The sequence below is a fragment of the Mixophyes fleayi genome, chromosome 6 (genome assembly GCF_038048845.1).
Source record: "Mixophyes fleayi isolate aMixFle1 chromosome 6, aMixFle1.hap1, whole genome shotgun sequence".
Taxonomy (NCBI): Eukaryota; Metazoa; Chordata; class Amphibia; order Anura; family Limnodynastidae; genus Mixophyes; species Mixophyes fleayi.
In genome coordinates, this window is record NC_134407.1 from 72,977,417 (window position 1) to 73,049,505 (window position 72,089).

The 72,089-nt window shown below is 40.0% G+C and overlaps 1 protein-coding gene and 1 long non-coding RNA gene across 3 annotated transcripts; one reads left to right on the forward strand and one right to left on the reverse strand.

Moving 5' to 3' along the window:
* Positions 1-3,715: 3,715 nt before the first annotated feature.
* Positions 3,716-42,466, reverse strand: SOX9 (SRY-box transcription factor 9). Of its 2 annotated transcripts, XM_075216857.1 has the most exons (4): positions 42,372-42,466; positions 8,404-9,186; positions 6,851-7,104; positions 3,716-5,995 (listed from the first exon to the last, which is right to left on the reverse strand). In XM_075216857.1, exons 2-4 carry the CDS (start codon positions 8,832-8,834, stop codon positions 5,232-5,234), a joined length of 1,449 nt encoding a protein of 482 aa, XP_075072958.1. In that variant the 5' UTR covers positions 8,835-9,186; positions 42,372-42,466; the 3' UTR covers positions 3,716-5,231. The 2 variants fall into 2 exon arrangements, with proteins under 2 accessions (XP_075072958.1, XP_075072959.1); XM_075216858.1 differs by lacking the exon at positions 42,372-42,466 and having other exon boundaries at positions 8,404-9,187.
* Positions 32,077-37,747, forward strand: LOC142160295 (uncharacterized). The gene is made up of 3 exons (XR_012693144.1): positions 32,077-32,150; positions 34,805-34,908; positions 37,694-37,747. It is a non-coding gene; the product is annotated as an uncharacterized LOC142160295 (long non-coding RNA).
* Positions 42,467-72,089: the final 29,623 nt, after the last annotated feature.

The following is a 72,089-nucleotide window of genomic DNA, read 5'->3' on the forward strand; positions in this document are numbered from 1 at the left end:
AAGATAATGCAAACGATCAAATCACCAGTGACATCACTGAGGCATGAGGTTCAACATGTACACAACTGCCCCAAGATTACCAACATTTCAGACAGTTTAATTTGGCAATGGATAGAGATACTACTACTCTAAAAATGTTAAACGTTTAAATAAAGAAACAAAAAAAATTAAAATGGACGGCATTTCTAAAAAAAATGGTTGTATTAAGTCTAATGCCATTCTTTTTCTGATGTTAAAATGAATATAGAACTTACAAAAAATTAGATGTAGCATGAAAATGAAAAATGTTTGAAAAAAGTTCCTCTCTGGAAAGCCCATCACAAGTACCTCTCACAGATGTCATCAAATAATGGAAAAGAGAGAGTCTGAAAAGCTATAGATGTCATCACCAATTATAGTGTCCAATTGCAAATAAACAAAAACAACCTAAATAATAAAATTCATCTCCCCTGCATCTCAAGACAAGTGAGTTGTGATGTAGGCACTTTTATTTATTGTTTTACTTTTCTATAGTCACCAGACACTTTGTAAACAACTAATTATCTCAAAGAGCAATCAAAAAACCCTTTCAAACTTAACTTTTTTACTCTGATTTCGATTTATTTTTGTGGTATTTAAACCACATCAACATCTAAGTATTAATGTAAGATTACAATGTTTATGGGAGTTTGAGCAGGATGCTGATTTTTTATTTATTTATTTTGTTACTTTCCTTCAACCAACATTTTTTTTAGAATAAAAATCCATTATTAGACTCATGGGGCATATTCAATTGTTGGCGAAACGCCAAAATTCACGCGCTCTGCACCCTATTGCCATTATTATGGTAATAGTGCACGTAAAAAACGTTATTATGGTAGTTTTCTCGCTGGATTTCAGCTCGCGGCTCCCTGAGCCGCGAGCTGAAATCCAGCTTTCTATTACCGTAATAACGGTAATAGTTTTAACGCGGCAGGATATTCAACAATTGAATATGCCCCATACTGTTCTACTGTATAGTATGTACTCTGTAGGGCTGATACAATTTCTTCCAGTAAGGAAGCATCAGCTATGGAGAAAGGGACTTCTGTCTTGCTTATATGTATTTTGGAAATCTATAAGTTATTTTTACAATATTAGAGGAATAAAGCAACTATTAGTATATATTAATTATTATCACATCTGACTTACATTTAGATTAGACGTCCCAGCGCACCCAACAGGTTCAGTAGGATGCCAAAGGCTGCATTATATAAACTATTGCTTAAATTATATGTGCTTAATTTAATTATAATGAGGAAAAAATAATATAGCCTTACATATACTCTGAAACTGTATTGGCTGAGGGAAGGTGTGTGCTTTTAAATGTAATTTATTTCACATTACATTCAAGTATAACGTGAAAACGTACGTGTAGTGCTGCAGCCAGGTAAACACAGAGCAGCATTTCCCCTCCCACTGTTATAATGCTATAACGTTTCAGTCACGATAAAAAAAGTGACGGTGAGAGGTAGAGCTCTACGACTGATAAGGTAGGGCTACGTGTAATGTCGCGACAAGCTCCGCCTCTCCTGCGATATTTCCCGCCCTCACTTCTAAGCGCTTTCCTGTGGGTACTGTAAGCTGCAAGTTGACGACGAAGTAGTTACACGTGTTATTGAAATTGCTGTATAGGACACTGTATGTAATAGAAAAATCTGGAAAATAAATTCTTGGGATAAAACAGCCATAAACGCCTCAGCGAGTTTTTGTGTTATTCAAAAAAATAAAAGAAGGAAGAACAATCGCTTACAGGGTTAAAAGCGTCACATGACCTCTCCTGGCCAATGGAGGCATGACACTGCAAAGTATTACATTACTGTAACACTAGAAAGTGGCAGAAAATTGCAAGTTTGCCAACATATATTATATAATATAATAATCTTCCCATATTACCAGTGTAATGATATTCTGCAGCTATGCCCTCTCCCTTTTTCCTTCACTTATTTCCAGCATAATATATATAGTATAGTCAACAATTATTCAAAACATTCAGCAGTTTATTATAAGTGGAAAATAAGGCAGAATGCTGTTATAAATCAACTAATATACATGCTCTCTTATTATATGTAATAAAAGCTGTGTATATGGGTTTTTGTAAGCATCTAATTTATATTAAAATAAATCGCCCCTTGAAAGACAGGTCCCATAATGCTTCCTTTGTTTTATCCCACTATGCGACATTATATAGAAACAAAATGTAACTTGCAAGTCCCTTGTTTGCCAAGTGATGTTTTGTGTAAACAGTTTGTTTGGCAGTGACATACAAACTTTCTACAGATTTTATGATCATTTTGATGCTAGGTGGCACTGTTGTATGTAAATCTGTAAGATGTAATGAATGTGTCAGGTCCTACTTGGAAATGTGAATAATAACTGGATATTTATGAGGAAAACAAAAGTGAATTTTTTTTAAATAAATACTGCAGTTCAATTGCAATTACATTATTGGAAGCTGATATCTCGCACCAGGAACAGAGTGGTCCTGTGTAAACAGATGTGATTTTCCCTTTGGATCCTAAATCATTTCATTTCCTCCTCCTTTAATTTACCTTGATAACATGCGGCCATTTTCTTTTTCTCATACATGTGGAGTAAAGATATTGCAAATTGTGCATTTGGGTCATGACAAAATGGTATCATTACTCCTCTCATGTTTGTATGTCCTTTGCAATTTTTATCTCCACTTTCATGTAGCTTCACCGAATTCTGGGAAACTAGTTCAGAAAATTTATAGACTAGGAAAGAATGCAAATCAGAGATAGGCAACCTGTAGCTCTACCACGGTTATGGAACTACACATCCCAGCATGCCTTTCCAAAAGGAAGGCAGGGTATTCTGGGAAAAATAACTAACAGCTCAGGGATCTCTGAGCATTCCAGTAGATAAGGGTTACTCTTTTTATTAAAAAAAAAAAACCAAAACAAACCAAACAAAAATGTGACTTCTGTTACTGGTGTGAAAGTGTAGTGGCAGAATTTTGATATATAAGTAATTATTGAAATATTATTCACAATTGTGTCAGTCAGTTAAGTAATACTTTCATGGACACATGATTAAGTATGATGATCAAAAAAAAATAAAAATACTGTGATTAATATTCATGAGGCCCAATTTATATTCCAGAGGTATTGGTTTGTATCAAAATGGTAGGCTCATTATCATGAGTACTCCTTCAGTGCACAAAATGGCTGCCTTCACTGTGTGTTGGTGATAACTCTGCTTTCGGTACAGTCAACAGATCATGATCACATCTTGTGTTCCCTGTGAGAATGTATAGTCCACAAATTGAAATTAATTAACATATATAGAGTTTAAACAAAAATCCCAAAACACAGCCTGTGGGGGCTAGTTGAGCAAAGGCTTAAAGGTGTTCAAGCACAAAATTAAAATATACTTCTTGAAAATACATAATGTGGAATAAAATATAAAATTTGGAAATGTAGCCAATCAGTTTAATAGGAACCAGTGACAAAGCATAATGTGTCTATGATGTCACTGTATCATGGTTTGATAGTCTGCTATTCAAATGATGTAATTGGTCGTATGTGAATTAATGGTCTGCATTTTCAAGTATATTGTCTAAAATACAAAATGCCCACATTCATTGTGTTTAGGCAACAGATACACAGGTAATTTCACTGTATCGCATAGCCACCGTCATTTTCTTTTAATTACAAATGCAAGGATTCACCAATTCACTTTTAGTACATTGTATTATATTTATTGCAAAACAATACATAAAAGGATAAGTTTCACAAAAAGACAGAAAATAGAAAAACAAAATTGCACAAAAAAAAATGAACAGAATGATCCACAGACTTCCAAAGTCAGCTTTGTATACTCTTTTATTTAAGTTAAAGGAACTTTTAAGGCCTGCTTTTTGTAATGAAGACATTCTTTTGTGGAGTGCTCTATGACAACATAGCATTTACAAATAAAATTAAATTTTGAAGACAAAATTCTTTTTTTAAGCAAAAGTTAAAATCATTTGCCAAAGTCAAACTGCATTTTATGTCAAAATAGTTATAACTGTCGTCACAAGACTAATTTCTCTGTGCGTGAATAATTAGATATGGAAAAAAACTTCAAAAAAAGTACATGGCTCATTGCATGTATAAAGAATTACAAAACATGTTTAGTGTTGCATCAAAACATTAACAAAATTGGAAAAAAAAATCCTCAGGGAATTAATTGGGAAATAACTCAATAAATGCTTTGCCATTTATTTGTATGCAGATTAGAGCATCTGATATGTTTATAATTCTATTAAAAGAAGGAACTTAGAACACAAAATAAGCTGGAAATATGAAATAAGACAATAAAAACCCATAATTTAACAAAAAGCGTATTTTCCAAAGGCGGAATCAGCAGCATGCTAATATATATCTTTTTTGTACAAAAGAAATTTTAAAAGTTCGGGAATCTTTATGTAGCATTTTTTTTTTTTTTCAATATTATTTTATTATAAAATAAATAATTTAAGAATGTGACATCTGATGTGAAATCTGCAAAAGGCAAATTTTCAATTCAACCAGTTTTCTGCTGGAGATTATTAAAAGTTGCAAAGGGCACTTGTTTGAGGGCTGGCACATACTGTTTATTAGGCAACGTGTGAATTATCTTCAACCACAATTTTTAATTATTGGCACTTGGGTATAAATGTTGAAATACAATTCCTACTTCAAAGGCAACTGACAACAGTAAATCCAATTATAACCCACTGTTTGGTTGATTTATGGCCAAAAACTATCACTGCTCAATATTCAAACAAACATTATGCAAGACTAAAGTTTTTATTGTTTACAAAAATATTTTTCAATTGCGTGAAAAAGTGAATGTAAAACTAGCTGAGCAGTTGTAGGAAACAATTTCTTACAATTTATCTTTTTCTAAAATATAAATGTATAAACCCCCATATAAAAGGCAATAGAACATACACAGTACATACTAAAATATATCAGATTGAGACTAGTCCTCACAGAGGATGTATAATTACAAAGTCTCTTCAAGAATCAAGTTGCTGGTTTTCTAAAGTATCTTCTCTTGCTTCATCTGTGTATACAGGTGACAAGGAATTACTATTTAGAAGCATTACACCCATTCTCACTGGCTGCCAGCAGAGGGTGTTAAGCCTCATATAAGACAAGGGCACTGCTTGACTTGTGGTGGATGAACTGTCTTTTGAAAGTCAATGACCTATAGTTGGTTCTCTATGGCCTGGTCAGCTGTGTGTAGACAGGTTGCTCCCAGTGTTGCGGGCTGTGTGTCTGGGGAATAGACGGGACCCCCGTTGTGTCTGCAATAGGAGTGTACATGGGACGCTGGCTTGGGTTCATGTAGCTGAATGTTGAGTAGAGGCTTGAGCTCTGGCCGGCAGCATGACTGTAATAGGCATTAGAGCCCTGGTGCTCGGTGTAATCGTACTGTGAGCGTGTGATGGTAGGGTATGAAGAGCTGTAATGTTGGAGGTTGAAGGAGCTGTAGTTGAGCTGCTGTGGGGAGTGCTGCTGCTGCTGATCACTGTAATGGCTTGGGCTAAGCTGCTCGGTCTTGATGTGTGTCCTCTGCTGGGACTGGCTCTGCTCGTTGTTCAGAGTTGACAATGTGTGTTGTTGCTGGGGCTGTTGTGGTTGCTGCTGAGGCTGCTGTTTGGGCATCCATGTGTGTCCAGCCCCTGCAGTGGCGCTGTTTGTATTGTTGATGCCGTAACTGCCTGTGTAAGTCACCTGTGTGGAGGCGACTCCTGGATGGCCATTTGGTGGCAGGTATTGGTCGAACTCATTGACATCAAAGGTCTCAATGTTGGAGATCACCTCACTGCTTAGCTCTCCGATATCCACATCACGGAAATCAATGTGAGGGGGTTGGCGACCACTCTCCTGCAGGGGGCGACCTTCACGCTTCAGATCTGGCTTCCCAGGCTGCACATCTGTTTTAGGGGTGGTTGGTGGTGTTGGTGGGCCCTGTGACTGACCTGCAGCAAAAGGGGAAATACAAATGATATTATTTAACTTACAACATGTAAATATAATTGTAAAAAATCCATAACATTGTATAGTTAACAGTGAGTAGTTATGTTTACAATTGTATGGACTAAATTTCTAGTTATTTATTTTTTACTAAATAAGCTAATACTATGAGGCCAGAGGGTTAAATAAAGTTACCATAATAAGTATTGTAAGAGTGTGTTATATACTTTATATCACAGTTCCTCAAAGCCGACAAAAATCTCCTATAAGCAGGTGCCATAGAACTGCATTGATAACATTGATAATGATTAACTCCAGATTTCTACAGTCTACAGGTTAACTCAACATACGCTGGGAAGAAGCTCTGTGTTTAGCTAGAAATCTATTGATTTACTGTAACTAGGGCACATATAAAAAAAATGAAAAAACAACTAATGTACCTAACAATGTTAGTACACAGAGCTCAACAATTGGCATTTGACATTTGAACAGCTCAGTCATTATATAAACTATGACTAGCAGCACCGTATAAGTAAAATAAAGCCTCATATATACTAGAAGTTTGCATGGCTAGTATACATCACACACCGCATAGGCCACCAGAATCATCTATATGTCTGCCCTTGTCAGTCACAGCCTACTAGTTTTTTTGCATTTATTCTACAGCTATAACTTGTACAAAGAAAAAAAAAAGTGTATGGATTCTTGACTTTTTAAAACTAATGTGAAAAATATTTCAGACAGTTATAAGTTAAAGCACTGAATTTTTCCCTGAAAAGCTTAAGAAAATTATACATGGCTATCATTTTATAATTAAATCCAATTATGGGCAGTAGATTAGATTGGTAGCATTTTAGTACCTGAGTGTTCCCCTGGGGAGTGGACTTCACTCATACTGGAGGCAGAATGTGGGGAGTCAGCCTGTAGAGCCTTGAAGATAGCAGTTGGTGAGATGTGGGTCTGCTCAGAACCATCCTCTTGCTCAGCCTGGCCATTCTTGACAGACTTTCTCCTACGTGGCTGGTACTTATAATCTGGATGATCTTTCTTGTGCTGAATTCTCAGTCTCTCTGCTTCCTCCACAAAAGGGCGCTTTTCACCGTCATTCAGAAGCCTAACAAAATGCAAAAAGGTCAGTATTCTTAAGTAAACAACATGTACATGTGAAAGAGAACTCTGAAATAAGGGCACAGTATAGCTATACTTAAATAAAAATGCAGCACATCTCTAAAATATTCATACTGCTTTAAATAATAACAGAACACACATGCAGCACTATATAAAAATGTCTATAATTCGGCTCTGTGTAAACTACAAGTCACATCAATTAAACCTCATCTAAACAAGTCACATCAATTAAACCTCCTCTAAACACAGAAGCTTCCAGATTTTAAAATGATTTTTTTTATCGAGAAACAAAACCTTCAAAAGTCCAACGAATGCTTCTCTGCTTAATGAGGATGCATAGGTACTAACGGGGTTAATTGCTAAGCTATGCAGAGGTGCTGGACAGTCCTGCCAGGCTATGGCAGTTAATGTGTCTATATGCTGGATGTGCAGAATCATTGGCGACCGTGCGGCATGAATCTCATTTTACAGGACAGGAAGACTTTTCTGCGATCAGATAAAGGTAAAATAAGCCCTTTGAAGTGGTTTAAGCAATTCCTTTACATACAGGAGGAGAAACCTCAGGCTACAGTGCATGCACCTGAGCCCTCCAGCGGCCAAAAACACAGTAAGCTATCCCACCAGGGGTTAAACACCATTATATAACAAGATATCTCATGCATTAAGGTTAAAACAAACATCCACAATTAATTACACTGTACATTATAATATTATACCCAGTGCCTACACGTCTAATCTGCACACTACTTAAATGTATCTAGTCAATATTAGTAAGCCAAAAGCGATCTGCAAATTCTAAACATTGCAAAAGTTTAGTAAGAAAACAAAACAAATAAAAACCCCACTTGCGTACATGCTCTAATTAATTTCCGTGCACCCAGCAGGAAAAAGTGTGCGTAAAGAAAAGTTACGTTTCAAACAACCGGCTGCACAGAGCGCAAAATCATTCATAGCGCAGCTGTCATTAATCTGGCGCTGTACTGTGAGAACATTACAGCTGTACACTATACCCCCGAGATGCCCAGACTGTCTCATACTGCAAATAACCGGAACTAATGGGCAGATGCTAAGGGCATACAGTGATCCTGCCAACGCAGACCTACAGGCAAGAAATCGCAGGTAACATTAGCGGCATACAAAACGCACAATATCTGTACAAGTAATTACAAATGGGTCACTTATAACATTTGTTTCTAGATGGATACAATGCAAAGCGCAGAAAGTAAGCGCAGTTAGAGACTTGGGTATTGAATGTCATGCATAATAAGCTATGCCAGTCACTTACCTCCACAGCTTGCCCAGGGTCTTGCTGAGTTCTGCGTTGTGGAGATGAGGGTACTGGTCAGCGAGCTTCCTCCGTGCCGCCTGCGCCCACACCATAAACGCGTTCATTGGTCTCTTCACGTGGGGTTTGCTCTTACTGGAGCCATTCACCCTAACAGGCATTGGCACCAGGGTCCAGTCATATCCCTTCAGCACCTGGCTGACGGCTTCTCTGATGCAAACAGGGAACTTCTCATCCTCTGTCTCCTTCTTCATTTCCTGATCCCCCTTGGGGAAGGTGTTCTCTTGTGGTCTTGTGTTCTCAGTATCGGAGCCTGAGCCAGACGGGCAGGGGGATCCCGCAGAGTCCTCAGACATGGAAGGGCTGGGAGCCCCAGACATGCATTTATCTTGCTCTTCTGTCATCTTCATGAAGGGATCCAAGAGATTCATACGAGAACTGAGTAATAACGAAAATATATATATATAGATGTACAAGGTAGGTAGGAGGTGGCACCACTAAGCTGCTCTCACCAGTCTCACGCGTTCAATCTGCAAAGTCTTTTGCAAAATAAAATATGAACCATATGGGATTGAATAGTCTTCCAAGCTCCTTACACGCAGTGGGACTTCTCTTAGCGGATTGCAACCTTCCCCGCTCGCTTCAGGAGCCCAAACACCAACTAAACTTCCAAATCTGCTTTATAAGACTGAATAAATACCAGCACTCAGCTCATCGTATCCAATCCCCAGCAAGCACGGCGGAGCTGATTGGCTGCGGCATCCCTGTGGGCGGAGTCTTATCCTATTCCAGAACAGAAGAAAAAAAGACCTGAGAGTAAAAGTAAGAAGCTGAAAGTTGTAGTCAGTGCTGCTATCTAGCTGAACATTCTGCCTTTGTTTGGCTAGACAGTAGTTACACATACAAAGTTATATATTCTGTAACTCTCACCCATGCACATCCCACTGCCAAGTGCTCTGATTAAAGACATACTTATAATTATTAATACAGAGAGCATGTATGGTGGTTCTGTATGATAAGAGCACGCAACGTGCAGAACTTGTCAATTGGAACCCAAATGGGTCAGAACTCGACAGTCAGACTAATGTATCATGCAAACCCCACCACTGGCGGTGTGCGTGCTCTGAAGCGGTCTAGAGCCATGTAGTAGATTCATAGTTGGTTCATTTTCCTGAAATCAGGGACTGGGTTTCTGAGCTGATGATACCTAACCCCTGTGTCTCTCCAATATTTCCCCTATCACTGGTTACTTGTGCTGTACACGAAAATACCAACTGCTGTTTAGAGAGAGCATACCCTGAAAACGACGTTCTTAAAAAATATCAGCAGTAATAAAATGTTATAATATATATATATATATATATATATCTTTATACACACAGGTCTGTGCTTGAACCCGCAGCAAAGGTGAGATGGATACGAGTCAGATGGATATAAAGATAAAAGTTAGTAGTTTTTATTTCATACTCATTGGGTTGTAAACTCACGATTTTCTGTTTTTAATGTTTGCCACCATCTAAAATATAGTGAATTACTTAAAAATATGTTATTATTTAAATAATTCAAACTATAATATACTAAGCAATTACTTTTGTACGTTTCACTCTATTATCTGAGGGTTGTAATTCTACTCTTTAACCAGAGGGGGCACCAAAGCATCAGAAACCCAAGCCCTTCATTCCCTCGCCTGGTCTTAGAATCCCAGTTTTGGGGGAGGAGTGGAGTAAAGAGGTGACTTTTTAAGCCACATTGAACAGCATTAATAAGCGTTGCATAGTAACCCTGCAGAGAATAGGTAGCAATGTTTGACCACTGATTGCTGTTAATTACACCTATCTTCGGCAAATAACGAGGCCACCTCTACTGAGCTACCTTTCTAATGCAAGTATTCGTTATCAGAGACCATGGGTTCTTTATCTACAAAGCAATGTGTTTATTTACATCGGTCGGACCGACATGAATTAATGAAAAAATAATCATGAAGTTCGAATGCAATTTTTAATCGATTTTTTTGTTCTTCTTAAAATTACTTTTAATCCGGTAGAACCATTTTCAGTAAAATAATTGCTATATTTCAGTAGTAAATATGTTGTCACTAGTAATACAATATTTATTATATACGTATAATACAGTATTACTTTGCATTAATACTATTTTATTATGGGCGGACAATAATATATCAATGTAATTGAAATTTAGACCAGCATCATAATGCAAGTGAGAATTGTATATTATTTTCTCCGTGTTAATAAAGAATTGTAAATTGTAAATCGAGTGTGGAAATGATAAATGATCAGAGCACGCAGCGCTGCTAGATCGGGGTCTCTTGTTCCCACCTTGTACAATATATGGCTTGTGATAATGAACAAGAAAAGGTATTCACGATAGTCTGCTTAATGATAATATTGTTGTTACATTGCATTTTAAACGATTGCACACAAAATAAAAGGAATAAACAGCTTATCTCAACTTATTTATAATGGCAATATTGTTTTAAAATTCCTAGCTATACAGGAATATACATTTTTAATGTAAACTAACCCGATAAAATTGCTTAATATCTGTATTAATTGCCTAATGTACAAGTCTTAAAGGAGGAATAGGGACGCAAATTTATTTAGCACACTAAAAAATAATAGGTGTGTATATTTGTGTCCTTAACTAAAACAAGGCTTAAAATGTGTTTCATCTAATAATGTCATATACTTAACACAAATAGTGTTATTGGCAACATTTTTTTTAACTAAGTTTAGAAAATTGTAAACAATTAAGAATTTAAAAGTTAGGCTGAAGAGAGCAATGAACAATAACAGCTACACAAGTTATATAACTGCTACACTATTTCTCTGTTTATTTTTTTTTTTACATATTGATATCGCACAAAATTATATAATAAGGAATAATTATTAAAAAGTTCACCAAGACAGAGCTACATATAAAACAAATCTACTGAGATCTTTACCGAGGGCAGCACTAAAACGACTGCAAATTGCTCCTACTCAAAAGTGCTGTAGAGTTCTAATAAGTGTTGTACAAACTGGGTGTTATTTTTATTATGATATTTTTATTATTTGATGCTATTTTCTCAAGTAATTTTTTAAAATTATTTCAGCAGGAAAAACAGCTATATAACATTAATAATTATATGTCATACACAATAATTGAAAACATTACCTGTGATTTGGTTTTTGCTACTAAATCGAACGTACACATCATGTCTCTTGGTTTTTTTTTTTTCATTTCATAGTGTCATTCTTGTTATCTTTAGAACACAGCTGTATCTTCTGTAGTGTGTTTGTCAGGTGATTTAATTACCTAATGTTTATTTGTGTGTGCTAACCTGAAGATAAAAATGGACTGCAAAAGTTTAGTGAGCATAAGTTCTCAGTGGAAAGGAAAACGTTTATTGAACAAGGGGTTCTCTGTGGGAAGGTAAAAGTTAAGTGAGTAGGAGTTATCATTGGAAAGGTAAAATGTAAGTAAGTAGTTCTCATTATAAAGGTGAGTTTACTTAGAGACGGTTCTCTCGTTGGGAGAGAGAAATACCGTTTCTGGAGGTTAGATCTCTACCTTTCCCATCAACCTGGCTAATGATTTTGGTGTGCTACAATTTACATCCGTCTAACAGCAATATAGGAGTTATAGTTAAAAATGTTAGGAGCCAGGGATTGCTGTAGCGGTACCTCCGGCTGCCTGTCAGTCATCCGTAAGACGCGTGTATTTTGTGTATGACGTTGGTGTAAATATTATTTCTGCGCAAAATTCCCAATAGATGCAGGAGCGAGGATTGAGAGAGTATCTCTTTGCTTCCAAAACACAGAGAACAAAAAGCCAGTCAGGGCTGCAAACTGCAGTATACAAGAAGGCTTTGGATGTCAGAGAAACGTCCCTGGACCCCTGGTTTGATGCAAGTATTTACACTAAAAACATATGCGTTTTGTAGTGCTCTCCAAGTCAATGCGCAAAGACGCCAGCCTTTTAGCGACAGTCAAGTGTGTGTGTATGTGTCACAAGGGAGATTAATGGGTCTTCTTAGAAGAGGCTTCAGCTAAAAAAGATACACAGAGGATCAAGGATGCATGAAAAGGTTTAAAAGGGATCTATTTGTCTTTGAGTTGAAGGATTTCCTTGCCCTGAACACGTTGCTCTTGGTGGCTGTTTTCCTCTCAAGTTTGTTTTGTAAATAGCAACATGTGATCTATTCTTACTTCAGTAATAAATACACTGCCAACCCGATCACAAAAGATCAACTTTGTAGTCTGACTTGTCTTGTTTAAACACTCTCTTCAGGTGATATAATAATTTATTTCCAAATTAATATGTGTCTGCCTATTATTGGACACTTCTGTAATCTGGATTTCTATTAATATCCAAAACCACTAGGTTGGTTGTTGCTTCTCTATGTACCATAATTAAAATATTGCACTTGTGTTTAAGTGGAGCAGTAGATCATTTATTTTTTGTATAGCTTTATGGCAAAATATTAGTTGCATTATGAATTATAGTAATGGACTTATTTTTTTTTATTTGGCTAATTGTTTGAGCATCATTCCATAAACATAATTAAATAGGTAATGAACAAGTGACCCATCCCTCCTGCTCATTTTCTTATCTAAACTGCTGCACCATGGGTCAGATGTACAAAGGATTTTGTGCCTCTCAGCTTCCTTGATAACAATATCATGGTCAAAACATGCTAAAACACAATAAGCCTGATGCTCAGTTAGGAGCAAAAACAAAAAAAAACAAAAAAGGAGTTAGTTGTCTCCTGGAGAAACCATGTTACAATACAAGGGGTGCAAATGAGTTTATTATTTTGCACATAATTAAAACACTGGCTGCTTTTTCATGTAGCACACAAATACTTGATAACTTTATTTTTATAGTGAAATGTAAAGTTGGTCTAGGACATGTCCTACCCCAACTATAAATCTGTCCACACATTTTCAATTTACCCCCCCCCCCCCCTCCAATGCAACTTGGTTTTGCCCAGGTGCAAATTTGCTCTGTTATCTTGCTTTTCTCCTAACTCAGCATCAGTCCCAATGTTACTTCCCATGAAAAGCCAGAACAGCGCTAGTGTAGGTAAATGAACCAGCCTACAGCCTTGATAAATATTTTTTAGCTGACATTAAATGTACCCCAAAGATACCTCAGACATAGTTTTAGGGTACATTAGCCTGTTCAATATAAACTACCGTTAACTGTATTAATATAAAATAAAATATGTGAAGAAAACACACATTAAAGGCTAGAACATACACATGAAAAACAATGTTAGCGAAAACGCAGACTAAACTTTGTATTTTGTCCTCAATGCAACAGAATGTTAGAAGCACATTAATGAATTTCCAAGCTTCCCTGCACCATTGTGTATATTTTATAAAGCATTAATGCTTCTCCGCATTGCAGAGAGCATCTCAATTGATGGGAAGAAAAATAGAAGCAGAGCAAGCGCTTGTCATAATGTGTGTGTGTGTACATGCTCATTTGTGTACATTAAAATAACGCCCTTGTGTACAACGCCTAAGGGATACTTCATAACGTTTACAGACTTAAGAGTTATATCATTAGAAAAAAATACTTTTTGAAACCCTGGCATGCATTCCTTTCATTATATTTTATAATCCCTTAGTGCAGTGTAGTCTGTGATATTTCATGAGGGGAACCGTTTATACCGTTTAAGTACATGTTTACAAGCCAGTTACTACTGAAATATTGTATAGAGTTTAAGGAGGTTTCCACAGAAGCTGAATGTTATAAAATATCTGTCTTTCTACAGTATCTGTTCGTCTGTCCGTCCACCTACAGTGCATAAGAACTCCTGCCTAGGAATTACTGGTATTAAACATGTAGCTCTTTAATAATATTTGGCACCTGTGCTATCTGTTGTTCTTTCTTAGTTGCAATAAGATTAATACACTATTGCTAAAACCCAAAAGTAGGAAGTAGCATTTTGGAAAGCAGATAAATAATGTTCCACAGCGCTGATAAAGTAACAGCTTGGAATTTCATAATGCAAGTGTACAAGGCACAGAATTATTTCCAGCACATTCCTCTTTTGTCCTTGCAAACAGTCCATATCTGTATGTGGACAAAGTAACATATCTTACCTTCACCTATTAACATATTAACTTTTCTCTAGGCAACTTATTCAATGCTAAATGATTTATTATCACGTTCATTTGCAAAGCTCATGCCTCATTTTACAATATTAGTAGTGAAGTTTGTCAAAGTCATCCATCCATGTGTTGTCCAACCAGATATAAATTAATATATATATATATACATTTTATATATGTGTCTGAGATTTGTCACAGAATAACTCTATAGACATAGAAGTTTCCATCTATACGAATGTCACATAACAGCATACACTTAATTCTACCAGATACATTCTAAAATTAATGGCCAGTGGGTTTCTTTTTCTTTTGTGGCCTCGTTATGGTATTTAAATCTCTTCCGATTGATTGCAAAAAAGACCTGTCATGTTGGGGAGAGTCTGTGTGCAAGCTATTGCCAACGAATTACAAGCAATTGTTCTAAAATCTCACGATAATGTGACCACTGGGTGGCGCTATTCTGTTCGTGAGTACAGATGATAATTCATTTCCCCACACAAAACAACATGGCAGCTTACAATCATAAAATTAATTAATTAGAATAGCACATCTCTCTCTATAATCTATATATCTACAGAATAGCATAACTATAATCTATAGATACAAATGAGAATACCATTAGGTTATAAATATATATGATTTTGATGCTTTTATGTATTTTAACCTGGTCTTAGTCCACTTGGCATTTTATAAATTGTAACATGTCTCTGTGAACTCTTCAAGGCTCCCTATAGGCACATACAGATTTATATAGCACTGTACATGTCATTTTCAACCAGAGATTACCCCCAAAACCTTGCCATTTGGTTTTTAGTGCCTGAGCTACAGACAGACCATAATGTGGACTATTTACTAACAATGTGCAAATATGCAGCAATCCACGGCAAGCAATAAGCAATACAACTTGATTGATCTAGTGCAATTTATACAATAAAAGCAAATATTTGATTGGTTACTATGGACTATTGCACATTTACACTTTGTTTATAAAGAACCGCCCAAAACACTTTTGAATGTTATTGTTATGCACTTGGTAATCTTTAACCACTAAGCAAATCTTCCTCCCTAATTAACTAATTAATTAGACATGCATTGACATGTGAATGTGAAATTGAAAAATGTAGCAACATACAGTACTATTATACTGCGTAGTGTGAACGTGGTCTCCATTGGGATCAATGATCCTTAAATAGCACTTGATATATTTCATCTATACATAAAGAGGGTCACATGATTTCAGTGTAGCAGTGCAGACTGAACCATGATTTCAGGGTAAAGTCACACTCTATTCCCATGGGTGCCTTGCAGGCCTGGTATATTTACTAAGCATCCAAAGCAGTGGTGTTTGCTTAAGAACACAGTGTATTGATAACATGTATTGGAAGGTATATTATGAACGAGCTTCAAAACCAAATATTTATCACGTTAGTCATGCTCATTTCAGGAGCCAAAAATATTTCAGAAACATGCGGTTTTCATGTATAATATTAATATTATTACTCACGCAGCGCTAATGTTTTCTCCTATATGACCAACATGCTACAATTATCGATAATTACTCTACAATAATTGAAAAGCACTAACATGCTATGCAGCGCTGAAAAATGAGTAAAGACATGATGACACACACACATATCTAAACAGATCTCTTGTCTGTAACTTGCAGATCTCAAACATTGTACTGGCTGTCATTATTAATGGATATTTTATTTAGTATGGCTTCAAAATAAAGCAATGGATTTTTTTCTTACGTTTTTTTTATTTTATTATTTGATTTCTTTCTGTAGAATGACCAGAACCCCAAAATATTTTGTAATATTATAAAAAGAGCATTAAAGAGAACAGAAAAATAACAGGAATAAGGAAAGGAAATTCTACAAATTCAATTAAGAAAAAAAAGCAAAAAATGGTAACTTTCCTGTGTATTCCTAATATTGCATGGAAGCTGGAAGATATAAATGATAACCACTGGGATTGAAGGTGAAAATCTCCAGGGCTCCTTCACACACATGCTCTGGGATAATGGTACAAATGTATGAAAACGAATTTGTGCTTTAGATGCCTTTTGGTAAATGTTTTCCACTTAGTTTTCATACATGTTGTTTTTATCAATATAATGTATTGTACAGGTAACACATGTTAGCGCATCAGTAAACGGGGCATTACAATTTTATAATACAACAATGGAAATGAGCCTTTTAGAAACCATTCCTTGTATTTTGAATGCACTTTTTAGATGTTAGCATTTGAAAAGCACTTTAAATGGCTTATGTTAAGTTAAATGCAAATAACGTTATTGGCATATAATAATCTTTTTACCTCGGGGCAAACGCACAAAGCGCTAATTCCAAAATTAGTGGTTTGTGCACATACTGATGTAAAATAATCGTATTATGTGCCGAAAACGCAATTTACGTTAAGGTTAACATGAGCCCCTAAGAGCAGATTGGGGTGAAAAAGACCTTAATCCTGTAAGACACTGCATACCCTGGTGGTAATATATAAATACTTATATATATGTATTAAATGATGATTTTAATAATTGAGCAAAGATGTTAGTCCTTTAGATTCAAGTGAAGTTAACATTAATTAAGGCTGATAACCCTATTGATAAAGTGTGAAGAGGGTGGGGCAAGTTGTTATTTAATAGTGTTTAAGGCTATAGGCTATTTATCAAGAACCGACGATACTGGAAATTTCCTATTGGTCTTAATGCTTGCCAGATGCATGCGTACTAGAGCTGGAAGCCCTTCATATAGAAAAAAAATGCTATTTTTTTTAAAAAAAAAAAAATTGAAAAAAATAGAAACAATAAAATAAAATAATCTATTATTTTGCTAATAACACATTTTTTTCTTCCAGTACCCCCAGCTATCGGCGTCCTGTGATAATGGTAGCTATAGGAGGACAGTGGCGTTACTTGTACCACTGCTGTCCATGATAAATAGACAAAGCTTCATCAGAGGCCCCCAGCGAAGATAGTCTTCATCAGCTCTGCGGCTGTGATTTATAGGAAAAGGCCCTAAATCCAGCGACCTATTGATAGTTAGACCCCATAGTGTTGCTCTGGTCCCTGTAGTGCAGAGGTGACAGAAAGCACACTAGACTTGTGCCTAGGGATAGCAGAGGCTGAGAGGCTTTTTACTGCACAATGCATATGTCAAGGCTTTGTTTTCTCATCAGCAATGACATATGTACTGAACGGCTGATGGAAGTATGGAATTAAGTAGCTGGTGCTTATATTAGAAACATGATTTATCTACTTTTATACAGAGACATATACATTTACATAGATCTGTATACAGAATTCATCTAGTACAGTGTCTATGAGTGAAGATTACACTCTAGTTCTAAATGCCTGGGACACATGTAGATAAAATGCGTTAATAGGATTATAAGGAGTTGACAATAGGCTTTGAACCAGGAAGTTTTCAATTTCATTATTATATAGGCTTCGTTTTAGTTTCTTACTGGGGTTCATTGACACCAGAGAAACTACTGTGGATCCATCGTTGAGTTCCATCACTATACACATGCTCGTCCTTAGCCGAGCATGCGCAATAACCACAGAGGGTCATTTCCTCCTTTCCCTGGCAGTGTTAGGTGCTAGTGAAGGTTTTTTTTTGTTAGTTTAGGAAGTAAACCTTGGCATGGTAAATAACAACAGTAGTACATTTTGTATCACTGTAATATGCAGTCACACAAAGTGGTAGTTATTGCTGTCCACTAGCCACAAATAGTAAATATACATCATAGTCCTTAGTGACCTTAGTATGTCTTCCTATTATTTATCTGAAGAGCAGTTTACTAGTGCAGCTTAAAATCACAATATCCAGCTCTGTGATAGGACCGAAAGACAATAGATTGTTCTTGGTAAAAAAAAAGGTGTGGCTAGTAGATGGGGTGGAGCCTAAAGAGCAAAAGTGGTGTGTCTACAGATTTCAATATTATAAACCTTGATGAATTTAATGGTAGCATACCTTTGCTATATAAATAGCAAGTATGACCTGCGTGCGACAGTTGTGCCATTTGGTATTGAACAAAGTAGAATTTTGGCAAATAATTGTATTAAAATTTTAATTTTGCCCTCAAGTTTCAAAATATCCTGTTCTGACAATTTTATACAGAAGTACTGATCACCAGCATTTTTTACTGACCATAAATTTATGTAATGCCATAATGTATGACCAACAAATTAGAAACATGTAAAAGACAAAGGGACTTCAGAATATAGAACTATTATTACAGTGCATGTTAAGCATATTGATATCAGTATGATGTCTGATCCTATTTTTTTTTTCTTACAGACATGTTAAATATATTACTTGTCTTTATAATGACTGTCAGTACATTTACTATTGGTTAACCAGCCGGATTATGCCATGTTGATACATACACTTTATCAGCTGCATTAGTCACTCTGCTCCCATAGTCATCTATGATTTATTACATGCCTCCTGACATTTGATTAAGCACCCATGCAGTGCTGCTTTGTAGAGCAGACTACAAGTACACAGGAGATACTTCCCAACTTTCCTATCGCTGGACAAAGCTGTCCCTCAAATCGGGGCTTTCCTGCCTAAAACGGAACGGTTGGAAGGTATGTTATTAGGACTAATACACATGGGTGCTTTCACTGCATGCAGAATAACTTCTAAGACAGTTACAGTTAGCATGGGAGTAAATTTATCAAGCTGTAAGTTTGAAAAACTGGAGATGTTGCCAATAACAACCAATCAGATTCTAGTTTTCGCTTATTTAGTACATTCTACAAAATGACAGCTAGAATTTGACTTGTTGCTATAGGCAACATCTCCACTTTTTCAAACCTGCAGCTTGATAAATTTATCCCATAGAGAGCAATAGTTCATACATTGTCACCTCTTCGTTCTAACATCCTGGCTACAAGGACAGAAGCCACTGCCACAGCCGTAACTTAAAATTTTAGTGCCTGGGGCAAGAAACAAAAATGCTGTTTTCCCCCTAGACCTCAATTTTAACCAAGTGAACCTAAAATATTTATAAACTGTGCCCTCTTCAGCGTTGCGCCCTGGGTGACCGCCCCTATCGCACAGCCCTAGTTACGGCCCTGACCACTGCTACAGATATCATCATGGGTTTGGTGTGTGTTTAGTTTGACTCAAATAGGATTGATGATTGAACCTCTCTGTCGAAGAACTATCTAATAATCAGTAACAGATGCTGATATCATCAGGATGTTGTTAATTGTGTGGGTCATCTGTGGAATGTGGAATGTGGAATGAGGGGGGAATTCTAGCCACTATAAGTGATAATGTATTATATCCTATAGATTTTGAGGATATTACAAGTCATCAAGGAGTGACAATATAAAGGTTTGAGTTTGAATGCTAGCCATGAAACATCAGGGTGACTTCTAATATTGATAGAAATTAAACAATACTGAATTCATTATTTCTTACTTTCCAAGTTTTTTATTCTAATATATGAAACTTTAAGTTAAGGAATAATATTGGTTATACTGTTGGGGACATATTGTTATATGTAACTGTGCAGCACTATTAAGTGATGGATGAAGAATTCATTGTGTTTATGGACTCACTCTTTAGGGTATATTTACTAAACTGTGGGTTTAGCAACCAATCAGATTCTAGCTGTCATTTTGTAGAATGTACTAAATAAATGATAACTAGAATCTGATTGGTTGCTGTAGGCAACATCTCAACTTTTTCAAACCCGCAGTTTAGTAAATATACACCTTTGTGTGTGTTTTGTTAATGACGATAAGTATTTCTTGCCCAATTCTGTCTATTTGTACTTAAGATAAAGCCTATCCAGTTTTGTTACATGACTCTTTTCAAATGTGTTCCATGATTAATGACATGTTTTAATAGAGTTTGCTACTTTAAGAACAGAGTGCACTCTGGGAAGAGGAAGAACCATAGAGTAAGGAAAGAGATGGGTGCTGTCACGAGCACGCTCCCAGCTCGTGACTTTTGGGTGATTTGCTGTATGAGGTCACACGATTCCAGCCCGCAGTCTCTCTTTACCTATCACCGGGGCTGCCGAGAGGGAGGGGGGGGGACTATTGCCAGGGGCCCGGGCCCTCACTGGCGATTCTTTTTTGTTTAATCTGTTTAGGGGTTGGGGTTGGGGGGTTGCTCCCACTCGTTGGTGGGGGGAGCTGGATAGTTAAGAAAAAAAATAAAAATAAAATAAAACATACTCATGTGATCGCGGCACCGGCATCCCTCCTCCTTTCTCTCTGCTCTGTTCACTCTGAATGTCGGGCGTGATGTCATCAAGTCACACCCGTCATTCAGTGAGGAGCGGTGCAGAGAGGACCAAGTAAAAAGACAGAAGACAGAAGAGAACAGATGAAAGAAGCTAATAGAAGGTAAGCTAAATGGTGAGAGAGAGAGGGAGGCACAGAGTGTGTAAAGGGGTAAGAGAGGCACAGAGTGTGTAAAGGGGTGAGAGAGAGAGAGGGGCACAGTGTGTAAAGGGGTGAGAGAGAGAGAGACACACAGAGTGTGTAAATGGGTGAGAGAGAGAGGCACAGAGTGTGTAAAGGTGTGAGAGAGAGAGGCAAAGAGTGTGTAAAGGGGTGAGAGAGAGAGGCACAGAGTGTGTAAAGGGGTGAGAGAGAGACACAGAGTGTGTAATGGGGTGAGAGAGAGGCACAGAGTGTGTAAAGGGGTGAGAGAGAGAGGCACAGAGTGTGTAAAGAGGTGAGAGAGAGAGAGACACAGAGTGTGTAAAGAGGTGTGAGAGAGAGAGAGAGAGAGAGACACAGAGTGTGTAAAGGGGTGAGACAGAGAGAGGCACAGAGTGTGTAATGGGGTGAGACAGAGAGAGGCAGAGTGTGTAAAGGGGTGAGAGAGAGGCACAGAGTGTGTAAAGGGGTGAGAGAGAGGCACAGAGTGTGTAAAGGGGTGAGAGAGAGAGAGACACACAGAGTGTGTAAATGGGGGGGAGAGAGAGGCACAGAGTGTGTAAAGGTGTGAGAGAGAGAGGCAAAGAGTGTGTAAAGGGGTGAGAGAGAGAGGCACAGAGTGTGTAAAGGTGTGAGAGAGAGAGAGGCAAAGAGTGCGTAAAGGGGTGAGAGAGAGAGGCACAGAGTGTGTAAAGGGGTGAGAGAGAGACACAGAGTGTGTAAAGGGGTGAGAGAGAGAGGCACAGAGTGTGTAAATGTGTGTGAGAGAGAGGCAAAGAGTGTGTAAAGGGGTGAGAGAGAGAGGCACAGAGTGTGTAAAGGTGTGAGAGAGAGAGGCAAAGAGTGTGTAAAGGGGTGAGAGAGAGAGGCAAAGAGTGTGTAAATGGGTGTGAGAGAGAGAGGCACAGAGTGTGTAAAGGTGTGAGAGAGAGAGGCAAAGAGTGTGTAAAGGGGTGAGAGAGAGACACAGAGTGTGTAATGGGGTGAGAGAGAGGCACAGAGTGTGTAAAGGGGTGAGAGGGAGAGGCACAGAGTGTGTAAAGAGGTGAGAGAGAGAGACACAGAGTGTGTAAAGAGGTGTGAGAGAGAGACACAGAGTGTGTAAAGGGGTGAGACAGAGAGAGGCACAGAGTGTGTAATGGGGTGAGACAGAGAGAGGCAGAGTGTGTAAAGGGGTGAGAGAGAGGCACAGAGTGTGTAAAGGGGTGAGAGAGAGGCACAGAGTGTGTAAAGGGGTGAGAGAGAGAGACACACAGAGTGTGTAAATGGGTGAGAGAGAGAGGCACAGAGTGTGTAAAGGTGTGAGAGAGAGAGGCACAGAGTGTGTAAAGGTGTGAGAGAGAGAGAGGCAAAGAGTGCGTAAAGGGGTGAGAGAGAGAGGCACAGAGTGTGTAAAGGGGTGAGAGAGAGGCACAGAGTGTGTAAAGGGGTGAGAGAGAGAGAGACACACAGAGTGTGTAAATGGGGGGGAGAGAGAGGCACAGAGTGTGTAAAGGTGTGAGAGAGAGAGGCAAAGAGTGTGTAAAGGGGTGAGAGAGAGAGGCACAGAGTGTGTAAAGGTGTGAGAGAGAGAGAGGCAAAGAGTGCGTAAAGGGGTGAGAGAGAGAGGCACAGAGTGTGTAAAGGGGTGAGAGAGAGACACAGAGTGTGTAAAGGGGTGAGAGAGAGAGGCACAGAGTGTGTAAATGTGTGTGAGAGAGAGGCAAAGAGTGTGTAAAGGGGTGAGAGAGAGAGGCACAGAGTGTGTAAAGGTGTGAGAGAGAGAGGCAAAGAGTGTGTAAAGGGGTGAGAGAGAGAGGCAAAGAGTGTGTAAATGGGTGTGAGAGAGAGAGGCACAGAGTGTGTAAAGGTGTGAGAGAGAGAGGCAAAGAGTGTGTAAAGGGGTGAGAGAGAGACACAGAGTGTGTAATGGGGTGAGAGAGAGGCACAGAGTGTGTAAAGGGGTGAGAGGGAGAGGCACAGAGTGTGTAAAGAGGTGAGAGAGAGAGACACAGAGTGTGTAAAGAGGTGTGAGAGAGAGACACAGAGTGTGTAAAGGGGTGAGACAGAGAGAGGCACAGAGTGTGTAATGGGGTGAGACAGAGAGAGGCAGAGTGTGTAAAGGGGTGAGAGAGAGGCACAGAGTGTGTAAAGGGGTGAGAGAGAGGCACAGAGTGTGTAAAGGGGTGAGAGAGAGAGACACACAGAGTGTGTAAATGGGTGAGAGAGAGAGGCACAGAGTGTGTAAAGGTGTGAGAGAGAGAGGCACAGAGTGTGTAAAGGTGTGAGAGAGAGAGAGGCAAAGAGTGCGTAAAGGGGTGAGAGAGAGAGGCACAGAGTGTGTAAAGGGGTGAGAGAGAGACACAGAGTGTGTAATGGGGTGAGAGAGAGGCACAGAGTGTGTAAAGGGGTGAGAGAGAGAGGCACAGAGTGTGTAAATGTGTGTGAGAGAGAGGCAAAGAGTATGTAAAGGGGTGAGAGAGAGAGGCACAGAGTGTGTAAAGGTGTGAGAGAGAGAGGCAAAGAGTGTGTAAAGGGGTGAGAGAGAGAGGCAAAGAGTGTGTAAATGGGTGAGAGAGAGAGGCACAGAGTGTGTAAAGGTGTGAGAGAGAGAGGCAAAGAGTGTGTAAAGGGGTGAGAGAGAGAGGCACAGAGTGTGTAAAGGTGTGAGAGAGAGGCAAAGAGTGTGTAAAGGAGTGAGAGAGAGAGGCACAGAGTGTGTAAAGGGGTGAGAGAGAGAGACACAGAGTGTGTAATGGGGTGAGAGAGAGGCACAGAGTGTGTAAAGGTGTGAGAGAGAGAGGCAAAGAGTGTGTACATGGGTGAGAGAGAGAGGCACAGAGTGTGTAAAGGTGTGAGAGAGAGAGGCAAAGAGTGTGTAAAGGGGTGAGAGAGAGAGGCACAGAGTGTGTAAAGGGGTGAGAGAGAGACACAGAGTGTGTAATGGGGTGAGAGAGAGGCACAGAGTGTGTAAAGGGGTGAGAGAGAGAGGCACAGAGTGTGTAAAGAGGTGAGAGAGAGAGAGACACAGAGTGTGTAAAGAGGTGTGAGAGAGAGAGACACAGAGTGTGTAAAGGGGTGAGACAGAGAGAGGCACAGAGTGTGTAATGGGGTGAGAAAGAGAGAGGCACAGAGTGTGTAAAGGGGTGAGAGAGAGAGGCACAGAGTGTGTAAAGGGGTGAGAGAGAGACACAGAGTGTGTAAAGGGGTGTGAGAGAGAGAGAGAGAGAGAGAGAGAGAGGCACAGAGTGATAAAGAAGGTGTGAGAAAGAGGCACAGAGTGATAAAGAAGGGGTGAGAGAAAGACACAGAGTGATAAAGAAGGGGTGAGAGAGAGGCACAGAGTGATGAAGAAGGGGTGAGAGAGAGGCACAGAGTGATGAAGAAGCGGTGAGAGAGAGGCACAGAGTGATGAAGAAGGGGGAAAAGCAGCATGGAGTGTGCAGTGTGATCATAAAGGGGAATGGCATGGTAATGACGGGGCATAGTAATGTGTGTGTGATGGCACAGAGGGCTTGTGGCAATGTAGTGTGTGTGAGGTAGGTGGTGGCTAATTCATGGGTGCTATTTTGTTTGTGGGGTGATAGTGGGGACTATTAATTTAAACATTTTACAATGGGGTGGTTTGGGGGCTATTGAATGTGGGGGGGAGTTTAGGTTTATTTATTAAATGTGAATACTATTATTTTAATGGGGCTGAGAAAGGCCTAATTATTACTCGTGAGTTGTATTGATTTAACGCTTGGGCTGGTTGTCATTTTCTAAATGTACTCATTTTTTTTTCCAAATAGGACCCCCAACATTCCAGGATCCAAACAAGCCACAACTAAAGAAAGCAGCAGCCACAGGTGGTAAAAGTGAGAAGAACAGGTAGGACAGTCTATCAAATGTTGTGATTCTGGTGGGACAATCCAGATTTTTGGTGAGTGTTTTGCCCAATGTAAGGGGCAGGCCAAGACTGTAAACTGTTGATGTACACACTGCATTCTTTCTATACTACACTATGGTGCTAGATGTCCTGAAAGTCAGGTGTACTGGTCCATATGTCACGCTCCGGCAAGCGGCACTGCACCCTTGTGTCAATGGTTTACACAACAATGCAGGTTTTTTTTTTGTAGGAGGGTGGTCTAGAACTTTTCACCTGCTAGCTAAGCCCCAAATAGTATGACCACACCCGTAGAAATGTTTCTGCCGCCGCATCGCAATTTTTTTTTACATGCTTAACTATAAGGGGGCCCCATGAATTTGTTGTACCGGTGCCCTGAATTCCTCTTGGCAGCCCTGCCTATCATACAGGTTATAGACCTACTCAATCGCCCCCAAACAGCGCTCACACCTCCACACACTTCAGGCTTTGCCACCACCTATTGAATACGGGCAATAGGACCCCAATATACTGTCCCACACTGTCACACAAGGCTTTGAGCTGCTCACAGACTGACAAGACCTACACCAGCAAGCAAATGATTAACTCTTCACACCTCCAGACTGTTACACAAATGTAAATGCAACCACACACAGCTTGTTAATCAAATGTATCAACAAATCACACACTGGCATTCAAAGGGTTAACTTGGCCGAGCTATTTTCTTCTTAACAGGCTAATGGATTCATTAGAGTATCAAGGACACAACATATTTAATTATAGATTTAATATCCAAAAGTACAGGGCATACAGATATAAAAAATAATAATGAATAAACAATTATTAGACTGACATAACAAGCAAAACAGTTTAAAATAAAAGGGGTTACCTTCAGAGTGAATTGCATACTCTGCGCCATGGGAAATTGGCAAGGAAGATGGACAGCTTATCAATGTGAATTGATTTCCCAAAGTCTGACCCTGTGGTATACCTGGTCTCAGCCTTTCAAAGACACTTCCACGCCTCTTTCTACCCCCAGGGGGCTGTGGCCTGTGACACTTTTTTCAATCACCATTTGCATGCTGCTTGACTTACTAACCAATTCTACTATGTGATACAACTTTTCTGTAGATCGTTACATCGATCCAATTTTATCATTAATAAATCACCTATGACTCTATCCATCTTTTGATACCAAACATGATTAAATTTTGACAATGTGACATACCTTTTCCAAAGATATGTGATTTTAGCTGTTCCCAGATAGCACCCATACCTGTCATTCACAACCCTGGTGTAATTTCTGCTCCTCAGTATGGAGTGCACCCGGATTTCCCAAAATATGAACTATGAAGACATTTTCCTTGGAAGCTCATATTTCTATATACCTGTGTAGGCCTTCAAAATGCTGCCCTGGGCTGCAAGGATGTCCAGCTGTGACCGGCCCCACAAAGTCTATTCAGGAGTCCAAAAACTAACTTGTGTGAGGATATATCTCACAGCAAGAGCCCTTTGAAGCTGCCATAGGTTACACTCCTATCTTCTCACACTGGAATGTGCAAAGCCCTCCAATACATTTACATCAGACGTTCTGTCCTCACATTTTACACTGTAGTAGCTAAACCTATAAATGGATACATTTGATATAACATATTTATACTGCATTTATGATTTATTCCTTATAAATAACTATTCTTTATGTTCACGGCAGGTGCTTTTAATACAAATTTTCGTTTTGGTCTTTGTAAAGTGAAATCTTCCATGCATTCTCTGCTGATTCCATGCAAAATAAGGTTAATATGTGTGGTTAGTTCTGGAACCAGAACTCAACAATTATAAACTTATTTTGCACAGTATTAATTATGTATATTATTGTATAATATAAGCAATGTGCTTAAAATAATATCTTACAACTGGCCCTAATTTTCAGGGACAGGCCCATGTTTTAACAACTTGTCCCTGGTTTTCACCAGCTATGCAATACAATTCGTGTTATGTTGTATACTGGATGCAATTCTCGCTACCCAATGTTATTATTTGGGCTTTATAACTATAATAACAATAACTATATAGTTATAATGTAACTCAAATATTTATTGAACAGGAACATTTAAAAAACAAATAAATGCTATGATAATGATATTCCAAAACCATGCCATTATGGGGGCTGCATTCCATGGATGTCTGCCTAGACCACACTGTTCATGATATACTGAGTAATTCAATGTTCCTGGAAATTATTTTAGCAATAATGGGGGTCATATAGAGTTGGACGCAAACTGCGGGTTGCTGCATATAATGCGCTTTTAATTGCAGCGCATATGCACGAAGCACTAATTATGGTTACGGATATATGAAGATCGAGTTGTATCTTGCGCTTAACAGCGTTTTAGGCCCGTTACAATTGAAAACGTTCAACGGGGGAAGCACGGCCAAAATAAGTTATGGGCATGTGGGCACAGATGCAACTTCGTAGACTGAGCCTCAGACGCATATGTGACTGTCAGAAGACGGGAACTTTTGGGTACTCGACCACTGGTGTAAGTTACAAACTGATAACAATGATGATCAGCTGAGAAGCGTCCGGCTCAACATGCCTGGTGAAAAAAATCTTTGTTCCAGATGCAATTTCCGTCTACTCCCAACTCTACGTGAGACCAATGTTGGCAACAATGTTGGCAGCAATCTGAAGGGATTATAACATTTACATTTTGCTTTTAACACATGGATTGGACAAATCCTTAAATAAAGTGTTGTGCTTGTTTTATTTTGAATGCTTTATTTGCTGATATTTTAATATACTACTTAAAAGAAACGATAGACCAAAGAAGAGAGAGGAAAACATTTGGAAACCTGAACCACAAAGGAACTCAGGCCATTGGGAAGACAGTGAGCCAGTGCTGAATATAAAACACGGCAGAAGATTACACAGTGCCTGAGGTTTTACAGCAGGTAGGAAATGGACATATTGGGTGTTACCTGCCACATAATTCTATGTTTTTCTGTTTTATTTTAAAGTGATTTATTTTTTTATACAATATGTAAAAATAAAGCAGTTTGCTCAGATTTTCCAGCCAATATACACTTTTGACAATATTTCATGCTTTTATTGGCATCATGTTTGTCCCTGCTTGGTGTAGCATGTTTATGAAAAAAAATGTAACATTGGTCTGTTGTAAGTTTCTGGTGTTATTATATACAAAGCACATATACCAGAGGCAGCGATGTGTGTAATATATTACAAATGGTCTTAAGACAACCCAAATAAAATCAATGAGTAGTTGGTTTGTTGTATGTAAATCAATTTGCTTCCAAATGCCAACAAAAAGATTACTGATTTATTTGTTTGTATATGAGTTAATAAGTCAGCAGATTGTTGTGCAGTTAGCATATTTCCAGTGAGATTGCACTAAAATTAAAGAACCATGGAGGGATTTAAGGTGGACCTAGTGCCTACATCATACCTCCCAAACTTTTAAGCTTCTATGTTGTGGCGTGCACACTAGAAGGGGGTGTGTTTATGTGTTATGGGGGAGTGTCCAGCGCTTCCAACATACTGGTCCACCCCCAGCCCCGCCCCTTTCCGCTCAGCTAAATAGAAGCCTTTCAATGCTGTGTTCATCTGTGGCAACACTGCGATGAAAGGGACATACCTTCCCGCCTCTCCCTCCAACGAGACAAAGTTGTCTGGATTGGGAGGACATGACAGAGCCCTCAAATCAGGACGGTCCCGCCTAAATCGGGACAGTTGGGAGGTATGCCTATACACACAGTGGGGGCAGCCATTTGTGCCATACTTGCCAACTCTCCCAGAAAGTCCCCAAATTCGGGTCAGTCTCCCGGGCTCCCGCGAGAGCTGGCATTTCTCTAGTATCCCGTAATTCCCTTGTTAAAATGACGCGATTCACAGAGAATGTTGTCATTTTGGCCCCGCCCCCACAGCAAAACGTCATTTTACTCATGGGGCGGAGCCAAAATTACGCGATTGGAGGCGCCCCGCCCATTAGTCACTCCCCTCTCCCGGATGTCGCCTACTAAAAGTAGGCAAGTATGATTTGTGCACTACACCAATGTGCAGTCTTTCAATTCACTAGGAACTACTGACATAACTGGTTATAATTTAGTTATAATTTTAGGGTTTCACAAGCTATAAAGTTACCCCAATGGGTTTGACTAGGAAAAGCACAAAAAGCGGTTCTCTTGCTACATAATTATTCTTAGGGATTATTAATCTCTTTCAGACTCCATTTCCAGCTTCAAGACACTGGTTCAGTTTTTAACTAATAATCTTTTTTTTTTTTCACATCGCGTTTATATTTATATACATATAAAATTGTTATTAAGCGGAATAACTCATAACAATAACCCAAAACTTAATACTGAGCCACATTTATAGGGTCAAAAACCTTTGAATTAAAGCAAATGATTACTCCATACTTATCAACAAAAATATGGCATTGATTTCTGTGGAACATGATTTGATACAGTTAATCAAATGTTTTGCCAATGAGTTTAATGTTCTTGCTTGGTCACATAAAGTTGTGTGTTTCAAATGTGTGTGTTGTACATATTCATTCTGACACATCCAAGGGTCCTATATTATCAGATAACCTAGAATCTTCAGAATGACAATAGGCTGCAGCACTAATGATATACATGTGGGTGCAGAAACAGTGCTGGGTAGTCTGCACTGATTTTTTACTTAATCAACTTACTAACAAGCTTATGTTGTGAGGCTATGGCTATATAATCAGTTTGCTGTATGATCATGTCAACTTGGACTCCATGGCAAAACCACATGAGACAAGTTCATGCCTTTATTAAATTGACATTAGAGTGTGACTGACAGCTTTGCAGACTTGCTGTGCAGAAATGCTTCACTGTTTGGTTAATGCATACATGGGGTGGAACTAGTGATGTCACAGCTCACAGCAACACAAATGACTGTAGTTTCAGCTGGCCTAAAATTGTGGGTGGAGCAACAGCTGTCTATTGGCAACTGGGGGAGGTAATATTTTACGGTTTAACGGAGCCTAGTGTGGAATCTCAAGGTAACTCTGCACAATGTATTTTATGCTCATGGCCCATAACTGAAAATGTGGGATTTTAGTGGTGCTTTAAGAGCATTTGTTGCCAACATACAGCAAGGCAGTAATTGGAAAGTAGGAAAAATGGGAGCAAACAATTGTGCACTGGCCTAAATGGGACATATTGGCAACTCAACTTTACAATGGTTAATGGTTAAAATTCAACACATTTCCATTCTTTACAGTAGCCTAGCAATAAAATGCCATTTAGTGAAAACTAGAGATGTTCACTGACCTCCGTGGTTTGGTTTTGGCAAAACCGTCCTCGTGTGTTTTGGTTTTGGTTTTTGGATCCCTATTTTTGCTCAAATCTCTATTTTGTTTTCTAAAATCACATTCTTTTTTTGTTCCTACATTATTAGTAACCTCAATTACATTAATTTCCAATCATTTCCAGTCAATTTTTGTCAAGTGACAAGAACACTGCTACCCCTCCTGTTTCTGTATGAGCTATGGTACTGAGCAATGGCACTGGAGACTGGAGAGTGACAAGAATACTGCTACCCTGTTTCTGTGTGAGCAATACCACTGAGCAATGCCACTGGGCAATGTCACTGGAGAATGGAGAGTGACAAGAGCACTGCTACCCATGTTTCTGTGTGAGCAATACCACTGAGCAATGTCACTGGGCAATGTCACTGGAGAATTGAGAGTGACAAGAGCACTGCTACCCATGTTTCTGTGTGAGCAATAGCACTGAGCAATGTCACTGGAGAATGGAGAGTGACAAGAGCACTGCTACCCATGTTTCTGTGTGAGCAATAGCACTGAGCAATGTCACTGGAGAATGGAGAGTGACAAGAACACTGCTACCCGTGTTTCTGTGTGAGCAATGGCGCTGGATCTCTTGGGGAGGAAGGTACTTATGGAATCCAAAACCCGCGAGATCCGACAGCGCAATGTTTTGCCTCGATTCAGATCTGAGGACTCGCGAAAGTACCGAGCCGGCTCGGGAACCTACTCGTATCACCTAAGTTCGATTGGGTTCGGTTTTCAGAAAACCGAGCCCGAGCATCTCTAGTGAAAACATTGTCACTTAGCATTATGGGTAAACTGCTAGAAAACCTGCTAAGCCATTCCCAAAGTGTGGGAAATATTTTGCATTAAATAAAGGCTTTAACTTGTAATGAAGTGTAAGCTATAACCTCAGTCACAAACATTATGTTACATGCTGTTTTCTTTTTCTCAGTTGCCTTCCCAAGCCAGAAATTGTCACAGTCTGTTAAACATGGCTTGGATGAAGCCACATACTGTATGAACAAAACAACAACATACATTAATATGTGGCCAAGTCACTCCTCCAAATTGCGACCTGACAAAGTTCACTTGGGACCTGTACCACGTTCTTATCTTTTATATAAGTGGTGGACAACGGGCCCCTGTTTTGTCCCTTCCTAGAGACACTATTCCATAGTACAGCACACAGTTTATGCAGCAAGTTACTCTGTAGTTGGATGGGGATATTCATACCAGCTCAACAAGCCAACCATACTTTATCCCACCACTAAGGCTGTGCGAGTATGTCATGGCAGTGATCTGATCTAGTGGGATCTGGTCTTATCAGCAGCAGTAATCAGCTCCCAAGTTTCAGTTGTGAGGAAAAACATCATGTTGCTTACCACTGTTCTATTTGATATAGCTATTACAAATATTAGACAGACAGAACAGTTGGTGGCGAGGTAGACATGTGTAGTTGCTTAAGTAGAATAATCAATTAGTGGCATTTTTGTTATATATCCATGTATACTGAAAAATGCATCAGGTAAACGCATAGAGGCAGATATCATTAACTAGGACTCAAAGGTGTATTGTGGAGCTGGATTTACTGCAAAGTAACATGCTATGGCTTTTTTGAATCTAACAGTTCTTTTAGGTGGTTGCAAAGTAGCCATTATTGCATTTACTATAGAGGATCTGACACCAGTGGGATGTGGGTTTTTAAACATTTATAATTAAAAATAGCCTGATAGGGGTCTTGTGATAGAAAATGTATCCTTCAACTCACTGTCAAGGTTGGACAGGTATCATGCTCAGCTCAGCATGATAAAATGGGAGCTGTTCAGCATTCTCTCTCTCCACCCCAACTCCCCATGTCCATAATCACTCACAGTGCTCCTCACAGCTGAGTTCAGGCCATGGGAAATCCCCATGTTATGTATATTCTCGACTGATGCTAAGAGTTGATTTACAATAGGAGCTTCTAGTGAGCTAGTACTGCTTCTATGATTCAGGATTCATGGATTTACAACTGATGAAGTGGATGCATTGCTTGGATCAAGGTGAGATAAAAAGAGGGTGAATGAGGGATATGTTGGGGTGTTTTTCAAACCTGTGTCTGTGCTATATTGACATCTTTGCTTGGTGTACTACAGGTCCCAGCAGGCCCTTACTTTGCTAGGTCCGCCCACTACCTCCCCTGCTCCGCCTCTCTATGTGTGGAGAGGTGGAAGAGGGAGATACGGTTCAGTCTGAGCGCGGACTGAGATGTCTCCTGGGCTACTGTGCATACATAGGGCCCTGAATCTGACATCTGATTAGCAGCCATGGCCAGGGGCGGATCCATTTTTTTTTTAATGGGGGGCGATTTAGACCCCGCCCCTTTTTTAACTTTTATCAATGGACTGCCTGCGGCTGCACTCTATCTGTTGATGTCCGTGTCGGCAGGCAGAGTATGCTGCCGGCTGGTCCGATTGTATTTAAAACACAATCAGTGTGCAGCCGCCGGCAGAACGTCCCTGCTAGGGGGAAGGGGTGATTGCCTTGATCGCACCCAGTGTCGGACTGGGCAGGCGGGGGACCGGGGGATCCACCGGTAGGCCCTGATGTCAGATAGCTCCGCCCTCTTCTGTGGTGGGGCGTTCTAAAAAAATGATTCCTCTGTCCTTGACTAATTGGTGGCAGTGGGGTCGGGGGCCAGGTGCCAGGTGTCAGATGGGGGAAAGTGAAGTCAGTGTGGCAGTGGGTGGCTGATCCCTCCTCAAGGACCAGCCACTTTCGCTAAACAGAAAACAGGAAGTAGCGTGGGCACGCTACTTCCTGTTTTGCTTTTGATTGCACAGGGAGCATGGAGCGACGCAGAGAGGAGGCTCCAGCAATAAGGTAAGGGGGGAGCCTGCTATTTGTGACAGGGAAGAGAGGGCTGCTATCTGTGTGAGTGACAGGGAAGAGGGGGCCCTGCTATTTGTGCTAGTGATGCTATTTGTGTGATTGACGGGAGAGGGGGGGCCTGCTATTTGTGTGTGACAGGGAAGGGGGCCCTGCTATTTGTGCTAGTGACAGGGGAGGGGGGGGCTGATATACTGTGTGAGTGGAGTGACAGGGGAGGGGGGCCTGCTATTTGTGTGAGTGACAGGGGAGGGGGGCCTGCTATACTGTGTGAGTGACAGGGGAGGGGGCTGCCATAATGTGTGAGAGAGTGTTTTTTTTTAATATGTGTGATATGAGGGAAAGGAGTGGGGTTGTCTTAATAGTACATGGGTGGGAGATAGGCTATTAATTTAATGGTTAAGTTTAGCTGGGGCTAATTATTTAATGGGTGGTATTTTATTTGTGGGGTGATGGTGGGGCAATTTAATTTATTGGTGTGTTATTTAATTTAATAGTGGGGCCTATTAAATTAAGATGGGGTGATAGGACCTTTAATTTAATGCTGGAGGGTTTGCTGCTATTAATTGAATGTGGGGCTGAGTTTGGTTAGGAGGGATATTCAATGTGAATATGAATTATTTAATGCCGGGGATGGTCATGGGAAATGGTTATATTAAACGTAAATGCTGTTAATTTATTGCTGGGGTTGTTTGGAGAGAGAATAATAAGTTTATTTATTAAATGGGAATACTATTAATTTAATGTTGGATAGAGGCTTAATTATTAAATGTGGGTGCTGTTGATTTTATATTGATGGTTGGAGTTTTCTAAATTGCATGCACCCATTTTTTTTTTCAATAGGGCCCCCAATCCTTCCAAGGATCCAGACAAGCAGAAACTGATCTAAGACATCAGCATCCACAGGGGGTGAAATGACAAGAACAGGTAGGAGAGACCAGGACAGTCTGCCAACTGTCCTGAATCTGGTGGGGCAGTCCTGAATTTTTGTGGCTGTCTTGCTTATTCATGATTTGGTCCAACTACAAGGACAGTTGGGAGGTATGTCCTGCTTCACACTATACTGCTCGTGAAGGCTGAACTGCATGCAACCAACAATAGTGCACACAGTTATACCTGTGTATTTGTCTAAAATGATAACCTCCTGTTTTGAGTGATCCAGCACCCCCTTTGCAGCACTATATGGTATTAGGTGGGCCCCAATCATTGGTTTCCGCGGTGGGCCCTTCATGTCCCAGTCCGACACTGATCGCACCTCCCCTGGATCTGCCACTGGCCATGGCCAACTAATCAGATTGACACAACTCCCCCATTCTAGCAGAACAAGCAATAACTAAGATGTGTTTAATCTGCCAGTGCTGACAGCTGTTTTGGGGGGCAGAGTATTAAAAAAGACGGATAGCCAAAAATATACAACCCCATTAGCATATCTGCATATATTGGCAATGTCTCTCCTTTAATACTTGTCATGTACTGATACACACGCACACAAATGTGTGTATATACTGTATATATATATATATATACACACACACACACACACACACATTTTACTTCTTTGCTGTTCTGTTTAAAATAATTAATAAGCAACAAGGTTACTTTATAATGTACACATAGATGTAGATCTCCCAAGATCAGCTTTTTATTTAAAATTTTTTGTTGCCATTGGCTAGAGCATCATAATGTATTGCCGGTCCCTCTGGCAGTAAAGGGGTTAAAGCAATATTAATCTGTCAGACTGAAACTGTACATGACGCTTCCTATCTCCCCGCAGACAAATAAATGAATCTGTCTGCGTAATCTAAAACTGGCCGCTTATGTGTTCCAGAAAAACAGCTCGGATCGCAGTCGGCACCAGCAGTGAGCGAGACTACACAGTTTGGGTTTCAAAGAAAACTCACATTCCCTCTACCTGTTTGTGCAGATTCCCTGGTAATGTACAGAGAACATAATTGTTTATTTGGAAAAGAAAAGTTGTGGAAATGTAGTTGTAGAGCGTAATGTGGTCAGCACATGTTTGCATGAGCTACCTGTGTTTACTTATTAGGTTTCAGATGTCAGAGCACAAAAGGGGCTTATATATATATGTATGTGCATGTATGTATATATATATATATATATATATATATATATATATATATATATATATATATAACAAAATTACATAGACTATACCTCACAGCTGTATAATAGGTAATATTTTATTATAGGAATAGTATAGTATATTCAAACATAATTTAAATATTCAAAGTTTTCTTCAAGGGATCTCCCATGTTTCAGTTAGTTCAAAAGTTGTAGCTTACTAGTCAAGATAGCATTCTACTGCTTCTTAAGTCTCTGACCACTTTTCTATGAATGAGATCTCCATTTATCTAGGCTGAGAAAACTATATAGAAGCTCCCACTCATATTAATGAACATAAAAAAATGCAGAGAAGTGTAGTTTCCTCTCGAGAATTACTTTTCCCCCTTGATTTTTATTGAACATTTATAGGGCAATAAAATAAAAATATCCCTATCTTAAATTATGGTGGCACATATCGAAAATATATGCATTATTTTTATGTATAAAATGACTGGACAGACTTTTTGACATGTCTTCATAGCTACTATCAGTGGAAAAAAAGTATAAAACGTGTAATTTTTTTTTAGTGTAATTTTTATTACACTACAAGGAATCTAATGAAAATGTACCATACACCATTGTGATATTTTATTACCTACTTGCCTACTTTTTATATGTGCCCTTCTGTGAGGTACGGAGGCATACCTGCCAATATTTAGAATTGAGAAATCGGGACAAACTAAGCCATGCTCCCGTTCTGACCAAACCCCACCACAAATGGTCAAATTCCCATATAGCTCCACCCACTTTTGAGTAAGCCCAGCCCCTTCAGAAACTGGCTAATCAAAATGTCCTGCTATTATTGTGACTGTTGGGAGGTATGTGGAGGGAAGATATGAAAAGAAGAGGTGGGCATGGCTTGATGGTGCCATTCACAGTATCAAGTGGGTGGAACAATGCCCATATCACCCAACATTTAGAATTCCGAAAGTGGGACAAATAAGTCCGCAAATTGGGATGTCCCTCCAAAATTGGGAGCATTAGGAGGTATGGATGTGTTTAACTGTGTTAATTATATAATAAAGTCTGTGCCCACTCAGAGTTCACCAAGGTGGACAAGGCTTCAAGAAGTGATTTAATACATCTCTGCCCACCTTGCAGGCAGGTAAGCTCCCTCTTGGAAGAATTGCCTGCTCTTTTGGTAGGTCTCCCCCTATTAACAGACATTTTAGGAGGTTGTGCAACATTAAATGTACTTTGTATAACATTTATGTTTAGTGGATATGCTTAAGCCTGAATGTAAAAAGAACATAAAAAAACACATGTGTTTGTACTTCATCTGAACTATTTTTAAGTGTGACACAAGAGTCTTCTAAGTGTACTACCTGGTGAAAGAGATGGTAGGATTGGAAGGTAGGTATGTGTGACCTGGACTTTCAACTATCAAACTCACTTATGGATATGGTTGGTTATGGTGGTCTGCAGAACATCTCTGTGCTTCGGACTGTCAATCACCATCATCATCATTACCATTTATTTATATAGCGCCACTGATTCCGCAGCGCTGTACAGAGAACTTATTCACATCAGTCCCTTCCCCACTGGAGCTTACAGTCTAAATTCTCTAGCATACACACAGACAGACAGAGAGACCAGGGTCAATTTTTGATAGCAGCCAATTAACCTATTAGTATGTTTTTGGAGTGTGGGAGGAAACCGGAGCACCCGGAGGAAACCCACGCAAACACGGTGAGAACATACAAACTCCATACAGATAAGGCCATGGTCGGGAATTGAACTCATGACCCCAGCGCTGTGAGTCAGAAGTGCTAACCAATTAGCCACCGTGCCACCATACTGCCTTATGAGCGGACCCCATGATAATGTTGAACATCCTGGCTCTTGGACTAACGCACAGCTGAGATATTTCATGACACCTGACAATGTCATATCATAAGCTTTGACTATACTAACTGTGGGTATGAGAACCAGTGATTGTCTAAGAGCTAGATCTGCTCAAAAACTTCCAGTCTATCCTGGCTGTATGCTCATTTATTAATTGTTGAGAGGTATTCAAATAAGGTTCCGTGACATGCACTAAATGCTAGACACGTACTTTTTTCCAGGCCTCCTTCTAAAGCTGCTTCTGTAATTTTCAGCCTTCTGTAGCCCCCTGACTCAAGAAGTGGAGGAGTAAGGGAGGTGGGTTAGTGACTTCTGGAACTTGTAAAAATGTTTGTTTTGGTTCTGTCCAGCCAACTTTGCTGATACTGAACCCTCCCTTCAACTCCGAGTCATTTGGAAATCTTATCTGCCAGGCTCAGGTTCATTTGAAACTATGATTTATTTGAAAAATATTGAGGACTGCTCCCGGATCAGTTCAGTTTGCTGAGGGCGGGGGTGGTTTATTTATGTAGGCCTTATTTATTTAAAAACTTCACCTTTCTGCGCCACTGCATAATAAACACAATTCCAGCTTATTTAACAGAGACATGGCAACTGGCATAGAGTAATATCTGTTGATATAGCTCAAAGCTTAACTCCTGTGTGCCTGTGGGTAGGTGGGGAGCATTGCTGTGTTTCCAGTCGCTTCCCCCTTATGCATGGATGGCTTAGTTGACCTTGATTTCCCCCTTATTATATTTATTTACAGTTCCTGAAGCAGCCAGGAAGAATAAAATAGCAGCTAATCTTTTGAGGAGCCTGGAATTCCAAGATCAACTGAAAAATCTGCAGATAAGAAAACCGAGGTTCCAAATGTATAATAGATTTAAAGTGATATTACTCTCTATAATGAATATTAATTGCATTAAAATGATACAGATGCCTTTCTATTTTACAAGTTGTATCCTACATGTGTGTTAAGCTTAACAGTGAGTTATTATTTGTGAATGTTTTCATATTTATGGCACTAGTGAATATAAATATGTAGCAGCAGTGCAGTCGTAGCATCTGATTGTGACACATGAAAGCAAGAAAATATATATTTTTTTAAATCTGTAGAGCCAGAATTCAGCTGGCCACCTACATTGAGATATTGCAGTAATGTCAGGCAGTTGGCCCTATAGAGCCGAGTGTGGCCCCAAAAACCAACCTGATGGACTGAGTGTAAGAGGCATGGGGGTATATTTACTAAATTACGGGTTAGAAAAAGTAGCGATGTTGCCTATAGCAACCAATCAGAGTCTAGTTATTTATTTAGTTCATTCTACAATATGACAGCTTGAATCTGATTGGTTGCTATAGGCAACATCTCCACTTTTTCTTTCTTCTTGTCCTGCTGTCCGTGCGGGCGCGGTGGGCAGAGTGCTGCTTAGTGAGGAGATCTTGCGTGACTATAAGTCATAGTCTCACAAGACCTTCGCTCTAGCAGCTCGATGTGCACCGCGGCCGCACTGACAGCAGGGCAGCTAACAGCATCAGATTTGCTGTTAGCTGCGACTGCCGTGAATGAATGGGAGGCCGTCCACAACCTGATCGCCCGCAGTATTACATAAAAATATTTGTGAGGGCCCCCCAGCTGCCCGAGACTCCTGGACTATAGCCCACAGAGACCATTAGGTTAATTTGGCTCTGAATATACCCCATGGGTTTCTTAGTCCAATTATACTTAATTTGCTTTTGATGCAGACTGATGCTTTATACAGTAATTAGCACATTAAAAGTTGGCAACAGTTTTCAGTGGCTGTGAGCCAGAGTAAGTGACATGTGATTGGTCACTGCTACTTACAGCCAATCATCTGCCTGCTTTTCTTTCACTGAATGCTACCCCCTCTCCCCTCTTTAAAAATTCTGCTGGATGATTCCTATCAATAGCACTGGTCAGCATCTAGAGCAAGTTGAGTATTTAACATTGTAGTATTCAAGTTAAATAAAACTATATTATCAAACAACTTAAATGGTTAAATAAGCTTGTATGGAACAGGACCACCTATCCTGGCCAAAGGCCCCCTATGAAACAGAAGTTAAATGACCTTGTAACTGTGAAAACATTTAGCTTTTCAGTTGCAAATAGAGTTCTCAATTAATCTGTAGGTATAATAAACATCACAACCTATAATTCCACAGTACATGAATACAAGAATGTGGCCCTTGCTGTTTTGGTACGCAGGCTCTAGTGTACTCATCAGAAGAGATGACATCACCTTTGGATGCTTAGAACATAACACTACTACTCAAGGCAGATAGCATATGACTAAGGTTGGGACTATGACGTTATGGAATCTGTACCTTACAATTTTTTAAACATCTACTCTAGTTGGTGGTACACCTCATATTTGGAGACCATTTGATACAATTTAATGGTGTGCCAGTAAATAAGCTGGTTGTCAGAATGTTTTGAGAATGCGTTAGTAACCCTGCTCTTTGCTGCTGCAGTGCTAGAGACCACCATACTGTGCTGGGAAAATGGATAGAGGATTCTCCCAATTATTACTCCCCCTTAAAATCTTTGCACATTCGGACATTAACATGGCAGACATAGATTGGGATGCATAATGTTTTTTTTATATATTACATGTAGTTATGTGCCAGTGGGCTGGCTGCTTGTGTACAGTGCTCAGTGTCCATTGATTTCCATGGTTATCCTATGCTCCTGTACAATGCCACTATTACTCCATAATCCAGCATGTGATAATCATAGGGAATAATAATCCTGATGTCACTGAACACTGTGCATGCAGTATACATGTGGTCCACACTCTGTGACTATACCACAAGAACATTAAAACTTACAGAATGATGCTCTTAAGCGATGGAACTAAGCCATCATCATCACAGTCCGAGTAGGGAATGTAGCAAGGGGTTTCAATACCCATCTTAATGTTTATAGAACACTTTCGTTGTTAAGAAGAAAAAAAAACTCTCACATTACTTACTATAGTGAAAGTAGCATAAATCTCAAATTTTCAATTACAGGTACAGCAAATGTACACTAAACCCAAAACATATTGTTTTAAGCAGTGTATCTATAAATGATGGGTAATGGGGGCAGAAAATGGGCTTGACCCCAAAACACAGACATGAATCAATAACTGATTACACCAGAACTGAAACTTCAAGAACCGACTGTGAGACCCCAAAGCAGCCCAGACGCGATCACTTCGGAAACAAACCCTGTTATTTAGAATTGTGATACCCAGGTCTGCGACAACATGAAATGACTTCTTGTTAGCGTCTGTCAATCCTCCTTTACAAAACTGACCACATTCTCTACATCAATACACAGTTTATTGCAGAATTCCCCTTCATTACATATTCTTTGAGGTTTTTACAAGCCACTGTTGACATCTATACTTATCTTATATTTAACCTTGCCGTTGACCTTTGCATTTAACCCTATAATTGAAACATTTATATTTTGAAAAATGTTTTTATACTTATCCATCTGTTATGATTCAATGCATATATCATAATGAAAAAATGCATACCGATTAAACTAATCATTTCCTATGGTGGAGTTCCTACTTCTCTTTGCATGGTGCATTTTTCTTCCTTGTATGGTTGTTTTTTTCAATTAGTATAATTTAAAGATAAACTTGAAAAAACGATAACAACTGCATATAAAAATACAGTTTAGGGTACTTTTCTGTATTATCACACAAGGAACTGAAAAACAAATACACCAAAAAATACACTTGAGCTCAGGTCACCATATGGCGATTAAAGCAAAAACTGCATTTGAAATAGGGATTACTGATACCTATAAAACACTTAAGCCTCAAATACAAAAAATAGAATAGTCTATAGGTAACATAAGGATCGGTGATCTCCATTTTTACTGTAGAATATGCCAGTTTGAGAAGTCTACGCCCAGCAGCAGTGTAAGAGCTCTAAGCAGGCCTTAGTTTTCTGTAACTACTTATTTAGCAAACGGTATTTTCAATAATGATTGTATGTGCCAAAACCAGAGGTGAGCCTCAGCATTAGGATTTCAGAGGCAGTAAAATGTGCAAACTTAATTTAAAACATTTTTTCCAAAGACTAAATTAGTGGTTATAGTGATATTCATCTTTTATAGCATACACTATACAAACACAAATCTATTTAAGGAATTAAAAGGTCACCAATTTATTTGCCGCTGTGGGCAACAAAACGGTTAGCTCCCTCCTAGCCAGGCACAGGTGGGCCTACCGGGATGTGGACTGTACAATCAGCGTGAATAAGTTATGTAGCAAGCCATATGCTCTATTAAAATATAGGAATGTAAAAGAAAGTATCCATATGGTACAAATTTGCAGTTTTCATAGTCATTACAAATGTAAAATAGGTGTCTTAATATAAAAAAAGGCTTGAGAAGTGAGTTTTCTGTGGTCGGGATTTAATGTAAAATTTGCGCAATGAAACTGTGAGTGTATCTCAAGTGGTGTCATCCTCAGATGGTGTGTCCAACTGTTTAAATATTAGCAACTATGAGATTTTGTCCAACAAATGATCAGACTACAGTCTCCCTGGTGGAAACATGGCTCACTAAGCCTCCTCTTTCAAAGTATATCATATATAGATAATGTTTAACACAGAAGCTTTCTCTTTCTAGCAAAGCAGCATCAAACCCGCTGAGTGAGCTTTAATTCACATAGGGATGTTTAAGCCCTTTCTACCATATAAGAATAGCAAAGGTAAAGAGTTACATGTTTGATGTAACTATGTACATCCCTTAATATAGTAAACAGAGGCATACGTGAGTTTTCTGCTCTCTTTAGATCGCTATGGACACAAGTTCACAGAGAACTTTAGAACTCCAACAAAAGACTCAATCAGGGCTCTAGTCCCTGATTTGCAACCAGTGATCTTAACCACTGAGTGTATATATTGTCAAAAATATCTAATATCAACATATAGTGACAGGTACCGAGCTCAAGGTCCCCAAAGCCCAAATTAAATTAAAAAAAAAACATGCACGTAGCAAAATAAAAGCTGAATACACTGGAAAGAGAAAAAGCAGATAATGTCAGCAAGCCACACTTAAATTTTAGCAAAACATTTATATGAACAGAGGAACTGGTTGTGTCTGGACTGTGCAGCTAGCTAGCTTCATCTGACAGGTTTTTATTTTCTGCTTCAAAAATAATCCTGTTATCCAATCCATTCTCAGTCTTGTGTTTATCTCAAGCATTCTATCGCAATCTTTACCGTCTCTGGTGGGAGTCGATTCCAAGCAACAGCTACACTTTTGGGGATTAGTAGTACTTCTGATGAGTTTTTCAGTATTTCTGTTGAAAAGTGTCTCTAACTGTAATGCCTGGAAAGCCTTTCTCAGCAAAATACCCCCTTCTGAATGATCCTTCATCATCCATCAATAAGCAGCAGTAAAGGAGGGAAATGTAACATACCTTATGGACGTGATCTGAGGAGCCTGAGCTAAAAGAAAGACTGGGAAATAGTAGATCCAAGGAGAGCTTGCTAGGGCTCCCTGTCACACTGACCTGCACTGTGCACTGATTTACTCAACTCTGCTGCTCATATACAGTTAACATGAAGCAAAATATTGTTGAAAGTCATTTTGCCTGCCTACTCTTATCTGCGTTAGGGTAACCGCTTTGTGCTGCCTTGGCAAAGTCTGAATGCAGGTATTGTTACTGTGCAGTATAGCCCAGGAGAGGAACAAAGGCATGAATCTGCTTTCCTGGTATTCCTCAGCTGTGTTGGCGTGCCTAGAAAAGAAGGATTCTTTATTCCACTTCTTAGCAGGATGCAAGTGAAGTGATAGGAGTACTATGCTGCTTTATACATCTCTTTCTAGTCCACCTAGTGCACTGCCCTATGGTGTATGGTGGCCTACTCTGAGATCAGCTTGTTACACAGAATGTAATGCAACCTAGCCCAAAATAACCCTCAATCAATACTCTGATGCTCTGTGGATTGAGTAGGGCACCTATATGACCAGTCCTGTATATGGAATATATAAAATTATATATTAGTGTTGGGTCTTTGCGTTATAGTTCATGAAAATGGAATAGTTATAGAGAACACTTGACAGGGCAGCACACATTGACTGATTATTGAATTTAGAGGTGTTTTAATAAAGTGTAAAATCCATATTATGAGTATTTTCACAGGCACTGACTTGATCTTGGTGTCTGGAAAGAACAGGGCTAGCTCAGCTGAGACAGTGATAAAATATTCAGAAATCTCAGGGATAAGTAATGAAAAATAACACAAGCTGTGATAAGTGCTATTTTAGTAAATGGGCCCAAAACATTTCTAATTTCCATAGAAAACGACTTAATACAGTCTATGAAGACAGTACTATTCTGTGCCTAATCTTTAACTAATAGTGTAAGAAAATGGCTCCCTGCTTTTCTCAATTGTTGGCAACTATCAGTAATGCTCAGTACATCACGGATATCACTCACACAAATCATGTTACATGCTAAATTATGCCCTCAATTCTCATTGTGACTTGTGCAACAGCACAGGTCTTACACACCAAGCACCATCTGTACTCCTTTGACGTACAGATTTACCTCTTTCAAATTGCCATATAGGGGCACTTCTGTTGTAACTATGGATATAAATATGACCACCATGGTAGACCAGACACAAATTAACATAAAAAGTTAACTATGCAAATTCACATACTCCAGAAAGATGTAAAAAATTAATACTTTATACGATTATATTTAATATTGAAGTCAGGCAAGAAGTCACTGAATGAATATAAGAAACAAAACACAACACAAAGATGCACAAAGATGTGTCTAAATACCTGGGTGTTATCGCTGAATTGATATCCTTGTCAAACTAAAGCAGTGCTTATAGAGCAAACTACTATTAACTCATCCAAGATCTCCTGGAGACTGTTGCTCAATGTTGTATTCCTATAGCGTTGATAAGCCATATTAGGTATATCAAAATAAAAAATAATTGTGCCCTTCTGTTGTTGACATTTTAGGTAGGGGTTAAAGGAAATCAGGTGGGTGTTATTTATTAACATTGTGCAAACACCTTTGGTTTCTAATTTACAGTACAGGGCTTTATTAATAAAATAGTACAAGAATATATGTGCTGTAACTAGAGATGGTCACTGACCCCCGTGTTTTGGTTTTGGATTCGGTTTTGGATCTGGATTACCGTCGTGTTTTGGTTTTGGTTTTGGTTTTGCAAAACCGCCATTGCGTGTTTTGGTTTTGGTTTTGGTTTTGTTTGGTTTTGTTTTGCTATTTTTTGGGAAAATCCATGTTTTTGGGCCTAAATTAACGCAATTTAGTGCTCCAACTGTTTTAGAGACAAGTAATCTAATTGTTGAGGTAATAAATCATCCAAAAAAACAGTTTAATTCTTCGTTGGTAGGCCTATTCTACACACAAAACAGATTGTCTTCCTCTCCATCTATGCATATTGGCAATGCAGCCATCGTCTTTGAATGTATATTACACCCTACACTTATAGTTAAATATGTAAAGAAATGGAAAAAGCCAGTTTGCTTTCTGTCTCTCAAGGCCCCCCTCCACTTGTATAAAATAGCAAAAAATTCAGCCATTATAGACTGTACAATATTAATTGACATGGAGAAAGCCAGTTTGGTTTCTGTCTCTCTAGGCCCCCCTCCACTTGTATAAAATACTAAAAAATTCAGCCATTATAGACTGTACAATATTAATTGACATGGAGAAAGACAGTTTGGGGTCACTCTGTCTCTCTAGGCCCCCCTCCACTTGTATAAAATACCAAAAAATTCAGCCATTATAGACTGTACAATATTAATTGACATGGAGAAAGCCAGTTTGGTTTCTGTCTCTCTAGCCCCCCCTCCACTTGTATAAAATACTAAAAAATTCAGCCATTATAGACTGTACAATATTAATTGACATGGAGAAAGACAGTTTGGGGTCACTCTGTCTCTCTAGGCCCCCCTCCACTTGTATAAAATACCAAAAAATTCAGCCATTATAGACTGTACAATATTAATTGACATGGAGAAAGCCAGTTTGGTTTCTGTCTCTCTAGGCCCCCCTCCACTTGTATAAAATACTAAAAAATTCAGCCATTATAGACTGTACAATATTAATTGACATGGAGAAAGACAGTTTGGGGTCACTCTGTCTCTCTAGGCCCCCCTCCACTTGTATAAAATACCAAAAAATTCAGCCATTATAGACTGTACAATATTAATTGACATGGAGAAAGCCAGTTTGGTTTCTGTCTCTCTAGGCCCCCCTCCACTTGTATAAAATACTAAAAAATTCAGCCATTATAGACTGTACAATATTATGAAAAATGGACAAAGCCAGTTTAGGGTCACTCTGTCTATGACACCCTACCCTTAAGGATAAATTGCCCTAACAGCAGCCTTTCAAGATGGTATGTGATATGGAAATGCCACAAGTCCCTTTCCTCTTTGGGGGTAGATTGCACCCTACACTTACATAGAAAGTTTTAAAAAGATGTTATCGGCATCATCTTCAGCTTCATCCTCACCCTCATCAGTGTGTACGTCATCATCACAGACTATCAATTCATCGCCGCTTGAATCCGCCATTAGAGAACAGTCAGTGCTTGGATGTCTTGGATGGTGAAGGCCTTCCTCGTGGAAGATGTAGTTCATTTTTATAAACATCATTTTCTCCACATTTTTGGGAAGTAACCTTCTACGGCGATCACTGACTAAGTTCCCTGCTGTGCTGAACACTCGTTCAGAGTACACACTGGAGGGTGGGCAGCTTAGGTATTGCAAAGCAAGTTTGTACATGGGTTTCCAAATGGCCTGCTTTTCTTCCCAGTAAGGAAAGGGACTGTCTGACATTTCCATATCAACTACCTCTTGAAAGTAATCCTCCACCATCCTTTGCATGTTTATACTCATATTGGATGGACTTATGGGCAAAGTGACACTTTTTTTTGAAAAATCCTTCAAACCAGCCCAGATGTTAAATTGTTCTCGTCTGCCCCCTGTGTCTTCCCTGCTTCTTTTTTGGAAATTTAATTTTTTACGAGCAACAGCTTGAGAAAGTGAAGGAGGACACGTCGTCAAGCCGAGGCCCAGTTCAGCGGCCAACTTGCTGAGCAATAGCTCCTTGCAAAAGTTCACATCTCGCTCATTTACAAGTAAAGACTCAATGTAGGTTTTAAACCTTGGATCAAGCACAGTGGCCAAAACGTACTGATCCGAGTTCAAGATCTTAATAACTCGAGGATCATTGTGAAGCGAATTAAGTACTTGATCGACAAGGCCAACATACTTTGCTGAATTGCTTGCTTTCAGCTCCTCCTTCATTTTCTCAAGCTGCTTTTCCAATAGTCTAATTAAAGGAATGACTTGGCTCAAACTAGCAGAGTCTGCACTGACCTCACATGTCACAACTTCAAATGGTTTCAGCACCTTGCACAGCACTGAAAGGATTCCCCACTGTGCAAGAGTGAAATACATCCCCCCTCCTTTCCCAATGTCATGACTTGTGCAATATGCTTGGATGGCTTTGCGCTGTTCCTCCATCCTCTGAAGCATGTACAGGGTGGAATTCCACCGAGTTACCACCTCTTGCTTAAGTTGGTGGCAGGGCAAGTTAAACTGCTCTTGGAGCTGCTGTAATCTCCTACATGCTGTGGCTGAATGCCTGAAATGGCCTGAAATTTTACGGGCCACCGAAAGCATCTCCTGCACCTCACGGTTATTTCGTAGGAAGCTCTGCACCACCAAGTTGATGGTGTGAGCAAAACAGGGAATATGTTGGAAATCACCCAGCTGTAATGCTCGCACTATATTGTTGGCGTTATCTGAAATGACATACCCTGGGGAGAGTCCGAGTGGTATAAGCCATGCATCAATCACATCTCTCAGTTTGCGTAACAAATTGTCAGCCGTATGTCTGTTAGTGAAGCCGGTGATACAAAGAGTGGCCTGCCTGTGACAAATGTTACGTAGTGGTGTACATGCTGCTGCTGTTCCTGCTGGTGAAGGTGAATGACCAACCCAGTGGGCTGTCACAGTCATATAGTCTTTGGTTTGGCCACTTCCACTTGTCCACATATCTGTGGTTAAGTGAACAGTGGGCAGAATGGCATTTTTCAGCGCAATCTCTACATTTTTACACACTTTTTGGTATAGTTGTGGAATAGCTTTACGGGAGAAATGGTGTGGCGATGGAATTCTGTAACGCGGACACAAAACCTCAATTAACTGTGAAAAACCAGCTGCGTTTATTGTGGAGATTGGACGCAGATCTAACACTAACATTGCAGCCATGGCGTCTGTGATTCGCTTGGCGACTGGGTGACTGCTGTCATATTTGCTTCCCCTCGCAAATGATTGTTTCACAGTTAATTGCTGAAATGTAGGACTGCTCATTTTATTCACCTGCCTCTGGGATGACGATTCACCCCCAGCAGCAGCAACAGCAGCAGCAGGACTAACGCTTTCTTCAGAGGAATCAATAATAGTGCCGGAGTCATCCAGCCTTAAGTGGGATGCCGGGCTAACTCCGAGCGCTACTGAGGATATTGATGAGGATGGTGTGGTGGGTGTATTTTGTAGCCGTCGGTATGTCGGTGAGCGGAGGGTCTTAGCTGATGAGGGAGTGCTTGTATTCTTTTGGGAAGAACTTTCAGCTTTTCCCAACACTTTGCCATGAACTCTCGTTAAATGGCGTAACATAGACGAGGTTCCAAGATGGTTAAGGTCCCTCCCTCGACTGACTGTGGCTTCACATACACTACAAATGGCTATACAATTGTTGTCTGGATTTGGGTAGAAATAATTCCACACATAAGAAGTGGATTTTTTTGTTTTATGCCCAGGCATGACAATGGCCTTTTTCTTGTCACGTGCCAGAACTGCTGCCACTGGTGCAGGACTTACACAAACAACCTCATCCTCATCAACATCCTCATTAGCGCCCTCGTCGCCTACACAAATCTCCCCCTCATCCTCTTCTAATTCCAAAGTGGCATCCTCAATTTGGGTATCACCGGCTACACTCGGGCTATTAAGGCACACATCAGCAGAATGCTCACGATTAGACATCCCACTGTTGGATGGACTCTCCACAGGGATTGTTGTCATTTGTGAATCAGAGCAAATATTCTCCTGTAATGCCTCACTGGTATCTTGCAGCTCAGCTTTGACGCGTAACAGTAGTTGTGCACCAATTGTAGCCTGGGTAACTTTTTGGGATCTGCCACTAATAGCCAAAGGTGAAGGCCTCATTCTCTCTTTGCCACTGCGTGTGTAGAATGGCATGCTTGCAATTTTTTTTTTATCGTCACTTAACTTTTGCTCAGTTACACTTCTTTTTCGCTTCAATACAGTAAATTTTTTTTTGGTTTTTGTTTTTTGCACTAATTTGAAAACACTCTGTTGTTTGACATCGCCTTGGCCAGATGACGTACTGGGAACACTAACATCAGGACTGGTGACAGAACCTGGTTGCTCATTTAGATCATATGTGGACTGCTTTGAATCCATTCTGAGCGCAAACCACTGAGGAGTGCTAAAAATTATTGAGTAGATACTGCTGACAGATATGACTTTTGACAGCCAGAAATATTAATGCACAATTAGGGAGGACACCCCAAAAACACTGAGGAGTGCTAAAAATTATTGAGTAGATACTGCTGACAGATATGACTTTTGACAGCCAGAAATATTAATGCACAATTAGGGAGGACACCCCAAAAACACTGAGGAGTGCTACAAATTATTGAGTAGATACTGCTGACAGATATGACTTTTGACAGCCAGAAATATTAATGCACAATTAGGGAGGACACCCCAAAAACACTGAGGAGTGCTACAAATTATTGAGTAGATACTGCTGACAGATATGACTTTTGACAGCCAGAAATATTAATGCACAATTAGGGAGGACACCCCAAAAACACTGAGGTGTGCTACAAATTATTGAGTAGATACTGCTGACAGATATGACTTTTGACAGCCAGAAATATTAATGCACAATTAGGGAGGACACCCCAAAAACACTGAGGAGTGCTAAAAATTATTGAGTAGATACTGCTGACAGATATGACTTTTGACAGCCAGAAATATTAATGCACAATTAGGGAGGACACCCCAAAAACACTGAGGAGTGCTAAAAATTATTGAGTAGATACTGCTGACAGATATGACTTTTGACAGCCAGAAATATTAATGCACAATTAGGGAGGACACCCCAAAAACACTGAGGAGTGCTACAAATTATTGAGTAGATACTGCTGACAGATATGACTTTTGACAGCCAGAAATATTAATGCACAATTAGGGAGGACACCCCAAAAACACTGAGGTGTGCTACAAATTATTGAGTAGATACTGCTGACAGATATGACTTTTGACAGCCAGAAATATTAATGCACAATTAGGGAGGACACCCCAAAAACACTGAGGAGTGCTAAAAATTATTGAGTAGATACTGCTGACAGATATGACTTTTGACAGCCAGAAATATTAATGCACAATTAGGGAGGACACCCCAAAAACACTGAGGAGTGCTAAAAATTATTGAGTAGATACTGCTGACAGATATGACTTTTGACAGCCAGAAATATTAATGCACAATTAGGGAGGACACCCCAAAAACACTGAGGTGTGCTAAAAATTATTGAGTAGATACTGCTGACAGATATGACTTTTGACAGCCAGAAATATTAATGCACAATTAGGGAGGACACCCCAAAAACACTGAGGAGTGCTAAAAATTATTGAGTAGATACTGCTGACAGATATGACTTTTGACAGCCAGAAATATTAATGCACAATTAGGGAGGACACCCCAAAAACACTGAGGAGTGCTAAAAATTATTGAGTAGATACTGCTGACAGATATGACTTTTGACAGCCAGAAATATTAATGCACAATTAGGGAGGACACCCCAAAAACACTGAGGAGTGCTAAAAATTATTGAGTAGATACTGCTGACAGATATGACTTTTGACAGCCAGAAATATTAATGCACAATTAGGGAGGACACCCCAAAAACACTGAGGTGTGCTAAAAATTATTGAGTAGATACTGCTGACAGATATGACTTTTGACAGCCAGAAATATTAATGCACAATTAGGGAGGACACCCCAAAAACACTGAGGAGTGCTAAAAATTATTGAGTAGATACTGCTGACAGATATGACTTTTGACAGCCAGAAATATTAATGCACAATTAGGGAGGACACCCCAAAAACACTGAGGAGTGCTAAAAATTATTGAGTAGATACTGCTGACAGATATGACTTTTGACAGCCAGAAATATTAATGCACAATTAGGGAGGACACCCCAAAAACACTGAGGAGTGCTAAAAATTATTGAGTAGATACTGCTGACAGATATGACTTTTGACAGCCAGAAATATTAATGCACAATTAGGGAGGACACCCCAAAAACACTGAGGTGTGCTACAAATTATTTAGTAGATAATGCTGACAGATATGACTTTTGACAGCCAGAAATATTAATGCACAATTATGGGGGACACCCCAAAAGCGCTGGGGAGTGCCAAATATGAAGAAAAAATAATAAACCTCTATCCTCCTCTCTGCACTAGCGATTTTGGTTAGAGCAATTGCAAGAACAATATGGTATTCTCTGTCCCTGCTCTAATTAGCCTATGACTACACCCTGCTCTCTCCCTCTGTCAAATGGCGATGGATTGCTGTGGAGGCGTGTATTTATAAAGTTGAAGTATCGCGAGAACCGAGTCCCGAGATCCGACGACGTCACAATGACGTTCGGCCTCGATTTGGATTCGGAATGGGCGGGAGAGTACCGAGCTGCTCAGCTCGGTACTCGGATACCCAAAGTTCGGGTGGGTTCGGTTCTCGGAGAACCGGACCCGCCCATCTCTAGCTGTAACCCACAGTAACCAATTAAATATCAGCTTTGAGCAAATTAGTATAGTCTGACTCAGTGGTTGAAGTGGAAATTTGGAAGTGCTGGTATGGAACTTCCACTTTGAAATGAATGGCCGTGGGCCCGGGGGCATATAACGAAAAACATATCAAATGATGCAAGGCTATCCTTCCTGTGTCGACTACCTCTCCTGTGTCCAATTATCTTTCCTCTATGCCCCTCGACCCAGGGCCCTCTTAACAACATTTTGGGCCCCCGGGCAAAGCAGTGCACCGGGGCCCCTATATATATACATATATATATATATATATATATATATATATATAAAAAATAATTGTTATATATATATGGGCCCTGCAGACCAGGGGGCCCGCGGAGGCAGCAAAAAAAACCAAAACCTGGAAAAAAAGAAGACAATACTTACCTTGCTGGCGATCCGGCTCCCTCCCTGGTGTCCTTCTCCGTCGCGCTCCGCAATGGATGTCAGGCGGGCGTGATGACGTCACGCCCGACATGCACTGCGAGCGCCGCACGGAGGAGGAGACCAGGGAGGGAGCCGGATCGCCAGCTGACCGCAAGTAAGTATTTTCTTCTTTTTTTTCAGGTTTTTATTTTTTTGCTGCCTCCGACGGGCCCCCCTGGGCTGCAGGGCTCCCGGGCACCTGCCCATTGTGCCCAATTGGAAAGACGGCCCTGCCTCCACCTCTCCCTCATGTCTCCTTACATTTTCCCTCATATCTCTATATTATAATAAAGCTATCCAAAATATCTCCCTTATATCGTCCATGTTACCCTTTCTCTTTCCCTGATCTGTTTTCTTTCTCTTTCTATGTGCCCATATCTTCATTGCAGGTATCCCCCTCTCTCCCTCCCTACCTCCTCTCCCCTGTGACTCACATCCTGCTTCACTTGTTCCCCCCCTTATGCCTTGATCATCTCTATCTATCCCTGCCCCTATTATTTCCTCTCACTAGTGAAGTCACAGTTTTGTCCCTCCATCATCACACTGTTCACAATCATTATCATCATCATCATCAGCTATTTATATAGCACCACAAATTCTGCAATCATTCATTGTATTATGCTCCCTCCTTCATTATGACACTATACACCCTCCTTCATCATGACAATGTACCCCCTCCAGGGGCAGGCTGGGCTGGGGTGCATCTGGGGTCCCACAGTGGGCTACCTTGGGCTGGGCCATCTGCATTTCCTTTCCTTTAAAACATTCCCAATAGGCTGCTGAGTCAAGTCTTACCCCCGGGCTAAAATTTGCCAGCCCTTCCCTGACCCTCTCCTTCATCATGATACTGTGCCCTCTCCTCCATCTTCACACTGTGCCCCCTCCTCCATAATCACTGTGCCCACTCCTCCAAAATCACACTGTGTCCCCTCCTCCATCTTCGCACTGAGCCCTCTCCATCATCACACTGTGCCCCCTCCATCACACTGTACCCCTCCATATCACACTGAGCCCCCTCATTCATCACACTATGCCCCCATATCACACTGTGCCCTCATTCATGACAATGTGCCCCCTCCATATCATACTTTGCCCCAACCATATCACACTGTGCTCCCACCATATATTACAATGTGCTCTCATTCTTCACACAGTGTCCTCCATCATCAACCTGTGCTCCCTCCATCATTACCCTGTGCCCTCATTCATCATGTTATTCCTCTCTGCTCTATACTTACCTTTATAGGACCTTCTTTCTTCTTTCTTCTTCTCTTCATCTTCTTTCTTTCTCCTGTGTTCTGGCTCCTCTCTGCTCCCTGCTCCATTCTCCCTGACTGTTGGGCATGACGTCATCATGTCCCGACAGTCAGTGAGAAAGGAGCAGTGAGGAGTAAGGAGGCGCCACCAGATGCAGCACCGCTGGACAAGCATGGAAGACAGGAGGAGCGGAGCGTCTCTCAGGCATGGCTCTCACCGCATTTCCTGTCCCACTTAGTGCCGGCCCTGGCTGCTTGTGAAGAAGTGTGGTGGAGAAGTGCCGGTATGTCATACTGACACATGCTGCCCCACTTCTAAAATCCAAATAAACTAGGTGTAACCTCCAGATCCTGAGCTCACTGGTATAGAGAGGCTGGGTCCTGGGCTTTGAGTGACAATGGGGATGAGTTACTGACAGTAGGAGGCTGTTCAGTGCTGCCTTGGATACTGGATACTGCATGTTCCAGCATACCCAAGGAGTGAGGAGGCAGGAATTGTTGTCACAGCTTGTGAAGAGCTTGGCGCCAAGAGTGGGAAAGAGGAAGTAGATGCATGGAAGAGGAGGTTGACGCAGCCATTACCAGGATTGATGCCATACCTAGAACCTATGGTGGACAGAGTGTAGAGCAGCTACCACCACAAAGCTTGCCAGTTGAACAGCTCATTACTGTGAGAGTGAGTACAGTGGGCCAAAGACACAGAGGGCACTAACAGCATAATGAGATTGTGGGAGATAAGAAGGGCCACACATCCCTTAGACAGAGCTGCAAGTCTCCCAGAGAAAAATGCACATTTGACAGACAGACAGCTACCATCCTTACAGTGAGAGCTGCTGGTCTTTCCGGAAGAGCTGCCAGACTACTAGAGATAACTAGCAGAGGGAATTGCCAATCAAAGAGAGGAGACTGTCATTGCCAGAACGTGATCAGCCAGGGATACTGATCAAGCTGCCAGAGGTACCACTGGGATCCAGGTCCAGCCCAGATGAAGAACCAAAGCCCACGTCTAGTCCATAGGAACAGTGGGAGTCCGGATCCAGTCTAGAGGTCCAGGGAGAGTCTGGCAATTCCAATTGCCTGAAAATTGTCCTGTTTCTTTTCCATAATTCCAAGTTCCTGATTCTATGATAATGATCAACGTCTTTATCATTGTTGTAATGGTTACTAACCATATATCTTGCTACTTCATCGTCTTCAATTAAGTCCTAGTTATGGCTCAGAATGTACACTTGTTGCACATAGGGATATGCAAAAGTGACACCTATTTTAAAGCCCACGTTACCCAGTGATCTTAGTAAAGACTGTATATTTTGACATGGTACTGATAAACCATGTAAGTTCTAACTGAGAGCTCACTAGAGGTATTATAGTCGTGAACCTGCCAATTCACAATTATTATTGTTCTTACATTGAATTGTTATCATATTGCATAGTCATATTATATTTTACTGTTTAGTGCCATTGTTCAGTTAATTTTTTTTTCTACAAATACATTGTATAATTGTAATAATATGACTTTTCATCTTACGGTTAGATTGAGCTCTATATTGCTGCCCTTATCAAGATGAAACTAGTTATACTTTACTCATTACTTTAACGGGTACAGGCCATTACGTTACACAGCCTTTTAATAAATCTGTCAAGTGGCTTAACCCTTTACTGGTGTGAGTTGTTACAAGTCAATTTTAGCGTGGGTCAGGAGATCAACCCCTGGTGGACCTACCAAGATCCACACTCAGAAGAGAAGACACAACTTGGGTAGAGGCACTTTATTGAGAAATTAAGAAAGAAGTGGGATTACCCTAACAGTGTCAGATGCACTGAGGTACAAAGTGGTGAATGCCTACATAGGTAATTAATGAGCATAAAAGATAGTCAGCGTTGTGATGTTATTTATCACTGATACTGAAGGATATTTACCAGACAATGTCAGGCAAGAGAGAGAGCAGTTACATCAGTACAGTACAGTACATGTAAATAGCATGTTTACAACCTCTTCAATCCTGATGGGGAGGATCCCAAATTCCAGGGCAAAAGCAGGTTGCAAAGTAGCTTCACCCAGGGTGTAACTATCAAATACACCCCCCTATCCCAGCTCACCTCTTCTAGGATGAGTGATCTGCAAACTGTTCTAGTCCAGGGCAGTGAAAGTACAGTTTATGTCCGTTGTGGTGGAACAAGGAGGACCTAAACAGGATAAATATGGACCTATTTATTAAAGTTTGAATAATCACTGTTATAAATTAAATGTACAATGGTACAAGCATACTTGATAATTAGGCTCCCCCAAACATGCGCCCCCATGCACAGCCTTCTCTGGTGACAAAAACTAGTAATGGGTAATGTGATGACGATCCTTGTTGCCAGCAAAACACCCATTTTTACCGGCGATAGGACTCTTCACCCTCTCATAGAATCCAAACTATACATTTTGAGCAATGATTTATAACAGTCTCCTGTAGTCATACTTTTGGAACTCTCCAAAACACAATAGTTTTCAATACATACTTTTTAAGGCTAATTTGGGTCCCTTCTGGTTTCATCTATAGGTGACATGTTCCTCTGATCTCTGACCTCTTGCAACCTCTGTCTTTACACCACGACCTGGAAGCCTGGTTCAAAGAGGGAGTTTGACATTATCTTTCAATACATTTCCCCTAATTAACTCCCAATGACTATAGTGTCATCTTTGGGCAGTCAATCACATATCCTGTCTTCCTAGTCTAATTTGCACATTGCTGGTTCCTCCTTCTATTCTTCCAACCATCTCAAATGTATTTATTTTCTACTTCATGTAAACAGCAAACATTTGAGAGAAAAAAAAATCAGACTGACACCTCTACCAAGTCATTTTGCAGTTACTTTTGCACAAATTATGAATAATGTTTTGAAAGTTTTAAAATAATTTCTCTTGCACGTTGTGTATTGGCACGGAAACCCAATACCAAGCAATGAAGCAGCTATAGTTTATTAGTAGTATCTAGTAAATGGTTTATTTTTGCCATAGTATGAATAGGTAAGAGGCAAGTAGCAGAGTTTCTTATGAAACAAGGACAGGCTTCTCTTCAGATTGCAAATACCCAAGAGGCCAAAGTAAGGTTTAAGGAGCTCTTATTTGTTACCAAGGATAATCATAAAAAAGTTTGTCGGGAGGTCGGTAGATGATTTGCTGATCTCGAGGTGGGTTAGTGAATATATAATCTGCGTATGATAAAATATAGTAAATGACGCCCTCTGCAAATTGAGGACCTGTGAGTTCAAAGTGGCATTGTTGCATAGATTGTTATGTTATGTGTATGCAAAAATAGTTTACTGACAGTAAACAACTGGGTGATTCAATCCTCCGTAGGTGCAATATACTGTACATTTTGCAGTTTAGTGTTCAGTACTGTGTTCATGTTCATCATCATCATCATCACCATTTATTTATATAGCGCCACTAATTCCGCAGCGCTGTACAGAGAACTCACTCACATCAGTCCCTGCCCCATTGGGGCTTACAGTCTAATTTCCCTATTGTGCACACACACACAGAGACAGACTAGGGTCAATTTAGCAGCCAAATAACCTACCAGTATGTTTTTTGGACTGTGGGAGGAAACCGGAGCACCCAGAAGAAACCCACGCATTATCTATTATATAATTGTACATATCACACATATGGGGGGTAGTACAAGGTTGAGTAAACTTAAATCATAACTTTGTTTGAAACGATCATTCTAAAATTAAAAATAAACTATTGCATAGGGAATAGTGTGTGCAAGATAGAGAGCGTGTGTGAAAAAAGAGAGTGTTAAAGTCAAAGCAAGAGAGTGAGTGAAAAAGGGAGAGGGAGTGTCAGAGCACAGGGAAGGATATATGAGAATGAAAGAGAGAGAGAGAGAGGAAGACCAAAAGACAGTGAGAGAAAGAGAGAGTGCACGATGGAGCAATTATGAAAAAGTGAGATAAAGAGTGAGAGAAATAAAGAGAAATAGAGAGAGAGAGAAGAGAGAGAGATAGAGAAAGAGAGAAAGGAAAGGAGAGAGGGTGAGAGCAGTGGCCGATCCAGAGGGGGCGATTGTTCTCCCTAGCGGGCTGCTTGCGGTTGCATACTCTGAACATGTGCCTTGCTGTTTTAAACACAATTAGATCAGCATCCTCTACCTGTCTCTCAGCCACAAGGCATCAACATAGTGTACATAGTTTGCGGGCGCAGACAGCCAGCCCCTAATAGCAGTAAAGGAGGGGTGGGACCCACCAAACATGCCCCTCCAAGTATAAATCTAGATTTTTCATTTCCAATAAAAGCGTTGTGAGGTCATTAGTGCATACTTACTAACTTTTGCTCGTTGGCTTCAGGGAGATCCCGGGGGAGGTGGGCGTGCGGGGGCGGGGCTTGACGAATTGCATCAGGGAGAATGCCAGACTCGTCAGGGAGTGAGGGAGATCACCCCTAGTCTCCCTGACATTCAGGAAGAGTTGGTAAGTATGTCGTGAAGTCAACTATGCAGCAGGGAGCAGGAAGCCTGCCTGCATTGTTACAGCTCTATGTGCAGGAACCGAGCATCTCTCTCTCTCTCAGGAAGATGCCACTTGGGTGGCTGGTACTGGAGCAAATGGCGGCAGCTGTGTCACCCCCACATATTTGAAGTGGAGCGTGTGTGCGGTCTACAAGGGAGCCTGCTGCTGCATCCCAAGATTCAGCTCAGAGGCCTCTCCTTCCCTACACACACACCTCACATCTAAGTAGCAGCTGCTGCCTAGAAAGGGAGCCCCCCACATCATTTAATTCACAGATGAGGCCCCCCTCCCCTAAATCTGTTTGGACCAGGGCTTTTCGGGCTCCATACTGTTGTACTGCCTGTACACCTCTGATGGCAGCCCTGTCTCTCACTATAACTAAAGTCTCAGTTCATTGCTGTATTACTATATGTTAACTGTTGGATAAACATCTGGCAAAAATGACCAGGGTGTTAGAATGACCATAAACATAGAAAATGTGTCTGCTGCTTAGCTTAATGTACACTATCTTGGACTGAAAAGAGCTTCATGATCCAGTTTATATGTGTGTGTGTGCGGTCATGTGTCATTCTGACTGGGTCCCAAGTCATCTAATCATTCAGCCCATCAGCTAAACTACGAGATGTGTAACATTGAGCCTCTGCGTGTTTGTGCCCAAATTGGATCTTGACCTGGTTGTTCACTTAACATTTGTTTATAGCTTTAGTAGAAGAGATTCGTCAGCATTTGTCCACAATGCATGTTTGTGTTTACTGTAGGGGACAAGATTTTGTATATAAAATAATACTATATGGCCTGGCCACACAAACATCATCAAATACAATAGCTCAGGACCAAATGTTGTACTTGTTTAAAGAGGGATTCAGCCTCATCCTTTTTTTCTAAATATATATTTACACAGACCTTTTCAAGCTCACTGGTCACTGCCTAGTGGGCCTTACAGTATAATATGTGGTGCTCGAAATTAATCTTTAACTTGGCCAAAGTTATACGTTGACTTTCACATTTCCACAGCAGAATCTAGCATACACGCATTGCAGTTGTCTTACAATGACTGCTTGTAATCATGAAGTCAACTTAGCTTCTATATTTTATCACTTTTCTGATCCTGCAGTAACTTTCTACTCTAAAAAACAAATAAAAGAATAACATATTTCTCTCACATGTGCAGTACAGACACTACTGATGAATGGGAAAGAACATTTTCTATGAAGAGAAGTATGCAGTATAATTAGTTCACTAATGAGATATTTCATTAGCTAATATGCTTTGGTCTAAAGTAGCCTACAGTATTGTAATAACTTCAGACATTACATTTATTTGCTCAATCCGACAGGCCCGATGTACAACTGACAAGTATCTTGCCGTGGCTCAATGGTGGCTTCAGGGAATAAGAGGTCAGACGTTGTAATGTCTCAACCTTTAATGCCATATCTGACGTCCAAAACAAACAGGCAGTGTAGCAATGATATCAGCTTGCCCTGCAGATTCCCACGCGTTAGCAATGCGGATACCATGATGTGATTCTGGAAGCACCCATCGCTGTGCCTTATTATCGAGCCTCGGAATCCAAACCCATTGCTATTACTGGCATACAAACAACTTGATGAGCACTTGCATTGTTATTCTTTTAGGGAACATAATTTAGTTTTACCTCATAGACACCACAGAGTTTTGCAAAATAGCCTTGGGAGCTAGTTGTAATTATTAGGGTTGTTTTGTAAAAACCTGAGTTCTCACGTGGTTTGAAGAACCACCCTACTGGAGGTTTTAGCACCTGGGACACTGAAATGTTTCGGACAGGAGTATATGTGTGCAGTCTAATACATACTCAGACAACTTTTCTACTAATACATAAAGTAGTAAACAGTGCCCAAGGTCACAGATAGGGTCAGTTTGCAACCTCATAATCTGACATTTAAGGCAAACTATAATTTGTGATTCAAAATCACACATCGCCAGCAAACTCTACCTATAGGCTTTGGAAGATGTTAAGGTTTCTCCTGAACGCATGTAGGCACATGACTCTGAAATGAATATGGCAAATCCACACACAACATAAAAGCCATCTTTGGTGAAAACTCTGACAAACACACAGACCCTGCAGTGCATTTTTGTTCTATTTACAGCAAGCAAAGTAGAACACAATTATGTACAAGACAATGTGCTATTGTTACTGGTCCATAATTCCTGGCTTGGAAGTGAACGTTGGGCAATCGGGGACAACACCCTCTCCTGTGGAACAGAAGGAATGTTGGATGCGAAAGCAACAGGTGGGTAGACTTGAAAGAGCTCAGAGGATGGAACGGCATTTTACTCTCTGTTCCTGTCTGGGTTTCTTGTCTTCCATCCAGCTGGAAAAGAAAAAAAAACAGCTGAAAAGAAAATTTTTCTTTCTACACATTTCTCAAAATGTATTTTCTTTGTGTATGGTAGAAAGAGTCTGTACCTATCACTTGTAGAAGCAAAATGTTTGCAAATGTTTCTCTAGCTGAACTACAATTCCCAGCATCCAATATTAGCCAGCCACTTGATTCCCAATTACCTGATTGCTGATAATTCTAAAAGACAGATCAATTGTAGTGCTACCTTTATTTATTTTTATTTTTTATAAAATTACACCTAGCAATAAGAATAATAGGTTGTTTTTATGTGGTCTTGTGGTCATTTTAGGACAGTGCATGGATCTTGGCGGCAGTGGATTCTTGTGGATCTGTATTTCATCCACAATAATGTCTGAACAGCTTTTTTTTTACTTACAGAATTGCTAACTTGTAAAGAATAAGTCAACATTTAGTGGTATATTTACTTGACTGCAAGTTTGAAAAAGTGGGGATGTTGCCTTTAGCAGCCAATCAGATTCTAGCTATCATTTATTTAGTACATTCTACAAAATGACTGCTAGAATCTGATTGGTTGCTATAGGCAACATCTCCACTTTTTCAAACCCGCAGTTTAGTAAATATACCCCTTAGTGCAGTTTATATTTTTAAGTATAACTAGACCCATAGTTAAAACCTTTTTGGTCATTTAGTGCCCTGTGCTGGCTTGTTTTGTTTTTAACATATACACTCTATTCGAGTATATCTAACAGCTACCTTCTTATCAGTGTTAACAGCTCTATTTCCAACTTCAGATGCGCATATCCACCCAATTTGCGCTGGGCGTTTGAAAACTAGTGATGTCATTTAAATACAGAAATTCTAATACTCTAAAGTAAAAGTTCTCGTTACTCAACATTTAGTCAAGTTAAAGAACGGGGTCCTAGTCAGTTATCTGCCCTGTTTGGTCATTCCCTTTGTACTACTTTTGAATAATGATTTGTGAGTGACACCCATTCACTTATTGCATAGTCTAAGACATGCTGAACTTAAAGAAATAAATAAAATGATATTTGTATGCTTATAAAAGTGGTAACGTAATTTACAGTGCTGTACAATAAGAGAAAATACTAATGACAGACATAAGGCAGCACAAATGGCAGTGAGGTCCCCATGTGCTGCATGCAGTGCATAGTCTGATACATATATATTAATTCAGATTTGTCATATGCATCAAATATAGTTATTGTCTTGCTGATAGAAAGTAAACATTAGCCTCTACCTTGCCACCAGCCATGTACCACAGACTAAACAGAGCTGTGAAAAGTGGCACAGAGGAGGTCAACTAGTTCCCTGAACACACAGGAACCACACCTAGCAGAATGACACACATTGCAGTTTCGAGATGCTGTTTAATGCAGTATCATAAATTCCTAGGCAGGTAAATAAAAGCAGAGCACCATAGTTAAATAGCCACTAAATGTAGGGGCACAACACCTTGTCTACCAGCAAAGCATGCTGGGGCTTGTAGTTTCACAACACCTGGAGGGCCGCAGGTTGGACAGGCCTGTCTTAGATCATGGCATTACTCCAGTCACCCTTGGTGTGGAGTCTAACAGATCTCCCAGTTTTTAACAGGGACCCAGGAAGGAGGTTCTGCAGGGAGCCCACAGGTTGAGGTCAGAAGCTCTGTTGTTTGCATCACGCGCTGATAACAACTGGTGACGGAGTTATGCCCTCCGTAACATAGTCACATGAGTGAACAGGTCACTGTATTACACAAGATTAGCACAACCCCTCATTCCAATGAAGGATTGGCCACTGGTTGTTCTATCACCACCCACTTCAAAACTGGTGATGCACAGATGTGCCGCATTGATAAAAAGGTGGGCAGCACGGTGGCTAAGTGGTTAGCACTTCTGCCTTACAGCACTGGGGTCATGAGTTCAATTCCTGACCATGGCCTTATCTGTGTGGAGTTTGTATGTTCTCCTTGTGTTTGCGTGGATTTCCTCTGGGTGCTCCGGTTTCCTCCCACACTCCAAAGACATATTGATATGTTAATTGGCTGCTAACAAATTGACCCTAGTCTGTGTGTGTATGTTAGGGAATTTAGACTGTAAGCCCCAATGGGGCAGGGACTGATGAGTGAGTTCTCTGTTCAGCTCTGCGGAATTAGTGGCACTATATAAATAAATGATGATGATGATGATCCTAGTCAAATGCAGCTTAATATGCCTTTGTATTTGCCCTATGTACTTTGAAATCCTTTAATGTATTAGTCTCCACTATAAATGAACACTCCATGTTTCAGATTGTGTAATAACTATAGTCACTGGTTTACAAAGAGCTTGATAAATAGGGTCTTGCACAGGCAGAACAGTACATTGGTGGGTAAAATTTGCTTATTGGCCTGGTGATTCCGTTCTAAGCTTCCTTTTGGGGGCTTCTTCTGAGCATGCCCAGTCCTGTACATGTGCTCAGTGCCTTACCAGAAGAGGCTCCCACGACGCGTTATTCTGCTGGAAATAATCATTGGAAGATAGGTAGACTGTCCATAAATTTGGTATTAAGGGATCTAATGTGTGCCAAGAAAACATTCCATAAACCATTAAACCACCACCAGCCTGCACCGTTGACACAATCCATGGATTCATGTTGTTTCTACCAAATTCATACCCTACCATCTGCATGTCGCAGTGACAAAAAAAAAAATCGAGATTCAGCAGACCAGGCCACTAACTAATCTCTTGTAATTAGAGGTTTGCGAATGATTCGCAGACATTTATTAAGACTTTGGCAGTCGCATGTCCGGAAGTTGTTACTTCTGTTGTAGCTAGATTGATTATTCAAGAGATGTGAATCAGCCACTCATTCATTTTTCAATCGCAATTGCACAGTTTATTACACTTACGTTCCACTCTGGATTAGGCCCTATGTCTCTAAGTAATCCTGTGGCTCCTTTGTTTTCAAATTAAATGATAGACTTTTGTTTGTAAATTCTGTGTCTTCCCTTTCAGTAGAAATGCTTACGGTATTATTTATTTTTAACAAAAATCCCCAGACAGCCAAGATTTCGCAAGCAAATGGTACAGAAAACAAATATTGCATAATATGTGATGATCCAGGAGCATAACACAACCTAAACACCACCGTTGTGGGAAAATAATCAAGTACAGAAGGAAATAGAACAGTAAAATTCCATGTCCCTCCTGGACCAAGGACATTTCCTGATATACAAGCTGTTGTATTCTGGACCCAGATGGCACAGATCCGGTCATTAGTAAGTGAAAACTTTGTTTCCAATACAAATATTTTAGATTTAAAGCTTTTAAAGAAGAAAATATTCATATTTTTTAGAGATGAGCGGGCTCGGATTGCGCTAATCCGAGCCCACTCGAAGAGTGCGGATCCGACGGGATCCGAGCACTATTCGGGTATTTCCTGCCAAAAGAAATGAAAACGAGGCTATGACGTCCAAGTCTCGCGTCGGATCTCGCGAGACTCGGATTGCATAAATTCCCCACTTGCGGCCACCATCTTCAGTCGGGCTCAGATCATTGAAGAGGGAGGTTGTAGTTTGGTGCTCCTGTGTCCTGTGTCCTGTCACTCTGTCCTGCTTAATCCAGTGGTTACTTAGTCCTGTGCTCTGTCCTGCTGATCAGTCCAGTGGTGCTTTGTCCAGTGCTCTGTCCTGCTGAGTCCAGGACTATCTTAACAACATTATGGGCCCCCGGGCAAAGCAGTGCACCGGGGCCCCTACATATATATATATATATATATATATATACACACACATATAGATATAGATGTATAGAGATACAGATACAGATATAGATATATGGAGATAGAGATAGATAGATGTACTTGCTCAGTGACCCTTGAAGGTTTTTTATGTATTTTTTTTTTTTTTTTTGCAGCATTATTTATTCTAATTAAGAGCCCTGCCTATGGGGCCCCCTTGCCCATGGGGCCCCCGGGCACCTGCCCATCGTGCCCAATGGAAAAGATGTCTCTGTCTCTGAGCAAGCTATATGGGTGCAAAACTACCATGCAAGGGCTGTTATTCTTAGGGGTGTTTCATTCTAACTAATCTCAGTGGTCGAAGTGTAAATTTAGAAGTAGCAGTATGGAAAATGTAAGTGAATTGAATTTAATAGTTTTATAATGAAGGCAATAACAGAAGTGGCAGTATGGCGTACCACCGTATACCAGCCTATTTCGACCACTGGTCATATGGAAACATTTTCTGGAGCTTAGCTGGCATGCACTGCTGTCTGGCAATTATTTTATGATAATTCACTTTTGGATTTTAAAACTGATTTTGGAAGTTAATGTGATTTAAAAAAGTCATAGCTAGTGTTTCACTGAACAACTGGAACCACAGTTTATTTCCCATTCCGTCACATAGCACAAGATAGCAAATATTAGTAATAACAAATATAGGAATCAGAATTGCATGAAGAACATGTGATTATGTGGATGTGGAAGAGTACTACTGCTCAAAACAGGTCCCTGAATAAGTTCTGATTGCCAATTACTTTTTCAATAAAGTTAAATGAATCCAATTGGGCCTAAACAAGAGAACCTCTCCAACCTTCTCTTAAAACGTCCAAAAGGCAAATGTTATCACTACTAGGTATTTTTCTTATCAGAGCAACACCCCCTGCGGTGTTATAATAAGCCATGCCCCCCTCCCCCCTGGTGTCTGCAGTCAGGGTCAGCAGGAGGGTTGGGGGGAACGAGTTAGATCATGAGGCATGGGTCTCACAAAGGAGGTGTAGCCAGGGTGGCTGGGAAGAGGGCAGGGACTCAAGGTGGTATGCCAACAAGAAACATAAGCCTACTAGAGAGTGAGTGGAAGAAGTCTGTCAGAAAGGGGGGATTGGAGAGAAGGAGGAGGAAGTAAGCAACAGAAGCAAAAGGAGAAGACAGGGGATCTGTTAAATAGAGGATTAAGGAACAGAGAAAGTACAGGAAATAGAGGAGAGAGAGTAAGAGACAGAGAGTAGAGGTGGAGGACCCAGGCTTCCCCCAGCATACCCAGGAGCGGGTTCATGGCAGCTGTGTGGTGCTTATACAATTTATGTTAAGGTAGGGGAGCTTTCATGTCCCTAAGTAAGAACATAGACCCCAAGATTTTCAGAGCGAGAGCCCCAATTTAAAAAAAGGCAAACTGGGTTGGTTCCTGTGCTGGGATGGAGATGTTGACGGCCTCTGATTTCGGCAGTTTGATTTTAAAATTGGAGAGTTGTCCAAAATATTGAAATTACTTTAGCAGACAGCGGATTTTTATACCCTAGGACTTGAAATGAAAAGAAATTAGCATAACCATACAACGCAATAATATACTCGATAGCCTTCGATATCTGATACAATACTTATCTGTCTTGCAAAGGCTTTCCACACAACAGACATAGAACACTACACCTACATGGAACACGCTCATAGTACAATTCTATTGCACTCTATACAGATATAGGGCACTACATTCCCAATGGACCACTGAACATAATACTAATACAATTCTATTAAATTCTATGCACACATACAACACTATACAGGTTGAACATGACCTGACTGCTATGTATGAAAATAATACAATTTCATTATACTTTACTGACATAGGATACAACTTCTATCCAACATGGCCTGACCACTAAAATACTCTACACTCTACACTCTATACATATATATAGAATGTTACACCTACCTGACCTGACCTGACCATGTACATGATTATAATACAATTCTACTACACCATACATACATACATACATACATACATACATACAAACATACATACATACATACATACATACATACATACATACAGCACTACACCTACTTGACATGACCTGACCAATGGACATAATCATATTACAATTCTATCACACTATACAGAAATAGGACGTGTCTCCCGGACATGACTTGACTACTGAACATGTTCAAAATAACGCTCTATACAGGCATAGGACATTATTATCTACCCAACATGATGAAACCACTGTGTTTTTCTTTTATTAAAATCGTGTTACTCTCTGCCCATACAGCAGAACACCATCTGAGTGGCCAACAACCGATCATATGCAACAATCTATGGGATTGAAATCTACTCTTTCAAACTTTGCTGGCTGATCGCTACAAATCCTTCAAATAATGCCTTACATTTTGACTATTTTTTTTTATTAACAATGTCTCATATACATGTACTACCATTATAAATGTGCCAACAGACATCTTATAGAATGGGAGAACTTCCATAATTTGTACTTTCCACCCCCATTTTAGTAGACATTTATAGCAATTAGCCTGCATATACCATGGGATACCCTTGTACAGCCAACATCTTTTATCATAAAGGAGCAAAGTTATGCTCCCGTCACAACTGACACCATCTTGCTGCGCCAATCCATGCCATGTCTGTAAAACAGGTGCAATCGCGCAAAAATAATCACATGGTGTTTCCAAGAAAAAAAGAAAAAGAAAAGAGGAGGATGTTTGTGCATTGCCCATTTCCAGTTTGTAAACCTTTTCTAGTATGTACGGATACCAGAACCTGCTGTATCTCTGAAAGCTATATAGTAAACATACTTAGGAATTATGGCTTTTATTTTATATATATATATGTACATATAAGCAAAAATGAAAAGGAGCCTTCATAGTGATAAAAGTAGTCTCCTTTAATAATCCGATATTGCTCTTTAAATAACTAAAGATGAAAGATAGACCAAAGGTAATCTCGTTATGTCCAAATGCCGACACAAATGTAATAATGCTGTGAGAACAACTACCCTACGCGTTTTGTTTCTGTAAACTACATCAGGGGTTTTTACAGTTTGGTCATAACGAGACTTTCTGGTATGTATATCATACTGGCTGCAGCGTCCAGATACAAGGAGATGACCAATGACCAACCAGACTTGGAGCAGCTGTTTGGACAGATAAGTCTGTTTTGTTTAAGTAAGTGTTTTTATTGACGTTTTAATAATAAATGTAATAATTCATCTGTGGCTGTTTTTTGTCTCATTTTTAGCGTCAAGATTTCATCTTTGGTCACTTAAAGGGAAACATTGTATTATTAGAGAAGACTAATACACATAAGCACACTTTTATTTTGAAAAGTGTATACTGTTTTATATTGGAGTATTTCTAATGGTAACAAAACCACTACACTAAGGGGGGAATTCAACTGTCCGCGATGTGCTGCTCATTTTTACCATTTAAACAGTAAAATTATCCGCACCTCTATGGGGTAGGAACAAAAATGAGCAGGGGCGCACGGAGGATTTTTCAGGGGTGGTTTCCCCTCCACCCCCGAAAAAAACAAACCCCTAGAGAGCTGCCGCGCATGCGCGGCAGCTTTGTTTCGGCTGCACTGTACTATACAGCAACCGCGGCGCTGTCAAAGAAGCGTCCACGGCGATGCTGTATAGTACAATGCCGTATGAAGGAGCACTTTTTTAGCGGAGGGAGGGGGGGTTTCTGGAGACCCAGAAACCCTCCCTGCGTGCGCCACTGATGAGGGATATTTCTGTGAAAAAAAGTCAGCACATGGTACCTCGCGCCCGTTCTGGAGACACCTTGTGCTCCTTTTTCCCTTTTGTACATTTCTTTCTAGTGTTTTTTCCCCAGCGGGTTGTGGAACAGCGAAAGTAGGAGAAGCTAAACAACAATTATAAGGACATAATTGTATCAAAGTTACACTTAGCATGTTACATGGGATCAGTGTAATATATGTATATATATATATATATATATATATATATATATATATATATTCACAAACACAGTTTATTCACCTTTGCAAGTCACATGGTATTACTGATTCATTTCAGCATGTACACATAAACTTTGTTCATGAGCCAATCAGACCTCCTAAGTCTCCTTCATTTGTAGCTTAAGAAAGAAAGCCTTGCCGGGTTATTTTGTCCCTTTAAATCACTGTCCTCAGCCTATGACAGAAAGCATGGAATGACGCCTGCGTGGGGCAAGGGCCGGATGTTTCATGTCATCAGAATCCCGGCTGGGATAATTACTCTTGAAAGGTGTGATTGCAGTAGAGTTGTGTCTAATCAGCCGCTGATTTCCATGTTATGTCCCAGGTCGTTTGGAATTGCCTGACAAAGAAATGGAGAGAATTACACTCAATTCTCGGTATCCCTTTTCAAATATAAACATAGGCCAATTAGTCCCAGAAACCAGGAGACATTGAGAATATTTTGAACACAGTTTGGGATTAGGGGACAGAATTGTTTCAGACAGAGGGTTGTAAAAAACTATTTTAAATGTTGTGGAAACCCTTTTCTGCAGACAACAAAATTTCCTTTACCATTTTGCAGTTGTACGGATGGAACATAATCTGACATTAAACTTTTGGCAAATATTAAAGACAATGGCATGGTACAAAATACCAGAACTGTGCTTCCATAAGTCTGATGGGGCATAGGTGGATGCTTTTTTTCCCTCCTAAAATTGGTTGCTGCCTTGCTGGCATGCAAGACAGGAAGAAGGTACTTCAGCACAGGGCTAAGATAACAACTGTATCATATCCAATACTTGCAGAGTAAAGTGAATCTACTAATTTATCATTGTCAACATCATCAGCTATTTTATATAGTGTCACTAATTCTGCAGCGATGTGCAGTGAACTCACATCAGTCCCGCCTCATTGGAGCTCACAGTCTAAATTCCTAACTTACATACACAGATCAATTTAAGGTTAATTTAATAGCAGCCAATTATCCTACTACTATGTTTTTGGAGTATGGGAAGAAACCGGAGCACCAGGAGGAAACCCACGTAAACACGGGGAGAACATGCAAACGCCACACAGATAGGTCTATGGTCAGGAATCAAACTCATGACCGCAGTGCTATGATGCAGAAATGCTAACCATAAGTCACCATGCTGCCCATCTTCATTTATTAATATAGTGCCGGCAAATTCTGTAGCGCTTTACAATTGGGAACAAACATAGTAATAAAACAATACTGGGTAATACATACAGAGAGGAAGGAGGAGAATTTATAATATCTTAACCGTCTACACTAGGGGTTCTACACCTTATTATAATTTTGACCAGTGTCAGAGTATCACCTGCACAATCTATAGTCAAATTTATAATTCTGTATTTTCATCATCATCATTTATTTATATAGCGGAATATTATAAGCTTGTCTGAAGAGGTGGGTTTTCAGAGAATGCTTGAAGGTTTGAAGGCTAGAGGAAAGTCTTTAATTCCTTTACTGAGGTTACATGTAAACTATTTTATCACATATATATACTCTATATGAAGTACTCAGCATTTACATCTTCAAGTTATTAAGTTATCAATGAGTTGGATGTAACTATCAACCTTTTAAATATAATTAACAGCTTAGCAGCTTTTCCAACACACCCATGAGGAGGCTGCTCAGTGTTATTTTTGCTTTTGTAATCCAAATCCATCCAGTGGAAGGACCAGAACAGCGTCCCGGGTCAAAGTTCTGGCCAGCGCACATTAACGGAGGTCCGACCGGGACCTCAACCCCCTAGTATGTCTTCTGGGATCCAATATTACCAATCAGAGAAGTTTTCATCCAAATCCATCCAGTGGAAGGCTCAGAACAGGCTCCCCAGGTCAAAGTTCTGTCCAATGTACATCAACGAGAGGTCCAACCGGGACCCTAACCCCTCTAAAACCTAGGCAGCTACAACTGGACCACCTCGCATTGGTTTCATTCCATTTGGTGCAGGGAAGTCTGAATACAGACTCAAAACAGGCTCCACGGTTCAAAGTTCTGCCCAGCGTACACCAGCAGTTCTGACCAGTGTACACCAAGATGTCTAGTGTCTTAGACATCTTGGCAACCAGTGTTTCTGGTTCTGTTTTGACCTATAGGCAGTGGTTGAAGTGGGATGGTATACAGTGGTATGCCATAACAGCACGTCTCCTGCTGCCCTTATTGTTAAACTACCAAATTCCATTCACTTACATTTTCAATAGTGCCACTTCTAAATTTCTATACCACAGTGGTCAAAGTTGGCGGTATACCATGGTATGCCATATCGACACGTCTCTTGCTGCTTTGGTTGTAAAACTATCAAATTCTATTCACTTACATTTTCCATACCGCCACTTCTAAGTTTCCACTACAACTTAAATGTCACCTCAGACAACCAAAAAACAAATAGATTTGTATAATGGTTATGTACCAGTTACTCTCAACTGCAGAAATGATCTAAAATTGCCAGCAGGCAAAATAAATAAAACAGTTTCTTTGTTTTCTTACTCTTGTTCCCAGTTGTCTCTACTGCTACCTGCTGCTTATCAGAGTAAGGATCCTTACCTAGACAAACCTAGAAAAACATTTTATCACAATTTCTCACAATCATATGAGGAACAAGCAATTGCTGATGAGAAATTGTCCTACATTTGTTTTTAAAAGTTAAGACTGGTGTTTTCACAACCCTGTTCTGGTTCGTAGTAAGTTGTTTTAAAAAAATCAAGATAGTACTAAAATAAGATGTATATTCCCTCTTTAAATACATTAACAAGAAATATCACTAATGTATTTTTATTACATTGTTTGTACTTGTCTTTATTTCAATGTGTCAAATCAAATTGAAGGGATTATATAACCCCTGCTTTAAATGTCAATGGCTGCCTTTTTAACATCAATCATAACCCTTACATTGAATGGGTTAATTAAATATGTGAACTTAACACAGGTGTAAAATAAAAAAACTAGTAGAGAGTTTGTATGATAAAAGTTTATAAGTTGATAACACCTATTCCTGAAATAAAAATACTTCAGTTCTAGTATAAGAAAATCAACTGTTTTCAGTGCTATAGGTAGTGGGTAGGAGCTTTTAATGTTATCTAAGTTTCCCTTAATGGTGGAGAATGCAGTACATGCTGGAGGTTGTAGTACATATCACCTGTACAGTCTGGGAGTCAGAATTCAACTAGTTCAATATCAGCTGACTTGATAGATTCAGCCCATCATTTGTGAAGCTATCAGGGTATGGGTACAGTAACAAACTGATCTGCCTTTAGCAGTTCTTATGAGAGGGTTCAGATTGGCTGCTGGTGCCCACTGAAAGAAAAGCAGAAAATATGCTTTCCACTATCACCGTTCCTATCTACCCATCTCCTAATAGTTTTTATATCACGGGTGATAGCAGTGGTCTCTAGAGGGATCAATGGGTTGGACTGAAAGTGTAAATCCTGTTGATTTTGAAGCAGTTATAAACACAAGAGTCCCGCCTGCTCCAGTGGGAATAGAAATCGCCACTGGTCCGAAGCAAAGTATACTGCAAAGAGCATATTATGTATAAAAAATATCTTCTGCTGATTCAATGTGCTAATAGGGAACCAGTTTTGGATACATTCCTAGATGGATATTGTTACGTTTTTAACATCCTACGACGGAGCTAGATTCAGTCATTGTTGTTTGCATGCCGGACCTCTGCGTCCAGAGTGGAGCTTGGGAAACTTCTCAGCTCGAATTCGAGTGACTTTGTAAGAATTCAGAACAAACGTTGGAGGCAAACTGCTAAATCATGTTTTAAGCCCCCTGTCCAGGACTTACACATCCTTGCCAGATGTTTAACTTCAACAATTTGATGCAAAGGTGTTAAAGTCTTAATTTAGTGCTCAAAGTTCTAAGAACTCTACTGCTCTCAGATGATGTTTCATTAAGAGTACAGTAAGTATTAGTATATTTACATAAAATGTATATTTATCATATTCAACCGTTTACCAATAGCTAACGTTATTATTTAAATAATGGTGGAAACTCCAATTGAAACTATAGTCAATTGTGCCTCAGATGGAGCGAAACATGATTTTGTGACTGGCAATGAGTTTTCTTTTTAGATCAATTTTCAGTTCTATGCTGAAATTAAATATATTTGCATAAACACACATATACATACAAATGAAGTGGAAAATCAAAATTGACCTCACTGTGTAATACTGGAGCCTCCTGCAGATCTGTTGAATGAAAAAAGACAGGATTCAGATTTATTCTTCCAAGATGTAGAAAAGTAAGTGTGCCGTTCATGGTATAATGTAATTAGGCCTCCTTGTTACATCCAGACAAGATGTTTATTAAAAGTAATTACCACATGGTAGCTCTTGTCCAAATTTGCTGAATTTCATTTTCCTAAACTAATTCTCATTGTAAAAACTGTAAATGAAAATGCCCAAATACTGTGAATTGTCCATCAACATCTAGGAATATATTTACCTGATGCATATATCCTGTAATTTGGTATTAAACACAATTATCCCATGGCTATGTGATATATAGAAAACCATATCCCTGCTGGCACAACCACTGATTGCTTATTTTATATGTAAATCTGTAATGAGTATTAAACAATATATAGTTGATAGTATACAGTCAACACAGATTTAAGGAGCAACAAATCAGCAAACTCCTTCCTTTCACATTCAAATGTACTTTTTGCACACAGTGGGCATTTTGTAGAGTTGAATGCAATTTTCTACTTTGCTTAGTATTCCAAGCCAAGCAAAATGCTTTGGGTTGAATTCTGGCATGGGATGAGGTAATCAGTGTGGAGGAGAGGCAACGTTCATTGGTCGAATGCAGGGAACGGGCGGGAGTGTGATGAGGTTAGAAATATAAGGGAAACTGGAGTGGGAGGGGGCCTTGTAGGTGAGGGTGAGGAGTTTGAAAAGGATTTAATAGGGGAAAGGGAGCCAGTATAAGGCA

What these genes read in the sequence shown, in the direction of transcription:
- SOX9 (XM_075216857.1), bottom strand. Translation starts at nt 8,834, where the DNA reads ATGAATCTCTTGGATCCCTTCATGAAGATGACAGAAGAGCAAGATAAA. An exon ending in ACCCTGGGCAAGCTGTGGAG is followed by an intron (nt 7,105 to 8,403) that starts GTAAGTGACTGG and finishes GCATTTTGTTAG; the next exon opens with GCTTCTGAATGACGGTGAAA. An exon ending in CTCCCCAGGGGAACACTCAG is followed by an intron (nt 5,996 to 6,850) that starts GTACTAAAATGC and finishes CTTTTGCTGCAG; the next exon opens with GTCAGTCACAGGGCCCACCA.